Source organism: Arachis stenosperma, chromosome 9 (assembly GCF_014773155.1).
Source record: "Arachis stenosperma cultivar V10309 chromosome 9, arast.V10309.gnm1.PFL2, whole genome shotgun sequence".
In the NCBI taxonomy this organism is placed as follows: domain Eukaryota; kingdom Viridiplantae; phylum Streptophyta; class Magnoliopsida; order Fabales; family Fabaceae; genus Arachis; species Arachis stenosperma.
Window position 1 is genome coordinate 5590705 of NC_080385.1, and position 54797 is coordinate 5645501.

The 54797-nt window shown below is 36.1% G+C and overlaps 4 protein-coding genes across 7 annotated transcripts; all 4 read left to right on the plus strand.

Annotated features, from left to right (window-relative positions):
* The first annotated feature begins 9510 nt into the window (after positions 1-9510).
* Positions 9511-13110, plus strand: LOC130947673 (putative F-box/FBD/LRR-repeat protein At4g00315). Of its 2 annotated transcripts, none has more exons than XM_057876375.1 (5): positions 9511-9730; positions 9900-11173; positions 11274-11459; positions 11685-11905; positions 12754-13110. In XM_057876375.1, the coding sequence occupies exons 2-5, from the start codon at positions 9926-9928 to the stop codon at positions 12800-12802; spliced, it is 1704 nt and encodes a 567-aa protein (XP_057732358.1). In that variant the 5' UTR covers positions 9511-9730; positions 9900-9925; the 3' UTR covers positions 12803-13110. The 2 variants fall into 2 exon arrangements, with proteins under 2 accessions (XP_057732358.1, XP_057732359.1); XM_057876376.1 differs by having other exon boundaries at positions 9910-11173.
* An 8147-nt stretch (positions 13111-21257) lies between these two features.
* Positions 21258-24116, plus strand: LOC130951236 (putative F-box/FBD/LRR-repeat protein At4g00315). Of its 2 annotated transcripts, none has more exons than XM_057879880.1 (4): positions 21258-21491; positions 21661-22934; positions 23035-23220; positions 23772-24116. In XM_057879880.1, exons 2-4 carry the CDS (start codon positions 21687-21689, stop codon positions 23988-23990), a joined length of 1653 nt encoding a protein of 550 aa, XP_057735863.1. In that variant the 5' UTR covers positions 21258-21491; positions 21661-21686; the 3' UTR covers positions 23991-24116. The 2 variants fall into 2 exon arrangements, with proteins under 2 accessions (XP_057735863.1, XP_057735864.1); XM_057879881.1 differs by having other exon boundaries at positions 21671-22934.
* An 11320-nt stretch (positions 24117-35436) lies between these two features.
* On the plus strand, positions 35437-38672 carry LOC130951237 (F-box/LRR-repeat protein 13-like). 2 transcript variants are annotated; one of them, XM_057879883.1, is made up of 4 exons: positions 35437-35717; positions 35897-37157; positions 37258-37443; positions 38273-38672. In XM_057879883.1, exons 2-4 carry the CDS (start codon positions 35913-35915, stop codon positions 38489-38491), a joined length of 1650 nt encoding a protein of 549 aa, XP_057735866.1. In that variant the 5' UTR covers positions 35437-35717; positions 35897-35912; the 3' UTR covers positions 38492-38672. The 2 variants fall into 2 exon arrangements, with proteins under 2 accessions (XP_057735866.1, XP_057735865.1); XM_057879882.1 differs by having other exon boundaries at positions 35442-35717; positions 35887-37157; positions 38273-38669.
* Positions 38673-39462: 790 nt separating this feature from the next.
* Positions 39463-41902, plus strand: LOC130948919 (uncharacterized). The gene is made up of 3 exons (XM_057877780.1): positions 39463-40234; positions 40328-40943; positions 41800-41902. Exons 1-3 carry the CDS (start codon positions 39463-39465, stop codon positions 41900-41902), a joined length of 1491 nt encoding a protein of 496 aa, XP_057733763.1.
* Positions 41903-54797: the final 12895 nt, after the last annotated feature.

Consider the following 54797-nt stretch of genomic DNA (forward strand, 5'->3'; position numbering starts at 1 on the left):
TTGCAAAAAATGATCCCAGTATTTTCTGAAGCCCTTTTCGGCCCAAATCTAAGTCCATAAGGCACAGATCATAGGTTATGAAGTGGGGAAATGCATCCGAAAAAGGGGGGAGCCAATTAGTTACTTTTGATAGTCGAGATGTAGTTTTAGTGAGAGAGGTTCTCTCCTCTCTCTTAGGGATTAGAATTTAGAAATTAGGATTTTTAGAAATTAGGATTTATTTTAACTCTTCATATCAGGTTCAATATTCCTTTATTTTGATTTCTCTTCTACTTTGAGATATTTTAATGCTTTTATTTGTGTTTGATTTATGTTGTCCAATTGGCTTATGAAAACTTTCCATGTTAGGATTATACATTATTGAGATGTTTTCAGATTTATGATTTTAATTCAGCTTTTTACATTCTTGGCTTGGGTTAAGAAATCAGTAACTCTTGAGTTATCAACTCAACTTGATCGATAACCGCTATCTTTGCCAATTAGCTTGAACTTCTATAATCCCAATCTTTTTCTAGGAATTAACTAGGGTTTGAAGATCAATCTAATTAGCCACTTGACCTTCCTTTGCACCAGCAGAGGTTAATTAAGTGGAATTAAGATTTAATTTTCATCATCATTGATAAGGATAACTAGGATAGGACTTCTAATTTTTTATACCTTGCCAAGAGTTTATTTTACAGTCATTTATTTATTTTACTTGTCATTTATCATATTTGCTCATCGTTCTTAAAACCCCCAATTTACAAAACTCATAACAAATAATAAGAACATATCTCCCTGCAATTCCTTGAGAAGACGACCCGAGGTTTAAATACTTCAGTTATCAATTTATTTAGGGTTTGTTACCTGTGACAACCAAAACGTTTGTACGAAGGGATTTTCTGTTGGTTTAGAATCCCTTCTTTTTCTTTTTCTTTCTTTTTCTTTTAATTGGTGTTGGAAATTTATTTGGATCATTATTTTGCTCATGGATTGTTTAAGGACTTGTTTAACAATTATTTATTATTTTTCTATAGGGTTACTTGCATGTTCAAATTAATATTTTCCATACCTTATTTAACATGCATGCTATGTGTTTGTGAAAATGCCCATATGGCATTTTGCACTACTTCTTTTTTAGATTTCTTTTAAATCTACTACTCTAAATGCCTGCTTTTTACAAAACCCTTCTTATATTTTATTAATCAAATATAATTGTTATTACAAGCATATTTTTAGTTTGAAAGACTTGGTAATCTAAATGGGACATTGAATACTTGATCTATGCTACTCATGCCCTTGCCGGCATGCCAATAAACACCTTGCATTTATTTGTCATTACATGCACTTGTTATATTTCCATTGATGACTTTTCACATGTAGTCATGACCATGTGTCAACATCATTCTTCTTTACTATGCTTTGATTACCACCGTTCCCATTCTCCTCCTTGCTCTAACCCTTAGCTTTAAAAGTTACTTTCTTTTTCTCTTTTCAGGATGGCCACCAGGAAGGGTAAAAAGAAAGACTCCACAACGAGCACCGGCTGAGGAACCACAACCCACGCCCACCTGCACATCATTGCATGCACCGAGGACGGTGCAATCTTTAAGTGTGGGGAGGTTGATACTGATCTCCATGGGTTAGTTATTTTTTGACTCAACACCAATGTTTAAACTTCTCCATGGTTAGTTCTTGCATTTGCATGTTTGATTGCATTATAGTTTGATTTTGTGCATATTTTACCACTTGGTTGAAGTAATATTTTCTTTTTCAAGAAACCTTTTATAGTATTTCACTAAGTTGAATAAAACTATTTAAAAAACTTATTTGAAGAAATCTTATTTTGGAACATGGTTTAAAGCTCGAACACACAAAACCAGTGAGATTTTGAGCCTATTTGATTGGTTGTATTTTATCAACCAATATTTTATTTTTGGTGTGTGTTGTTCTCTCTGAAATTGTGATCTTTGTCTTGCTTGATTCTATATTTCCATTGTTTAATGTATGCATACACTTATATGATTGAGACCTTATTTCACTAAGCTTACATACCCATATGGCATTACCCTTTCATTATCCTTTGCAAACCAATTTGAGCCTAATTTACCCATTTGTTCTTTACTTTAGCTCATCACTAACTCTAAGTGGAAAACAATAATGTCCTTAATTTGAATCCTTGATTAGTTTAGACTAGTGAAAGTGCTCATGAATTAAGTGTGGGGAAAGTGGGTTTGGAAACGTTTGGTTTGGGAATTGAGTATGTTAGACTTTCTGTGAAAATGTGAAAAATGTTAAGAATATGTTTATGCATTCAATACCTTAATAATATGCATTGAAAAAAAAAAGAAAAGAAAAATAAAAAAAAAGTAAAAAAGAAAAGAAAAAGAGCAAATAAAAAAAAGGGACAAAATACCCCAAAGTAAGTGTTGGTATCAATGCATATGTACTAAACTCAATTTTAGGATGCATAAATATGTGGAAAACACAGTTAATGGGAAGTTAGATTTTGTATTTTAATTAAATGGATTGTCTTAAGTTAGGTGGAAATTTTATGTTAATTAAGGATTCAGATTTTTAGTCCACTTGGTCAAATACAATCCTACCTTGACCCTAACCCCATTACAACCCTTAAAAGACCTCTTGATTTGTGTATTGGTGCATTAAATTTTTGTTGATTGTTAGATGAAGAGCAAGCTATAGAAAGCAAGATTAGTAGAGAATTGAGAGAATTGACCCTAAACACTTGAGAGTTAGAATGATATACACTACCAGTAAGGGTTTAGTGCTTGATTCTATATTCCCTGCTTTCATTAGCTACCTTCTTACAAATTTACTTGCTTTTTATTGTATAATTGAATTAGTGGAATTTGATTCATATTTGTCTTGGAGAACTTATTTACTTTTAACCAAGTAGGTAGAAACATTTTGCATGTAGCTGCATTCACATAGATAGGTTGCATTGCATAAACCACTATTTTATGGTTCATCTTGTGCTCCATTGAGTGGTTTTTATCAACTCTTTACCCATTTATTCATACTAATCGCATGTTTTACGTTTTCCTTCCGAAATTTGTGCTATGATTGAAAACATGTTTCTTTGGACTTATATTTGCTAATATTAATCCTCTCTTATTATCATTAGATGCCTTGATATGTGTGTTAAGTGATTTCAGAGATTACAGGGCAGGAATGGCTTAGAGGATGGAAAGGAAATATGCAAAAATGGAAGGAAAGCTTGAAACGGAGTTCTTGAAGAAACTGGCAACGACGCGATCGCATGGGCGACACGGCCGCGTGTCAGTGCGAAGATCTGTGCGACGCGAACGCGTGACTGATGCGATCGCGCACCTTGAGAGAAACACATATGACGCGGACGCATGACTGACGCAGCCGCGTGACATGGAAAACTCCAGATGACGCGACCGCGTGACCCACGCGGACGCGTGACAGAGGCCACGCACCAGAAATTACAGAAAATGATCCCAGCATTTTCTGAAGCTCTTTTCGGCCCAAATCTAAGTCCAGAAGGCACAGATCAGAGGTTATGAAGTGGGGAAATGCATCCAAAAAGGGAGGAGCCAATTAGTTACTTTTGATAGTTGAGATGTAGTTTTAGTGAGAGAGGTTCTCTCCTCTCTCTTAGGGATTAGAATTTAGAAATTATGATTTATTTCAACTCTTCATATCAGGTTCAATATTCCTTTATTTTGATTTCTCTTCTACTTTGAGATATTTTAATGCTTTTATTTGTGTTTGATTTATGTTGCCCAATTGGCTTTTGAATACTTTCCATGTTAGGATTATACATTTTTGAGATGTTTTCAGATTTATGATTTTAATTCAGCTTTTTACATTCTTGTCTTGGGTTAAGAAATCAGTAACTCTTGAGTTAACTCAACTTGATCGATAACCGCTATCTTTGCCAATTAGCTTGAATTTCTATAATCCCAATCTTTTTCTAGGAATTAACTAGGATTTGAAGATCAATCTAATTAGCCACTTGACCTTCCTTTGCACCAGCAGAGGTTAATTAAGTGGAATTAAGATTCAATTTTCATCATCATTGATAAGGATAACTAGGATAGGACTTCTAATTTCTCATATATTGCCAAGAGTTTATTTTACAATCATTTATTTATTTTACTTGTCATTTATCATATTTGCTCATCGTTCTTAAAACCCCCAATTTACAAAACTCATAACCAATAATAAGAACATACCTCCCTGCAATTCCTTGAGAAGATGCCCCGAGGTTTAAATACTTTGGTTATCAATTTATTTAGGGTTTGTTACTTGTGACAACCAAAACGTTTGTACGAAGGAATTTTCTATTGGTTTAGAATCTATACTCACAACGCGACTATATTTTATAAAATTCTTTACTAGTAAAAACCCCGACGTCAATCCTCAATGCCCAACAACCATTGTAATGTCAAAAATTCACTTCACGTCTCTAAAAGCTAGTTCATATATTGAAATTGAGGTAATATTAGAATAAGATTAATAATTTTATTATGAGATCTGACTGCAATGTTGATTGATGTAATTAATTTAGGTTTTTTATTTTTTTATATTGTCACTACTATGTGTCTGATTTTGAATAGACAAAATATTAGAAGATTTGAAGAAGAAATTTACTATCTCTCCCTACTATTGTGGTAAGGTGTATTGAATTCAATTTTGGGTGTATTTGTGTAATATATATTTTGGGTGTATTAAATATTTCTTTTGGTGTTTTACAAATGCTACAGAATATAGCTATTGGGAATCATGAGGGCGGCGTTTTCTTACAGCCAAAAACAAAAAAGCCGTTTAAGATTGAAGACTACAAAATGTTCATACGTTTTTTGGACCTGAAAAAATTGACATCCCATCCATATGTAAGTTTTCGTTTCTAAAACTTCTTATCACAATTCTTTGGTTATGTGCCAATTAAATCAAAACACTGTTCAATATAGCCATAATTCAGATATTTGCACCAGTTTGCTACACGGAGCATTGGTGGATATGGGTGACTGATGTTAGAAAAAAAAAATTTTGTATCCTTGACCCGTATCACAAGCGTGTCCCTCCAAACCCAAAATGAAGCTTAATAAATTTGTTATAAGTTGATTTTGTTGTTTATATTTTAGGATTTGGGTGTAGTTTTGTTCAAAATAAGGTGTAGTATGGGATCCTTTGGGTGTAACCAGGTATTAAATTTATTCTTTCTTATATTTTGCTTTATCTTTTGTTTTTAGGGGTATGTAATTTTTTCAGAAGAATGAGGGTATATGCCGGGGGCACCTCTCAAGAAATATGATCGTGAAATTGAACTGCCATACATCAATATTTTAGGTAAAAAAATAAAGTATAATTTTTTTCTCTGAAAATTGTATTTTTTCTTGCTGTCCTATTTTAATTTGCTAATTTATTTTTTATTTTCAGCTATGATTGTGCTATTTATGCAATGAAATGGCATGAAATAATCGAGTCTCAAAACATTTAAAAGGGAAAATATAACTGGGACAATTGGATACAGATAATTATGTTTAAAACTATATAACTCTCTATTACTTTACTAAATTAACGGAGTTCATTAAAAAAATATTTTTTTAAACTGTAGGTGGAGGTGGACCACTTTAGAGTTGAATATGCTTTGCGGATTTTGTTTCATGAGATGAATCGAGACAGAGATACAGCCATTAGGGAAAGCGAAGCAATAAGATTGTCCTTCTGCAGTATTGTTAAGTCTATATTGTCAAATAAATTCAGATGATATTGACAGTAATTAGTTTGAATGTTGTGTAGTCTTGGAATAGTTTGAACAGTTTTTATAAAGTTTGTGAATATTTAATCTAATCTTATTATAAATTGTTTTTGCCTAAATAAACTATTTGTGCTGTATTCAAAAGTTGTCAATTACAGGTTGAAAAAAAATCAAGGAAAACAACACCAAACGTGCTAATACGCCGAATTACTTTAATAATAATATACCCAAATATAATCGGTATACTCCTAAATTGAGTCTTCACATATTTTCATGAAAAAACCAACCAAGAGTAATGAAAATTCAGAAATTTGAATTGTTAACCTCTTTAGGATTTGATTGTATATGTATTGTAAATTTAAAACAAATAAATATAAACAAGACACTAATTACCAACACAAACAGCAGCATCTGAAAAATATAAAAAAAGGAAAATGTCAAAAACAAGAGAATGCAAAAATACACCCAAAAAAATTTGATCGTTACACCAAAATATTGTCATTATACACCCAAAAACCTATCCCCTACTGTTGGATCTCTGAACTGATAATTCATAACATGTCCATGATATTGGCTGGAATTTGGTTGCACCACTGATCCGCCATAAAAACTGTTCAACTGGAAAAAATAAACTCATGCACATATTAGCAAAACTATTAACAAAAAAAAAACTCAATTACCTCCTATTTAAAGAATATCACTTTTATCTTGCTTAGAGCTTTCATTTTCTTTTTCTTTAAGCCATTTGCAATCTGTTTGTCCAACTTTGAACCTAGTCTATTTTTGGGACGTCCTTTTGTTCTCACCGTTGGAGGGTTTTGAAGCTCGTTAACGGATTCCAAGTTAGCATCTTCGTGAGATAACGAACATATCCCCTTCCTTTTGGCTTTCAGCTCTTACATTTCAACCACGACGTTATCATAGGTGCGGTGCAGAATGACGGTGAGCTCCTCGAATTCTGATGCAAATTTGCATATATTTTACAAACGAAACACCAATTCGTCAAACCTCTTGCTTTTTGGCTCCAACAGTGGCTTGTCGTGGCCGCTCTTCATATGTGTGTGTGTCTCCTCTTTACATTCTTGCTCCATCATTCCAATATGTGTGTGTGGGCATACAAGCCTCGATAGCCCTTTGCATTGATGCACATTGATCAGTGAGAATCCCTTTTGGAGCATTTCGTCCCATGCAACGAAGCCAACATTCAAATAACCATTTGAATGATTGAATATCTTCGTTTTTCATCAAAGCGCATCCCAAAAGTGTTGACTGACCATGGTGATTCATCTTGATAAAAGAACCAAAAACTAGATTATACCTGAAATAGATTACGACAAAGCAGAATTAAAATCGTTAAATACACCCAAATAATAACTGTCTATACCCAAAAACATCCAATATACACCTCTGCATCAGATTTATAAAACAACATTAATTCAACATCATAAACCAGAACAACATATTACCTGTTTGCATTGTAGGTGGTGTCAAATAAAATAACATCTTCAAAATACTCACAAGCAGCCCTGCTCCTTGCGTCCGCCCAAAAAGCAAGCTTAATCAACTGATCATCCTCGAGTTATAGCTCGAAAAAAAAATTCTAATTCTTCTCTTTCATTCTTAATAAGTATTTTCTGAATTCTTTTGCACTCTCTAGTTTCGAAACATTCCGCACTTCTCTCGTAGTGTAATTTCTCACGTCTTTTTTTTATAAAATTTAACTCGCGGTGACCCCCGCTACTGCCACAAATGATTGGTAAGTTTTGCTTGGTCTGATACCGACTTTCTCGTTATTCTCTATTGTACGACTCACGAACATACTTAGTTTCCTGTGCTGTTTAAGCATCTCTGCTTGATTTGCACAACAAAGATGTGAATGATGCAACACAACCTTGGAAATGATCCAAACACCGATGTCCTTCAATATGTGTATATAAATTCTTGCGGGACAATTTAATCCTGCTGAGGGGTTTGTCTTCTCCGTCAGAGATATTTATGATTTCCATTTTCTCTCTCTGCTACATGTAATCAATTAATTCTTAATTTCATTTCTTTTCTTATTTGTGCTCCGAACTCTTGTAGAAAAACCTACAGCTTTCGAATAATCCTTATAGAATTTTGCAACATCTTCAAGGGTGTTAAAAGTCATCCCAACTTTGAGAACAAATTGTTCATCAATATCATAGAGGGACTATATAATATACCAAAAAAAGTCCAAAATACACCATATTAAAACAGGCATAAACTATAGAATGCAAATACAACTATAAAACCATTATCAAAAATAACAAAAATCATATTAATGAATCATCGTCAAACAGAAACTAAAATAATTCAACTAAAAGAATGAGATAATTCACCCTCAATTAGATGAAAAGTCATAAATTGTAAATACACCTAAACTTTCTTAAGGTACACCCAAATATTCCTGATTTACACCCGAAAGTCTGATATAGAATGCAGAAAATTCATCAGAACTAGTACGTTACATTCAATTCAAACAACAAACAATGAATAGCAAATTTTACAAGCAAGGTTCACAACATCATTCGGCTCCACAATCATAAACTACTAACAAAAATATTAACTGGAATTAAACCACACCTCAGAAACTTCATTGGAATCAAATTCAAAATTTATTTCGCTCTGGTTCAGCTGACAATCTGAAGTTGAATCATCCATTATCTTCAAAACGATTTCAGAGCTTGATTTCAGAAACAATGAAAATCGAAAAAAAGTAAGAAAGAGAATACAGAGAAAAACGCACGAAAGAGATCGAAGAGAAAAGGCAAGAAAACTCAGAAGAAATTTGAAAAAGAAATAAAATTCTTTCGAAAATGGAAGTTATATATTCTTGCGCGTTGATTGAAAAATCTGTTAAGAAGCACGTGGACTAGACGTGCCAGTAGAGGTGCATTTTAGGTATAAATGAGTATATGGATTTGTAAGACGTGTATAATAAAAATATTTGTATGTGGAGATTAATTCTTTATACTATTAGTATTTAGAATTTAAGATTTAGAATTTAGAATTAGTCAAATATTAATAAAAAATAATATATTTTATTAGTAATATAACTTAGTTTATTTCTTATTGTTAAATATAAAAATACTATTTTAAGTTTGATTAATTCTATTAAGGGTGCATATGGGTCGGGTGAAATTGGGTTCACTATGACCCGAATCCGACCCTAAATAATGATCGAGTCTACTTTTAAGACTCTTATCCGATCCTAGACCCGGTAAAATCATACTACTCTCAGGCCACACTAAAACCAGGTATTTACTGGGTGAAATCCGAGTCTTGATAAATGTTATGTCAAAAAATTATGATGCACTCATTTATAAAAAAGAAAAAATACTTGTTGCAGAAAAGTTGATAATCATACTTGAACTTGAATTTGTTCATAAATTCTAATTTCATGCCTTTTTTTATTTATTTCCTAATTCAACAAATGTTATTAAAAACAAAACAATAATCTTATAATTAATATTACATAATAATAGAATTAATTTAAAACATATATACCTTTTTAGTAGCTCTAAGATGCACATAGAATGGGTGAAACTGGGTTTGCCTTAATTCGGATCCAACTCTAAATAAAAATCGAATCTATTTTTAAAATTTTTATCCAATTTTGTACCTAATAAAATCACACCAAATTAATCCTAAAATATTCGAGTTAGGGCCGAATCTTCCGACTATCCGGCTCATGTGTACCCCTAAATTCCACTATCTCCTCCCGCTCCTTCCTTTTACTGTTTTACATGCTACACAACTTTCAAACGGGAGAAAGTTCTTTAAACCTTAACCTGAAATATTTCATGACTCATATTTGACATGACAAGGCACTGGCAGGGAAGAAAGAAGATAGTTGCTTGAAGAATATATTCAATAATTCATAGCAGATGAAGATCTTGATGAGATAGGTTTTCCACACTTTACCAAAATCTCAATGCACATCAACGATCTCAGTCTCAGCAATTCTTGAACACACTGGTATGCAATTTACACTCAAACAGCTTTTTCATACACTTGCATCCCACTACAACTTTTCATTTCAATATATCAATGACCCTTCTCTTCTATTATGATGAAAGTTATTAGCATAGAATTATTGAATGTAATTGTAGAACATTATTTAATCCTTAGTAATTGTTTCTGTTAGGGGAGCTCAGAGATTTTATTAAGGAAATGGACAAAATTTCTGATCTGCCAAAGATAATCCTCCATGACATTCTTTCAAGGTTGCCTTACGAAGATGCTGCAAGGACCAGTGTTTTGTCCAAGGCTTGGCATGAAACATGGTCCTCATTTCCCATCTTGGTCTTCGACGGCTCTCGATGTGTGCACGTGCACTTGAAGGATAGAAAAAATCCCCTGAAGATACAAGACAACAGGAGGAAAGTGAACAGGTTCTTCAACTCTGTGGACAGGACACTTGTTAGGTTCCACCACCACGGCTTTGCCATCAAAGAATTTAACCTGAGTATGATGTTCTTCCATCCTCAGTTCATGCCACATCTCGTCGACCGGTGGATGAAGATAGTAGGTGAAAGTAGTAGTATTCAGGTGCTAAAGCTTGAACTTCAACTTGCTGACAGTTTCTTTGGATGTGAGTTTGACTCACACGCGGTTGATAATTATTACTACTTGCCACCAGATGTACTGAAAGCCAAGTCATTAACTGAATTAGTGTTGTCAGGGAAGATTAGAGCAGACAAATTGATTGTAAATCACAGAATTAGGTTCCCTATGTTGCGGATATTGTCCTTAGTTTATGTTTATTTGGGACATGAACAAGCGCTTGAAGATCTCATTTCTGGTTGTCCTATGATTGAGGACTTAGTATTGGAGCACTGTGTTGGATTGGAAATTGTAAAAGTACATGATTTGCCTAAGCTAAAGTCTGCTATGTTTTCTGGATTTCGTGAAATTCATGTTGATGTACCGAGTCTAGAGTATCTTGAACTTGGTAATGACAAATTAGAGTTCCCTTGTGATATCAGTATAGACAAGTGCAGAAATTTGAAGGTGTTTATTTTAGAGGCTGTGAGTTCTGTTTTCGTCTCTAACCAATGGTTGCGTGAACTTTTTGACAAGTTTCCTTTGCTTGAGAAGTTGGAATTAAGTGGTTGTGTTACATCTGAGAGCCTAATGATCTCCAGTTCTCGCCTCAAGGTTTTGTCCTTCGAGGCTTGCTTAGAGTTGAAGGAAGCTAAGATCGATGCGCCGAATTTAGAGTCATGTAGATATTCTGGAAAATCCAGCCACATGCCAGCAGCTATATCTTTTGTGAATTGTTCAAATCAGGTGGATTTTGATTTAGGCTTCCGACTAGTATCTCGTATGGATTTGAAAAGGCTTAGAGCATTTTTTCAGAACATGCCACCAAGAAATGTTATGGTATCCTTGTATCTTGGAATCATGAGAGGTTCATCTGTAAGTGTACATTACCAAATTATGTTTTAGTTGCTAAAATAAAAGTTTACATGGAGAACTTTGATGTCATTTGTGTTGGAATTGTATTTTGGATGAGCAGATTGTGTTCAATGAAGATGTACTACAAAATGTTCGAGTCCCTTTGCCAAGGATCAAAGAATTGAGGTTATCGGTAGCTGAAGAAACTGAAGAGTTGTGTGTGCTTCTTATGAATGATTTGTTTTGGAGCTTCCGTCCTGCTATTATTTCTTTGAACGTGAGACTTTGCAGCAGAATATTCCTTAAGGTTTGTCATTGATTCATTGCCCCTTAACTCCTGATTTGATTGTCCAATGCATGATCAATTTTTTCAGTGGTTTGAGAAAGTTTATGAACCAATTCTATATAGCCAACCTTTTAAAAAATTCTGATTTTTAAATTTTAAAAACTAGTTTTACGCTTAAAAAACACGTACTCTCCCACCCCCTTCACCTCTCTAATTCTAGTTGTGAATTGGCCAAATCAACAACAGCTACTATTGGAGAAGCTAAGGTGCCACAACGAGGAAGAGAGATGCTGCAGTTCAAGTCAAATGAAATGTTGGTGGCATGATTTGAAAGATGTCAAAGTCAGAAGCTATCCTGAGAAATATGAGAACCTCAGTGATTGTGAAGCACTCTTGGATTCATTGCCAATAAATTTTTCTTTCCGGGCTTTGCGGCTTAACTTTGAGTTAGAGTGGGACTCATTACAGTAAGACAACTTCAGTTTTAAATATATAAAATTACAACTGCAATTTATTATGTCGTTTTTGTTTTCTTGCCTTCTTTGTGTTGAACTGTTGATGAACCAGTTGAAAGTAATTGATATGTTCTGCTTTAACATTCATATCTAAATTTCATAAAATGAGAGAAAATTTTGATTCTGAATGGAACTTTACATTTGAACATTTTTTATATATTTTAGACTTTTTAATATTTTGAATAAGTATAAACTAATTTTCCCAAAATATTCTTACGTGCTTTCAAAACTTTTAATTTTTTAAAACTACAAACACATATACACAATCGGTTTTAATTTATCATGTAAAAAAATGATGTATTTACAAGTATAAATATCTTCTTAAAAAGCTTTATCAAATCATGCCTTATTTTAATTTATCATATGCTATAATTTTAAAAAAATTATATTTAAAAATTAATGTTAATAAAGTAAAAGTAAGAGTTTTACTTCACCTAACCACCAATCCTTACAATTAATATAATAAATAAGTAAATAAATATATTAATTAACTCAAATACTTGTCAACAGAAACTATAATAATCCTAGTATATGATAATAAAATCTAACAATATTTTCATCTATTTATATCAAGCATACATTAGAAAATTACCACATGGATAGTCAATTCGATCTCTCTTTGAGGTTTGTTATTCCCTAGACCTGTTAAAGCAAGAAACGTATACTTAAACTTAAACGTGATGATAGAATTATAAGCTATATAATTGTAATTCATGCAATGCTACAACATTGCCTGGTGGTTATTTATTTGCTTGGCTTGGATTTATATTTTAACCTAAACTCAACTCTTTTGGCGGCAGTACTTCTCTGTCCGGTGGCGGCATCAACGCCGGTCCCAGCATCAACTAATTCATGCTGCATTGAGGATTCATGATTTGGTTTCCCAACAATACATTATGAAGATACCCAGGTCCAACTGCAATCGAAGACCTATTATGAATCATTGCTTGTGGTTGTTGCATCCCTAATATTCTACTACTATGACTAAAAGCAGAAAAATTAGCATAATAATTTTGCATATTAGACTGAGATGGTGGAAAGTAGTGACAAATTTTTACTACTATGATGGCGAGAATGTTTCAGGCTTTCAGCTCTTGAAAACTATGTAGTGACAAACTGTGCTTATCTAGTATATGATATTGTTGTCTTTTTAGTTCTCCTTAATTTTAATTTGGATTATATATATACTTTCCAATTATTGAAGGTTTTTGATTTAATTAGCTAAATTATTATATATCAAACTTTTTTTTCAATTTAATTACTATATTAAATTAATAAGACGAGAGACTTACTAAGTTGATGCCTTCAAGTTAAATTAGATTATATGTCTTCTCATTTTATATTTTTTTAGTGAATTACTCTTAACAATAGAACCGCTAATAGGAATACATGTACGTGCTCAAATGTAAAATATCTAGGCTTTCAATACCCAAACAATTTGATTCTCACAAGCATGTGGTTTCTTGAACTTTTCCATACATTTTATGGCCTTGAGAAACTGAAATTAACGAAATTCGTTCTATCTAGAGATATGCATCTTTCCAGTGGTGCAACTTAAAGTTTTAAAGATTGCTTGGTGTTCTAATTTGGAGAATGCATGGATTAATGCTCCGAGTTTGATTACTTTTACTTATCAAGATTCTAAATCTTTTGTGGCATTAGCAAATATGTCCTTCGCTAGTATTAATCTTACTTGTTTCGAATTTAATGTTGTGGTTGACAATTCAAAAATAATACTCTATTTTATAATTAGCTTTTAGAAAAATATTAAGGAAGTAATCTTTTATTAATATAAATTATTTTATTTTTGTACTATTAATATTTAATATTTAGAATTTAAGCTTTAGAAATTAAAATTAGTCAAATATTAATAAAAAAATAATACATTTTATTGGTAATATAACTTTGTTTATTTTTTATTGTTAAATATAAAAATATTATTTTAAGTTTTGGTTAATATCATTGGGGTCTATTTACAATAATCTTTTACTCCCATGACACATCGCGGGAGTACGTACTCCTCGTCTAGCGCCCGTTCACGCTTTGTTAGGGTTTTATTGCGCCGCTTTCATGGTTATACCTTTCTTTGTCTTTTCTTCATCAAAGTTTTTTCCATCTTCTACTTTTCTCTTTTAATTTTTTTTCCATTTAACTCCCTAATTTTCGTTTTCTCTCCAATTCATTCTTCTTTTAATTCATTCCGTTTTCTAATTCACTTATTCCATATATTTTATTTCTCTCTGAATCATTAAATACCAATTCTGATTTTCTCTACACATGAGCAACAAAACAGAGACTCAGATCCCTCATATAATTGATAGTGATCAGGAGGATGATTTGATCGTTTTAGCTTATGAAGATGTTTTTAAGGAATTCAAGCATGCATACGGAGTCTGTCCGAAAGAATTTTTTCAGATCGGATCTTTTTCGTAGGTACCATGGAAGGAGCTCTCTATGCAATATGGAATAAACCAGAAGAATTTAGAGTAGTCGAAAAATCCAGGAACCAGTTTCAATTTTTCTTTCAGAATGACTCTGATTTGACTAGAATTGCGAGGGGTTCGGCTTGGTTATTCAAGAGTTTTGTTATTCATGTTCGCAGATGGAAGCAGTCAATAAACATGGAGGATAATCACATCTCTTCTTTTCTTGTATGGGCACAATTTTGGGGATTGCCTGAACAATATAAAATGCTTGAGATTGGTCAAAAATTGGGTGGGAGACTTAAGTCAAATTGAAGATGTTGCTCTATTAGAAGTTAGAGGCAAAGATACACACATAATGAAGACTAAAGTGGAACGGTGATAAAAGAGTGAGGGATACACTGAAATTGCTTGATCCTAATCAGAAAATACTGGAAATTGGAGTACGCTATGAACGTATAGGTGTGTTCTGTATTTATTGTGCAAAATTGGGGCATGAATCTAAGAACTGCCAATTTTTTATTGATGATTCTGCTCAAAACAATATCAAGAAAGATAGAGTTGATGAATGGATTAAGGCAGATCAAGTCAGTAGGCGTTTAACTAAAAAGAGAGCTTCTTTCAATCCTAACCAATCTCGAGATGGTTCTATTCCAGCTCAACCGAAGAAAAATCTCCACCTACTTGGCTTTTTGATAGTTTCTCAAAATAAGTGTGCAAGATGATCAGAAAAAATAGAATAATGAAAAAATTGCTGCCAATTCGGGTTCTAGAACAGAAAATGAGGGTGAATCAGAAAACATAGGTACAATACTAATTCTTCTTCTAATGCTTTATTGGAGATATCCTATCCCATGAATAATGTCCAACACAATAACAACGTCATATCCAAGTTTAAAAAGAAGAACAAAAAGCCAAACCTGAAACAACTTGCCAAAAAGTTGTGATAGGTTTCAAACGGAGGAGTGGAGGTAATGGTACTGAAGATATTTCAAAGAAAATTTGTCTCAATGATATTGTCTCTGATGCTATGACGATGGAGGGTGCCAGCCTTCAAGTGGCACCGAAAGAAATATGAAACTGCTCTCGTGGAATTGTCAGGGTTTGGTGAGACCACTGACAATCCACAATCTTAAAGGGATTTGCAAATCCTACTCCCCTGAGGTTGGTTTTATCTGTGAAACAAAAAATCAATCTCGACAAGTTGGAGAAAAACTAAGATCTTGTGATTTCAAGAAATGGTTTATTGTGGATCCGAATGGATTATCAGGGGGTTTGGCAATGGCATGGAGGGATGGTTGCACTGTTCAGATATTACAGCATGGTAGATTCTTTATTGCGGCATCAGTTCTGACAGCTGGTTCTAATGATCCCTATGGTATTCTAGGTGTTTATCTCAGTTCAAATGATCAACATAGAATGACTCAGTTTGCTTAATTAACTTCAGTCACCCAACAGTTTGATGGTAAGGTTGTGTTAATGGGTGATTTTAATGCCATTTCTAATCAATTGGAGAAAGCAGGTGGGTGTGCTAAATCTCCTTCTTCTATTAAAACCTTTAACAGTTTTATTGATGATAATTCCCTGATTGATATTGGTATGATTGGAAGACCATTCACTTGGTCGAATAGACGGAGGGGTGATAAGTTGAAATAGGAAAGACTGAACCAATTCCTGGTAGGAGTTGATTGGCAGCAACTCTATCCCAATGCAACGGTTCTTAGACTGTGAGAATCAGGCTCGAATCACTCCCCTCTTCTCTTAGACTCTAATCTGAGAACTGAGATATCTAAACGCCGATTCAAATTCCAAGAAAGATGGTGTTCTAATGATGAAATAAGGTAGATTGTTAGAGAGGTTTGGCACGAACAGATTGATGGTTCAGCCATGTATATGCTAGCTCAAAAAATAAAGCGTTGTCGGCATAGGGTTGTCAGATGGTAGCAAGAACACATATCTAATTCGAAGGTGGAGATTGATTTACTACCGTCTGAATTAGAGGAACTTCGTTTATCAGGAATTCATGGAGGCTACATCATTTTAAAAATAGAGGACAAACTTGAAAAAGTATTGCAAAATGAGAAATCTTATTAGAAAGATAAGTCTAGAGTCAAATGGCTCAAATCCGGTGATCAGAATACAGCTTTCTTCCATCAAAAATTTAGAAATCGAACCCGAAGGAATAGAATTTGGCAACTAACTGGCAGTGATGGTGAAGTGGCTACTTCAAATGCTGGTATTGCTTCTGTGGCTAAATCTTATTTCAAGGATATCTTTTCCTCCACTTGTCATGAGAACCCTAAACCTCTGTTTACTGATTTTGAACCTAAGGTTACAGCTCACATGAACTATAGGCTTCAAAGACCAGTGACTATGGAGGAAGTAAAACGTGCAATATTTAGCATTCATCCTCAAAGTGCTCCAGGAGATGATGGTATAACAGCAAAATTTTTTCAAAGCTTCTAGAACATACTTAGTGGTGATATGTTTCGAACAGTTAAGAGCTTCTTTTCAGGGGGCAGAATTTTGAAGGGTTTTAACCACACTCAGATCTGTCTTATTCCCAAGATTTCTAATGCTAAAGATATGACTCAGGTAAGACCAATAAGCCTATCTTCAGTCTTTTACAAGATTATCTCCAAAGTATTTGTACATAGACTTTAGGGTATGATAAATAGACTAATTAGCCCTACCCACAGTGCTTTTATTAAAGGCAGATTAATCTCTGATAATATCCTAATTGCTCACGAGTGTATGCATTACTTGAAGAATAAAAAAAGAGGATTCGAAAATGAAATGGCACTAAAATTAGATATGAGTAAGGCATATGATAGGGTGGAATGACACTTTCTTTGGTTTATATTGGAGAAGTTTGGTTTTGACTCCCGGTGGATAATATGGATTCGAGAATTAGTGACAACTGTTTCTTATTCTGTTATTGTGGAAGGACAACCTTATGGTTTCTTCAAACCAAATAGAGGTATTCGACAAGGAGATCCTCTATCTCCCTATCTTTTTCTTTTCTGTGCAGAAGGTCTCTCCTTCTTGCCACACAAGGCAGAACAAAACAGACTAATTCAGGATCTTCAGATACATAGGCGATGTCCCAAGATCAACCACCTCCTCTTTGCTGATAATTCCATCTTATTCTGTAAGACTAATCCTGAAGTATGTTCAAATATCCTGCATTTATTGAATTCTTATGAAAGCATCAGTGGCCAGAGGGTAAATCTTAATAAATCTGTTGCATTATTTAGCCACAACACTCCCTCCACTACTCGTACACTACTGGCTTACTCTATGAATATTAATCATATTGGGGCTCAGGATAAATACCTTGGTTTGCCTTCTACAGTCTCTAAATCAAAAAAGGCTTCTTTTAGTATGATCAAAGAAAAGGTTCGAAAAAGAATCCAAGGGTGGAAATGCAATCTTCTATCGTCAGGTGGTAGACACGTATTTCTTAAGGCAGTGGGAGAAGCTATTCCTATTTATACATTGTCTTGCTTCAAGTTGCCTGATGGTTTAATTTCGAAAATTCACTCTCTACTTTCTCAGTTCTGGTGGGGACAAAAAGGTTCTGAAAGGCGGATGGCTTGGATTAGTTGGGACACTATGACTCGTCCACGAAAAGAAGGAGGCCTTGGATTTAAAGATTTCAGAATCCAAAATCTGGAGCTTTTAGGCAAATAGTTTTGGCGACTCGTAACACAGCCTACTTCCTTATTATCCAAAATCCTAAGAGGTAAATACTTTAGCAATGGTAATGCTACAACGGTAGAAATTAGAATCTTACCTTCTTGGGGATGGAGGAGTATACTAGAAGGCCGAAAGATTGTTGAAAAAGGTATTAATTGAGCTGTGGGTACCGGAGCGAATATCCGAACCTTTGAGGATCCTTGGCTGTCTCCTCCGTATCCTTTAATGATTTCTGACATGCCAAATAGACAGGCTATTTCTGAGTTGGTTCCAAAAGTTAAAGATCTAATTTTTGAAGATAGAAATTAGAATCAGAATCTCATTCAAGAATTATTTTCCCAAGACGTTGCAAACATGATTTTGTCAATTAAAATTCAGCAGAGTAGGGACAAATTGCAATGGGATTTGAACAAATTCAAGCAATATGATACAGCTTCAGGTTACAGAATTAGCTATTTATTTTATCATCTGCCTCTAGAGCTTTGCCCTAATTATATGCAGCAGAAAAAATCGTGGATTGATCTATGAAAGTTGAACTTGCCTCACAAAATTAAGCTATTTATCTGGAAAGCTCTCCATAGCCAGCTTCCGGTGCTTGCTCAGATTCATCACTGCATTCCATCTATATCACCAATATGTCCCTGCTGTCATGAAGCAACAGAAACAGTTACTCATTGTTTGATCGATTGCTCTATAATTAAAGACGTATGGTCTCAGAGTTATCTTTGTGACCGTCTTCCCCCTCAGAGTCCTAACGACTTTTGGACATGGTGAACTACATCAATAGAGACACTTAACCCATTGAAGAATGCTGACCATAATCCTCAATTGCTTGCCATCATTTGCTAGAACTGCTGGAAAGCTCGCAACCAGTTGATTTTTGAAGGTTCTACTTCTATGCCGTCTGCCATTCTAGCAAACTCTGTCAAGTTGCTTCGTGAAATCCAAAGAACTCCCAGTTTAGGTCGTCATCTCCATGAGGCAAGCTCTTAATTGCATTCAATTTGATTTATCATTCTTTCTTCTTTAAGATTTTTCTTCATTTTTCAACCACGCACCGTTGGATGAATACCTTCAGTGTAGTGTTTTTTGGGAAATCTCCACCTTTTATTATGCTGTCCTACTTTTGGAAATCTTTGTATTTTATTTTTCAATAATTAATGAAATATAACCTACTATCTTTGGGGAAAAAAAATATCATTGGGGTGTACATGGTCGGATGAAACTAAATTCACTTTGATCCAGACCCGACCCTAAATTGAGACCCATATCCGATCATAAACCCAATAAAATCACACTACTTTTGGGCCACACTAAAACCAGATATCTACTAGATGAAGTCCGGATCTTGATAAATGTTATGTCAAAAAAGAGATAAGCCTCAAAGTAGTCCCTGAAGTTGCACTCGAGCCTCGAAGTAATCCCTGAAGTTAATAATTCCTCAAATTCGTCCCTGAAATTGCACTCCGAGACTCATAGTAGTCCTTGAAATAATTTCCGTCTATCCTTGCTACCAGAAAACTGAGCTGGACCAAAACGACATCGTTTTGTATTTAATTAAAAAAAAAATCAAATCCCCAATACGACGTCGTTTTATATTTGTTAAAAAAAACTAATCCTTATCTTCACCAATTCTCTTCTTCACTGTTCTTCTACTTCCTCTTCAATTTCATAATAGCAACAAGAACAACATCATCAGAACCAACAAAAATCACAGAGTTAAGAAAATTAACAATTACAAAAAATCACAAAAACCAACAACAATTAGAAAAGATCAATTAATCTAAATAACAAGCATCAATCAACCTAAGTAGCAACAATCACAAAAAAATAGCAACAATTACAGAATCAAAAATAACAAAAAATCAACATTGGCAACTACATTAAAACATAATCACCAGCAGCAATAATCATCTAAAATATTAAACAATAATAATTAAATAACTAAAAAAATAATAAAAACTCACCTTTGCCACAAAGAAGAGAAGAAGAATGCAGAGGAAGACAAAGAGGAGAACAGAGAGCAGACGGCGACAAGTAGGGAGGGGTTGTCAGTCGGGACAATGGAGAGCGCCTGGAGCTGACCGTGAGAGACATTCTGTTTGTGGCTTGGAGCGCCTGCCTCGTTGTGGAGTTGTTGGTGGGCTTTGGAGTCGCCGGCGAGTACGACGAGCTCGAGAGCGATGACGGTGGCGACGGAGGGTTGGGGGTGGTTAACAGAGCGCTTGAAAATAGTGAAAAAATGTGAAATCTGGACGGTGAGGTCAGAGAGCACTTGGATCTCGTGGTGGTGCGGAGAAGCAGATTGGGAGCGTGAAAGAGGGGTAGGGGAAAGGGTAGGTTAAGGAGGGGCGATCGGCGCGGCACCATGGAGGCCGATGACAAAGAGGGTTGAGGAAAGCTTGCTTGTGAGCGAGAGAAGGGGAAGGGAAAAGGGTAGGTTGGAGAAGGGGAAGAGTTGGGGAAGGGAATGGAAAGGGAGGAGGGGGGTTAACGTGTTTTTATTTTTTTCTTTTTTTTTTTAATAAACATAAAACTACGTCGTTTTTTATTTTTATTTTTTTTTTAACTTCTCAAAACGACGTCGTTTTAAGATTCCGACGAACGGAAAATCCCTCAAGGACTATTATGAGTCCCGGAGTGTAATTTCAGGGACGAATTTGAGGAATTATTAATTTCAGGGATTACTTTGAGGCTCGAGTGTAACTTCAGGGACTACTTTGAGGCTTATCTCGTCAAAAAATTATGATGCACACATTTTAAAGAAGAAAAAATACTTATTGTAGAGGAGTTGATAACCATACTTGAACTTGAATTTGTTCATAAATTCTAATTTCATGCTTTTTTTTATCTATTTCCTAATTCAACAAATGTGATTAAAAACAAAACAATAAGTTTATAATTAATATAACATATTATTAGAATTAATTTAAAACATATATACCTTTTTAGTCCTCCTAAAGTGCACATAGAGTAGGTGAAATTGGGTTCGCCTTCATTCGAATCTGACTCTAAATAATAATCGAGTCTATTTTTAAAACTCTTACTCAATTCTAAACTCAGTAAAATTATACTAAATTAATTCCAAAATATTCGAGTTAGGGCCGGATCTTCAGAACGGGCGAGTCATCTATACCCCGAAATTCCACTATCTCCTCCCACTCCTTCCTTTTACTGTTTTACATGCTACACAACTTTCAAACGGGAGAAAGTTCTTTAAACCTTAACCTGAAATATTTCATGACTCATATTTGACATGACAAGGCAATGGCAGGGAAGAAAGAAAGATAGTTGCTTGAAAATTAAATTCAATAATTCATAGCAGATGAAGATCTTGATGAGATAGGTTTTTCACACTTTACCAAAATCTCAATGCACATCAACGATCTCAGTCTCAGCAATTCTTGAACACACTGGTATGCAATTTACACTCAAACAGCTTTTTCATACACTTGCATCCCACTACAACTTTTCATTTCAATATATCAATGACCCTTCTCTTCTATTATGATGAAAGTTATTAGCATAGAATTATTGAATGTAATTGAAGAACATTATTTAATCCTTAGTAATTGTTTCTGTTAGGGGAGCTCAGAGATCTTATTAAGGAAATGGACAAAATTTCTGATCTGCCAAAGATAATCCTCCATGACATTCTTTCAAGATTGCCTTACAAAGATGCTGCAAGGACCAGTGTTTTGTCCAAGGCTTGGCATGAAACATGGTCCTCATTCCCCATCTTGGTCTTCGACGGCTCTCGATGCGTGCGCGTGCACTTGAAGGATAGAAAAGATCCCCTGAAGATACAAGACAACAGGAGGAAAGCGAACAGCTTCCTCAAGTCTGTGGATAGGACACTTGTTAGGTTCCACCACCAAGGCTTTGCCATCAAAGAATTTAACCTGAGTATGATGTTCTTTCATCCTCGGTTCATGCCACATCTCGTCGACCGGTGGATGAAGATAGCAGGTGAAAGTAGTAGTATTCAGGTGCTAAAGCTTGAACTTGAACTTGCTGGCTGTTTCTTTGGATGTGAATTTGACTCTCACGCCGTTGATAATTATTACTACTTGCCACCAGATGTACTGAAAGCCAAGTCATTAACTGAATTAGTGTTGTTAGGGAGGATTAGAGCAGACAAATTGATTGTAAATCACAGAATTAGGTTCCCTATGTTGCGGATATTGTCCTTGGTTAATGTTTATTTGGGACATGAACAAGCGCTTGAAGATCTCATTTCTGGTTGTCCTATGATTGAGGACTTAATATTGGAGCACTGTGTTGGATTGGAAAATGTAAAAGTACATGATTTGCCTACGCTAAAGTCTGCTAAGTTTTCTGGATTTCGTGAAATTCTTGTTGATGTGCCGAGTTTAGAGTATCTTCAGCTTGGTAATTACCAATTAGAGTTCCCTTGTGATATCAGTATAGACAAGTGCAGAAATTTGAAGGGGTTTTTTTTAGGGGCTGTGAGTTCTGTTTTTGTCTCTAACCAATGGTTGCTTGAACTTTTTGACAAGTTTCCATTCCTTGAGAGGTTGGAATTAAGTGGTTGTGTTACATCTGAGAGCCTAATGATCTCCAGTTCTCGCCTCAAGGTTTTGTCCTTCGAGGCTTGCGTAGAGTTGAAGGAAGCTAAGATCGATGCGCCGAATTTAGAGTCATGTAGATATTCTGGACAATTCAGCCACATGCCAGCAGCTATATCTTTTGAGAATTGTTCAAATCAGGTGGATTTTGATGTTGTCTTCGCACTAGAATTTCGTATGGATTTGAAAAGGCTTAGGGCATTTATCCAGAACATAGCACCAAGAAATGTTATGGTATCCTTGTATCTTGGAATCATGAAAGGTTCATCTGTAAGTGTACATTACCAAATTATGTTTTAGTTGATAAAATAAAACTTTACATGGAGAAATTTGATGCCATTTGTGTTGGAATTGTATTTTCGATGAGCAGATTGTGTTCCATGAAGATGTACTACAAAATGTTCAAGTCCCTTTGCGAAGGATCAAACAATTGAGGTTATCGGTAGATGAAGAAACTGAAGAGTTTTGTGTGCTTCTTATCAATGATTTGTTTTGGAGCTTCCGTCCGGCTATTATTTCTTTGAACCTGAAATTATGCAGCAGAATATTCCTTAAGGTTTGTCATTGATTCATTGCCTCTTAACTCCTGATTTGATTCTCCAATGCATGATCAATTTTTTCAGTGGTTTGATTCGTGAAAAAACAAAAATAATTTGAAAGATAATAAAAAGGTTAAAGTAGCCTTCTAAAGATTTACTATGTTGACAAAATTGACAAATTGTTAAATAGTTTTGTTTTTTTTTTATATGAAAGACTGACATGATACTATGTAAGATTATCATCAAATTTATTTGCCAATTTTTTAAATCTAAAAGATTTTTTTGTGATTTTAGTTGTTAGTTCTGAATCTTTCAGTTTCGGTAGTTTAAAAATGTTTGATAACTCTATTTTCTGAGTGCTATTGTGTTAATTTATTATATATCAATCAATACATATTAAAATAATGAAAAAGTTTATCAACCAATTCTATATGCAGTAAAATAGCCAACTTTTTAAAAAAATCTGATTTTTAAATTTTAAAAACTAGTTTTACGCTTAAAAAACATGTACCCTCTCACTCCCTTTACCTCTCTAATTCTAGTTGTCAATTGGTCAAATCAATAACAGCTACTATTGGAGAAGCTAAGGTGCAACAACGAGGAAGAGAGACGCTGCAGTTCAAGTCATCAAATGAAATGTTGGTGGCATGATTTGAAAGATGTCAAAGTCAGAAGCTCTCCTAAGAAATATGAGAACCTCAGTGATTGTGAAGAACTCTTGGATTCATTGCCAATAAATTTTTTTTCCCCGAATCTGCAGCTTAACTTTGAGTTAGAGTGGGACTGATTACAGTAAGACAACTTAAAATATAAAATTACAACTGCAATTTGTTATGTCGTTTTTGTTTTCTAGCCTTCTTTGTGTTAGACTGTGGATGAACCAGTTGAAAGTAATTGATATGTTCTGGTTTAATATTCAGCATAAAAAATAAGTTTCAATTTTAACATTTTATATCAGAATAGCTTGCTTGTCAAAGATTTTTCATCAAAATAATTAAACTTATAAAAGATTTTATATTAAAATAATCAAATATCTTGTTACAGAATAATCAAATACTTTTTATAGCAGTACGTTCAAACTATTTTTTGTAAATAACAAATAAATATTCTTATTTGTTAACTAATTAATGACTGATTTCTGATTTCTAATATCTATGTAGTATTTTTTAACAATTATATTATGCATATATAAAAAATTAGTCGCTCATTAACTATTAGATATCTATTATATATCTCTAATTTTAAGGCCAAAATGTGCCACATGTCAGTATGTTACTCTCTCATTATAATTGAAATCAAATATTTCCCTCTAAAATTAAAGAACTCTCCCCTCTTCTCTCTTCCTTTCTCTATCTCTCTCATTTTTTCATTTACTCTATCTCTCTTATATATCATTATTAATAACTAATTACGAATTTAACAATAAAAATATACAACATAACATTCTCTAATTGTATTTAAATTAAAATAAAATTAAAATTGAAATACTAAATTTGAAATATAGCTATATTATATATTATATTTATATATTACTAACTAATTTAATAATTAAAATGTGTCGCATGACACTCTCTTATTAAAATTTAGGGAAAATATTTTCTTCTAAAATTAGTAAACATCCTTCTTATATTTTCTTATCTGCCTCTCTCTTTTTTTCTATTTCTCTTTATCCTTCCCACTCTATATATAATTTATAATTTATATTTTATATTAATAATTTGACAAATCAAAATGTGTCACCAGATATTTTCATTATAATATTAAAATAAAAAATTTTCTTAACTTCCAAAATTAACAAACTCCCTCTCTCATTCTTTTTCTTTATCTTTCTCTCTCTTTTCTCTCATTCTTTATTTTTCTTTACCTTTATGTTTTACAAAAAATAAAATTAATAACATAATATAATTTAAATAAAAAATATTATTATATACATATTTTTATTTCATTTTAAATTTTTACTGCTTATCTTTTTAATATATATTTTCAGATTTTTTAAAATATTTATTACATATAATTTTTTTAAAAAATACTAATATTGTGATTAAAAATTAAAATTAAGATTCAATTGTTTTTAAAAAAATGAGTTAATTTTATAACTATCAATATAATTTTTTTTTATATTAATATCTAATTATATTTTTATATATATAGAAAAAATATTATTTTTAAATAGTAAGTATAAAAATTAATTATTTCTATTTGTGCAATAAACTCAATATCTAATCAAATATAAAAATATACACGTTAAATTCTTTCAAATTTTAGATAACAAATATTAAAATTAAGTAAAAAAAAAATTAAACTCTTTCATTTGAAAATAATAACTAAAAAACTTATTATTTAATTTTATTTAAGACTCTGGTCTTTTTAGCCGACAGAGACTTTTGTCCCTTACAACTATTTTATAAAATTAGTTTAATGCTATAAATTTTTTGTGTCATAATCTATAATATCAGGATCGACGTAATTTTAAAAAATTTATATTTTCGTAATAGTATTACAGGTAAAAATACTAATAGAAATATATATTTAACAACTCATAATTTTTTTATGATACAATTGTAAACAAATTTTATTATTTATTTATTGCATATTTGCTTACTCTGTTATGAGTTTATGACATTTGATTATTTTAGGAGTTAATTATTTAATTATATATCTATATATATATATATATATATATATATATATTTGATGGTTATTTTTAATATATGTAAAATATTTTTATTTTTAATTTATTTCATAAGGAAAGTAACACACTCTATAGATAGTAATTTGAAGTGAATAAATTCTAATCTGGATTTACTTTGATAAAATATAGAATTAATTTACATATTTTATAGTTATAATCAAGGTTCTGAAAATCGAATCGGTCATCGAACCGTTCTAGTTATTGGTTTACTGGTTCATAGGTTCAATCGAGAGTGGAGGGCTGCAGGGGAGTGAACTGAAGAGTGAGGAGACCGAAGACTGAAGGCTAGGGTTGGTTTCTAGATCAAAACGCAGCGTTTTTGACAAAATTTAAAAAACCGGCCGGGTCACGGTTCGATTCGATCGACCGGTTCCCGGCCGGTTCGACGGTTCAATTTTGGTTCTTAAATTTAGCGGTTTTGCCTTCTGTTCGAACCGTATTTGTTAAACGGTTCCCGGTTCGAACCGGTTTTTAGAACATTGGTTATAATTGTTCATAGTTATATAACGTTCATAAATTAATTTTTTCTCACTGTAGGTTCAAAAGTTGATGTATAACAATTAAATAAAATTATGGATAACAGAGAAAAATTTTATACCATTTAATGTATATAAAATTAGAAAATCAGAAAAGGATTTCCCCTCCCTTCTATTGAATCCAATGGAACAACCTGCCTTGAATATAAAAGATCTCCAAGATAAAAGATCAACCATTTAATTTTAATTTTAGTGGCTGATTTTAATGTATAAATAATATTTTTATATTTTTTTATTTACTAAATATAAAACAAGGTATTTATATTAAAAACAATGCTTACTAATAAACTGATCTTAAAAATAGCTTTTTAATAAACACAAATAATAATAATTATACTTAGTAAAATAATTTTTAAACTATAATGACCATAATAATCATAAAATGAGAGAAAATTTTGATTCTGAATGAAGCTTTACATTTGAATATTTATTATATATTTTAGATTTTTTAATATTTTGAATAATTATAAACTAATTTTAAAAAAATTTTCGTACGTACTTTCAAAAACTTTTAACCTTTTAAAACTACAAACACATATGCACAATCGTTTTTAATTTATCAAGTATAAAAATGATGTATTTACAAGTATAAATATCTTCTAAAAAATCTTTATCAAATCATGTCTTATTTTAATTTACCATATGCTATAATTTCTAAAAAATTATATTTAAAAATCTACTTAATATACTAAAACTGGATTTTCCCCCAATTACTAAAAGTGACGTGTCGATCTCTCATGCTTCTATTTTCCCTCCAAAACGAATAAATTTTTTTTCTATTTTAAATTATTTTATTATAATTATATTATAATTAATACTAAATGAATAATATATAATTATACTAATTTAGCAACATATCTTTATTATAATTATATCAAATCAATATTTAATGCACTATTAAACTACTTATCAATTATCAATTCAAAATACTTTTAATAATTTTAATGATAATAATAATATCAATAATAGTAATAATAATAATAAAAAATCTTTGTTACCCGATTTACGTATATCAAATAATTTTTCTAAATTATTTTATAAAAAATATCTTTAATATAATTATATTGTAATTAATATTTAATGAATAATATATAATTATACTAATTTAGAAACATATCTTCATTATAATGGTATCGAATCAAAATTTAATGCATTATTAAAAATTTACCTTAATAATAAGTAATTTACATATTTATTTTTATTTTACTAAAGTCTATATATAGTGTTTTCCTGTGGTACATGAATATAAATTTGAAAGTCAATTCATAATTTTATATTTAGTGTTTTTTTTTACTACTTCATAGAATAAGAATGTATTCTTCATTTTTTATTAAAATTGTTCCTTTTAAGGTACAATTTATAATTTTTTATAATATTTTTCATATACTCATTCTATTATATTATTCTTTTGATAATTTTTTATTTGTTGTTACTCTAAGTTATTCTTATCATCTAATGTTCCAATTCGATTGTCTTTTGCCACAATCATTTACAATGTATCACATCGATGAAATACCTCATCGAGTTGTCTTCACTGATTCGGCTTCCAACTACATGGATGTAAGCATTCAAAGAAGATGCACTAGTCTCTACTTTAGCGAAGGATGGTTTGATCTACTCACCTATTATGACCAACCCAATGGAATATGGTTAAAGTTAGATTTCTTAGGAGGAGCTCGATTTTTTATTGAGGAATTGCATCCACGGAATTTTATAGGGCAAGTTCAAGTTCCATCCCCTCCATGCTTTTTACGTTTGCCCAAAAATTTTCGAAGTGGAGCACATAATGAAATTGAATTCTCTCGGTTTCAGTTCAGTTTTTGCTAAATTCGTGACAAATTCAGATATGCAATTTCAACAATTGGTAATATATTTAAATTTTTTTAGTTTAAGTAGTTATTCATTATTAGAATAATTTTTTAACATATTTTGATTTTTTTCAGAAATTACCAGCTTTCTTTTGCATGCATACAATGCCATTGAGGGGAATAAGAGTTAGTTTGGTTTCTCAGTGTGACAATTCTATATCTTGCCGCATTGCATGGATAGCGGATGATGAAACTTATCTAACAAAAGGATTGTCTGATTTTGCACGAATTCTAAATATTGAAACTTACGATGTTATTTCAGTTGGTTGTCGTTACAATAATGATTCTATACTATACGTGACTAAGGACTAGAATAGGTTCAATATTGTTTAGGTAATTTGGTTTTACTATTAGTATTTGAGTAAATTATAATTATAGAATTTTAAATTATTGCCTCAATTTATATATTACGATTATTTTTTGTGGATTTGCTATTTTTAAATAATTTAATAAAATGAAGTAGTGTTAGATATTATTAAGTTTATTTTTATCCTTTATTTTTTTATTTGTATTTTCATTATATTTGACAAAAAATAAACTTACATATATATTAAATCGTTGACCTAAAGACAATTTATTTGCCAATAAAAACAGATTTTATTTATAATTGGAATAAAATTTATTTGCCAATAATCGGTGGATAAAATTAAAATTACACCCGTGTCATATAATTATAATTGATTAATTGGTATAAAATGAAATTATACCCGTACCATGAATAATAATCTAAATAATTATATCTTAACAAAATATAATTTAAAATAATTTATAAACAATTATCTTAACAAAAATAATTATTTAATAATTGATTTAAAAATCAATGCAAAAAATAATTATTAATAATAGTATTATTAACTGGGTAAATAATATAATTTTAAATTATTACTTGAAATATAAATAATATATGAAAATCTAATGAGTAAATCAATGATTTTGCACCTTAATAATTTGACAATTATTACTCAATTAATCAGTTAATTGAATTAGTAATAACAGTTTTTAATTTCAAATTTTGTATATTAAGTAGTTATTAAAAATTGGATAATAATGATTTACACGGGAAAATCATTGATAAATTCAATTAACCATATAAAAGATAATATACTAACAGTTTTAGTATATTATTTATGGCAAGCAAAATTATTTCCTCAGATTTTTTATTAAAATTAAAATTAGTAATAGTTTAAAAAAAGGTTTATTAATAAAATTACTAATAGTCACATTTTTATACACAGGATATATATTTTCTATATATTATTTAAAAAATATAATGAAACATGAATAATGAATGAGTATGTTATTTTTTTGACTAGCTAATTAATGCAAAATCGAGTACCTTTTTTATTCGATTGAGGTCATATTTTGTTTGGTGAAAGTTTCAATCACCTTAATTAAATCCTGTGTTTGTGCCTTAACTTATACAGGTAATAATATGTATGTTACATATTATTTGGTATATCTAAGTAGTTATTTCTCAATGTAAAAAATCATATTAAGGTTTATTGCCAAATAATTAGTGGATGAATAATAGTATATTATATTATTTTGAAAAAGTATTTTCATTATAATTATATCAAATCAATATTTAATTATGATAAAATATGTTAATTATAATTATATCATAGAATTATAATAATTACGATATTTATGTTATATATTTTAATCATTTATGTACGTAAATAATTAGAAATCAAAATATAACTTATAATTACTCGTGCCATGCAAGATTAAATAAGATATATAATAACATAGATGATTTGTTACTTATACTGATTAAATACAATAAATACATATTAATTTAGTTAAAAAAATCACTATCTCCTATGTTTTCCTATTTATTTTTTTTAATTCATTAAATCCAATCAATTATAATAAATTAATTATATCAACTAATTAATTCAATCAATTATTTTTTAATTTATTTTTTGAATTCAATAAATCAAATAAAATTAATTATACTAATTATTTGTATTGACTAATTGATTTGATTAATTCTTAAAAATATTTTTATTTAATTTATTTTATTTATTTAAATATAACTAATTAATTATTTAATTTTATTAGGATAAATATAAAATTCTATTTCTAATATAAAAATACAAAATTTTATTCATTTCATTTTTATTTTACCACTATAAAAGACCATATATGCTAGAAAAAAATATCATTCATTTACCAATTACTCTTTCATTGGGTAGCTTTTACAACAATTCTTTTTCTTCCTATGAGGCGCCGTCACAAGAAGGCAACTACTATGAACACAAATTAGCACACACTCTTCAACTCCCGTGCTCATCATTTAGAGCAATATATGATATGTTATCCATTAAGTATTTATAGACCATGGTGTTATCATGTTTGCATAAATAAATAAAAAATCCATAATTAAGCTTAAGTCATTTATCTATTTGTTTGGTATATTGTAGTGTAAAATTACTTTTAATTTATGTTGTGCAATGATATTATGGTTTAATTTAAGCTTTTATTTTAGAATTATGTTATGATTTTATCTCATCCTTTTTCTTAGATATTAAGTTGATGTATTTTTATTTATTATTATTGAAGCAGATGTGATATAAAATTTGTAAAAAGAAAAAAATTACATTCAATTTATTTTATTGTAGTCTTCTATTCTTCTATTTTTTTATTCTTTTATTCATTTTATTTTCTTTTTAAATATCATATAATTTATTATAATTTATACCAATTAATCAATTATAATTCATTATATCAGTTAGTTTAATTCATTAATTTATAATATATATGATAAAATAGATCATTTGTTACTTATACGTTTATTTTTCTAGAATTTAAATCTGAATAATTATATTTTCAGTTTTTTTATGAATAAAATATTATTAATAATGAATAATAATTAACCATTCATACTTTTAATTAGAGTGTTTGGATGATTTTTATATTTATTAATATTAATTATTAATTATTTTTTCATAAATAAATTATATTATAATTTTATGTTAGTTCATAATTGATTAATGATTAATGTTTATAAAGCTATGTTACTCTAAATTTTATATTTTATAAATATTTTATTTAAATATAATTTTTTTAACATAAAAATGTATTATTTTTAATAATATCATAATTTTATATTTTTTAATTATTCTAAATAAATATTTTACCAAATACTAATTAAAGCTATTCTTCCATTTGCTTTTACTAATATATTTTCTAACTATTATATAAAATTAAAATCGTATTAATGAATTTAATATTAAAGTTAATTTGGCTTTTTATTATTTAGAGTGTTTTTCAATTAATAATTTTATACTCTTTACTTTTTTTTTTAGTTTCATTTTGAATTTTAATTTAGTACTCAAGGGTAGTGAAATTCTATTGATACTGAAATAAAGTTACAAAAGGGTCCATAGGGTAGAATAAGTAAAATAATGTGATACCCACGTTGCAACATTCAAATGAAACAACTTAGGATCTAAAATGTTTATCTTTCTCTTTCTCGCCGTCTATTATATTATCTATCCTATCATATAAAAATCGAATTTTTACCTTTAATGATAGAATCAACGTAGCATGCTTCTATATTATTTTGTTTAACTCATTAAAGTCAATTCATTATGATGAATTAATTATATCAACTAATTGATTTGAATAGATATTTAAGTATCACACAATTTAAAATTATGTATATTAATTATTTAATTTAATTTTTATGATATATAAATTTAAGGAATAAATTAAAATAAGATAATTTATTACTTATTTAAATTGAATACAACAAATATAAATTAATTTAGTTAAAAATTTACTATTTTCTAATCTTCTATACATAAAAATGACAAAACAAAATTATAAAAATAATCTTTTTATCACTTTTGCTATTTTAATTTTATTTTCTTTGTTTTTTTATGTATAATTTTATTTTATATTAACTTTGTTTATTTAATAATAAAATATACTCATATTAATTCTATCATATAATAATATATTTTTCCCCTATATTAATCAAAGAATTTTAATAGTTATCAACTACATCTAATAGAATGACTAAGAAGTGAGAACTACGAGAAGTTAAACCCAAGTTCAAAATACTGAAACAAAGAAAAGAAAACAGTGGATATATGATTAGAGAAAAATGTATAATCATGACAAAATATACTAAAACTGGATTTTTTCTCCAACTAATAAAAGTGAGGTGTTAATTCCTCATGAATTTATTTTTTCTCTAAAATAAAATCACTATTTTCTTTTCTAAATTTATTTTAAAAAAATATATTTATTATAATTATATTACAATTAACATTTAACGAATAATGCATGATTATACTAATTTAGAGAAATATTTTTATTATAATTATATAAAATCAATATTTAATATTGTAAAACTGTATACTAACATTGATATAATATTATTTTAGGTATATATTTTGCAGGCATCAAAGAAAAGTGTTGAGTTGTTTTTTTGTAGATTTAAATTATTCATTGTTTATTAGAGAATTTTGTGCATTAGAATTCTCTAATAATTTATTATTTATTTTGAGCTAATTTTGATATGTTCTTATTTGACAGTAAAACAACATATAAAAATTTGTTGGTGGGTCTAAGTATTATTAAGTTATTTATGGTCACATTGAGTATATATGTTTGATTTATTGAAAAAAGTAGATTACTAAAACCAATTAATAACTATTTAGAGTTAATATATTTAACACTAGCTTAAGAAAAAACAAATAATACATAACATATTATATTTTTATTAATCAAATTATTATAATTTAAATTAATCTTAACAAAATAATTTAAAATTATAATTTTAATCTTATCACGTGCATGACACGGGTTAGTACACTTGGAAATTACTGCACGATGAATGTGGTATATAGAGAAATTTTTGAGAGCCTATAATAATAAGATAATAACAAAATGTCTTACTAAATCTATTTATTTATTAAAATTTATTACTATCACTTAAAAAAATTTAGAAATTCTAGGAACTAATAGATGAATTCTTATTGTACATTAATAGTTTGAGAATATTAAAATTATCATAAAAATTCGTATAATTTTATTCTCTTGACAAACAATTTTATAATTACGTTAATCATATAATTTTATATACAAACATTGATACAGTGTTGTTTCATGTATATATTTTGCAGGTATCAAAGGATAGCATTGAATTGTTATTCAGTAGGTTTAAATTATTTATTGTTTATTACAAAACTTTTCTGCATTAGGATTCTCTATTAATTTGTTCTTCATTTTGAGCTGATTTTGATATTTTCTTACTTCACAGTATATCAATATATAAAACTTTGTTGGTAGATTTAAGTATTACTAGATTATTTATGGTCATATTGAGTATATATGCCTGATTTATTGAAAAAAGTAGATTAAATAACTATTTTATAGTTAATACAATTAATACTATATTAAGAAAAGAAAAACAACACATACAAGTTATTTTTTTATTAATTAAATTATTATAATTAAAATGAAATCTAACATAACAACTTGAAATTATAATTTCAATCTTATCACGTGCATAGCACGGGTGATTAAACTTGTTAATTTTAATAAACTAAAAGTAAGAGTCTTACTGATCTCCACCTGACCACCAATCCTTACCATTAATATAATAAATAAGTAAACAAATATATTAATTAATTCAAATACTTGTCAATAGAAATTATAATAATGCTAGTATATGACTATATGTTAATAAAATCTAATAATATTTTCATCTATTTACATCAACCATACATTAGAAAATTACCACATGCATAGTCAAATCGATCTCTCCTTGAGGTTTGTTATTCCCTAAACCTGTTAAAGCTATATAATTGTAACTCATGCAATGTTACAACATTACTTGATTGTTGTTGTGAACTGTTGTTGTAACAAATTCACTGGCAATGTTTCTTTTTGCGGCAGTACTTCTCTGTCCGGCGGCGGTATCAACGCCAGTCCCCGCGACAACTGATGCCTACTGCGTTGAGGATTCATGATTTGATTTCCCAATAATACATTATGAAGGTACCCAGGTCCAAGTGCAATTAAGACCTATTATGAATAATTCTTGTGGTTGTTGCATCCCTAATGTTCTACTACTATGACTAAAAGCAGAAAAATTTGAATAATAATTTTGCATATTAGGCTGAGATGGTGGTAAGTAGTTCGTATAAGCAGACGCCATGGCGAGAATCTCTCTCCTCTTTGTGTGCATTCTGATGCCCTCCCAAAGCTTGGCTATTGGAGAATTTCTTGTTCCAAAACTTACACTGTAACTGTCTTATTTTGCGGATATTTTTTTAGTAGCTTACATGACTTTGGTGATGGGGCAAGAAGCTTTCCACAATCTCTACCGGGTCTACTAGTATTATCTGATGATGGCACCATGTTTCAGCTCTTGATGGAAAAGTCTAGGGGGCATCAGTTTTGTTGAATTTTGGTCAGCATGTAACCAGTAGAGAAAGGTGAGCATTGGATGAAATTTCACTCCAATCTCACACCATCAAATCATCATTGATGGCTAGTTGATGGCTAACAATTATAAAAATTGCTGCCCCCTAGCATTGCTCGCTCTTGATAATCAAAACAATGTATTCACAAATTGTGCTTATCTAGTATATGATATTGTTGCCTTTTTAGTTCTCCTTAATTTTAATTTGGATTATATATATACTTTCCAATTATAGTACGGTTTTGATTTAATTAGCTAAGTTATCATGCTATGTTATTATATATCAAATCTTTTTTTTTTCAATTTAATTACTATATTAAATTAATAAAACGAGAGACTTACTAAGTTGGTGAATTACTCTACTCATTTACCATTTTTCAGTATTTGTATTGTTGTATATAGTGACAGGCACGCGCTGTGGACATGATATCGAATCTGCTAGAGCACATCCTTCATGAAATTCTTTCAAGAACGAGAAGAAAAGATGCCACGAGGGCCAATATTTTGTCCAAGTTGATGCCATGAGCACATCCTTATTAGCATTCTTGAATCCAAATCATTGGTTTACCTCACCTTGGTTGGCAGTTTTAGACTTGTTAAATCATTATTCATAACAATAGAACCGCTAATAGGACACATGTACGTGGTCGAATGTAAAATATCTAGGCTTTCAATATCCAAACAATTTTACACATGTGCGGGCCAGGTCATGTGCACTATTCCACTATCTCATCGCACTCCTTCCTTTTACTGATTTACATGCCACACAAGTTTCAAACGGGAGAAAGTTGATTAAACCTTAACCTGAAATATTTGATGACTCGTATTTGACATGACAAGGCACTGGCAGGGAAGAAAGAGAGATAGTTGCTTGAAAAATAAAGTTAATAATTCATAGCAGATGAAGATCTTGATGAGATAGGTTTTTCACACTTTACCAAAATCTCTTCAGTCTCAGCAATTTTTCGGCACACTGGTATGCAATTTACACTCAAAACAACTTTTTCATACATTGCATCCCATTACAACTTTTCATTTCAATATATCAATGACCCTTCTCTTCTATTATGATGAAAGTTATCAGCATAGAATTATTGAATGTAATTGAAGAACATTATTTAATCCCTAGTAATTGTTTCTGTTAGGGGAGCTCAGAGATCTTACTAAGGAAATGGACAAAATTTCTGATCTGCCAAAGATGATCCTCCATGACATTCTTTCAAGATTGCCTTACAAAGATGCTGCAAGGACCAGTGTTTTGTCCAAGGCTTGGCATGAAACATGGTCCTCATTCCCCATCTTGGTCTTCCACGGCTTTGACCGAGGCGTGTTCTTGGACTCTGGGGATAGTAAAGATCCCTTGAAGATACAAGATCACAGAAGGAAAGTGAACATCTTCCTCAACTCTGTGGACAGGACACTTGTTAGGTTCCACCACCACGGCTTCGCCATCAAAGAATTCAGCCTTAGTATGATGTTCTTCCATCCTCAGTTCATGCCACATCGCGTCGACCGGTGGATGAAGATAGTAGGTGAAAGTAGTAGTATTCAGGTCCTAAAGCTTGAACTTAAAGTTGTTGAACTTCGCTTTGGATTTAAGTTTGACTCTGACACGGTTGATAATTATTACTGCTTGCCATCAGATGTAGTGAAAGCAAAGTCATTAACTGAATTAAAGTTGTCGGGGAAGATTAGAGTGGATAAATTGTTTGCATATCACAGAATTAGGTTCCCTTTGTTGCGGATATTGTCCTTAATTGATGTTTATTTGGGACATGAACAAGCCATGGAAGATCTCATTTCTGGTTGTCCTATGATTGAAGACTTAAAATTGGAGAACTGTGTTGGATTGGAAAATGTAAAGGTACATGATTTGCCTAAGCTAAAGTCTGCTAAGCTTTCTGGATTTCATGAAATTGATGTTGATGTGCTGAGTCTAGAGTTTCTTCAAATTACTAACGATGACATAGAGTTCCCTTGTGATATCAATATAGACAAGTGCAGAAATTTGAAGGTGCTTCTTTTAGAGGCTGTGAGTTCTGTTTTTGTCTCTAACCAATGGTTGCTTGAACTTTTTGACAAGTTTCCTTTCCTTGAGAGGTTGGAATTATGTTGTTGTATTACATCTGAGAGCCTAATGATCTCCAGTTCTAGGCTCAAGGTTTTGTCCTTCCAGGCTTGCTTTGAGTTGAAGGAAGCTAAGATCGATGCACCGAATTTAGAGTCATGTAGATATTTTGGAACTCACAGACACATGCCAGCAGCCATATCTTTTGTGAACTGTTCAAATCAGGTGGAATTTGATGCTGTCTTCGCAATCGAATTTCGTCTGGATTTGGAAAGGATTAGGGCATTTTTCCAGCACATAGAACCAAGAAATGTTACCTTGTCTCTTAAAATCATGAAAGATTCATCTGTAAGTGTACATTACCAAATTCTGTTTTAGTTGCTAAAGTAAAACTTTACATGGAGAACTTTGATGTCATTTGTGTTGGTATTTTATTTTGGATGAGCAGATTGTGTTGAATGAAGATGTGCTACAAAATGTTCAAGTCCCTTTGCTAAGGATCAAACAGTTGAACTTATGGGCAGATGAAGAAACTCAAGATTTGTGTGTGCTTCTTATCAATGGTTTGTTTTGGAGCTTCCGTCCTGCTATTGTTTCTTTGAACCTGAAATTCTGCAGCAGAATATTTGTTAAGGTTTGTCATTTATTCATTGCTCCTTAACTCCTAATTTAATTGTCCAATGCATGATCAATTGTTTCAGTGGTTTGATTCATGAAAAATAAAAAAAACAAAAATAACTTGCAAAGATGATAAAAAGATTAAAGTAGCCTTCTAAAGATTTACTATGTTGACAGAATTGATAAATTGTTAAATGGACTATGTTATCTGTATATTAAAATCAGCCACAAAGTCAGTTATCATTATAAAATACATGCTAAAATATAAATACACGTTGAAAATAAATTAAATCAAATATATATTTATACACAAATACATTAGTGGTGGCTGATTTTAGTGTACAAATAACATTTTTGTTTGTTAAATAGTTTTGTTTTTGTTACATATAAAAGACTGACATGATACTATGTAAGATTATCATCAATTGTATTTGCCAATTTTTTAAATCTTCAAAGGATTTTTTTGTCATTTTAGTTGTTAATTCTGAATCTATAAAGGATTGTGTTAATTTATATATCAGTGCATGTTAAAAAAAATATTTACATATCCTTAAACCATATATTTGATACATGTTTCAAAAATATTTATAACATTTGTAGACACTAACATATTTATAATCTATTTTTTATAAATTAAATAATAATAAATACTTAATACTCTAAATAGACATTTGTCTTGAATTAATCTATTTTTTTTTTATAAATGTTTACTAACTATTTCCGGAGAAAATTATCACTATGAATATTTAAAAAAAAAATTAAAAATAAAAAATATACTTTAGCTTAATATATAGTGAAAAGTTGAAGATCTAATTCTAGTTGTCAATTGGTCAAATCAACAACAGCTACTATTGGAGAAGCTAAGGTGCAACAACGAGGAAGAGAGACGCTGCAGTTCAAGTCATCAAATGAAATGTTGGTGGCATGATTTGAAAGATGTCAAAGTCAGAAGCTCTCCTAAGAAATATGAGAACCTCAGTGATTGTGAAGAACTCTTGGATTCATTGCCAATAAATTTTTTTTCCCCGAATCTGCAGCTTAACTTTGAGTTAGAGTGGGACTGATTACAGTAAGACAACTTAAAATATAAAATTACAACTGCAATTTGTTATGTCGTTTTTGTTTTCTTGCCTACTTTGTGTTAGACTGTGGATGAACCAGTTGAAAGTAATTGATATGTTCTACTTTGACATTCACATCTAAATTTCATAATGCATAATGTTTTAACTTTCAACTATAATATAATAGAAAATTTCCTACGGCATAAAAAATAAGTTATTGTGTATAATACATGTTATTTCGCACAATTTTAACATTTTATATCAGAATAATCAAGTTTATCAAAGATTTTACATTAGAATAATTAAACATATCGTTAAAGAATATATAATCAAATGCTTTTTACAGTAGTACATTCAAACTATTTTTTGTAAATACCAAATAAATATTATTCTTTGTTAGTTAATGACTTATTTCTAAAATCTATGGAGTATTTTTTAACAATTATGTCATATGTATATAAAAAATTAGGTATTAATTAAGTATTAAATATAGAAATATATATTTAACAACTCATAATTTTTTTATGATACTACTATAAAAAAATTATTATTTATTTCATATTTACTTATTTTAGTTTATGACATATTTGATGGTTATTTTTAGTATATGTAGAATATTTTTATTTTTTAATTTATTTCATAAGGGAAATAACTAATCCTGTAGATAATGATCTGAAGAAGTTAATCAATTCTAGTCTGAATTTACTTTTATAAAATATCAAAGTAATTTACCTATTTTATATAATTGTTCATAGTTATACATAACATACATAAAAAAAAAATTTCCCACTAAGTTCAAAAATTGATGTATAACAATTAAATAAAATTATGGATGACAGACAAATTATACTATTTAATGTGTATAAAACTAGACAATCAAAAGAGAGATTTTTTATTTCTATTGAATATAAAGCCGTACTATGTGCTTTTGATTTTATTTCTAGGCGTGCTCACGGCATATATCTGCATCCCGGATGGAAGCAGAGGGCACGCAAGAGGAATCACCCATTCCGAGAAGACGGAATGACACAGTCATCTATTCTCGTGGCAGACAATCTCGCCGAACGGCGAGAGGTCGTGAGGACGGAGAAGGGAAATCCGAGAGAACACGACAACCTGTGATAATGGGTGTCACGCCGTTCCACCGATGTATCCTCGAGGTCCGGTTGCCGAAACACTTCGACAAACCAACGGACATGAGATATGACGGAACTCAAGACCCTCTAGAACATCTCACGGCCTTCGAGGCTAGGATGAACCTAGAGGGAGTAGGCGACGAAGTAAGGTGCCGCGCCTTCCCGGTAACCTTAGCAGGACCAGCGATCAGATGGTTTAATGGCCTCCCCCAAGGTTCCATCTACAGTTTCTCAGATATCAGCCGCGCATTTCTGGCTCAATTCACAACGCGAATAGCGAAGGCCAAGCATCCTATCAACCTCCTCGGGGTAACCCAGAGACAGGGAGAGCCGACCAGGAGATACTTAGATCGGTTCAACGACGAATGCTTGGAAATAGACGGCTTGACCGACTCGGTGGCCAGTCTCTGCCTGACGAACGGCCTCCTCAACGAGAACTTCCGGAAACACCTTACCACGAAGCCGGTTTGGACGATGCATGAAATCCAAACGGTGGCCAAAGAGTACATAAACGACGAGGAGGTCAGCCGAGTCGTGGCTGCCAATAAGCGGCAGTCCGGTTACGGCCAGGCTCGGCAGTCCGGTGGCGACGGGGAGAGCAAAAGAAAAGGTTAGGAGGAGGCATCAAACAAAGCTCCTAGGCCGTTCCCTCGAGTCGGGAAGTTTACTAACTACACTCCACTCACCCTCCCCATTGTGGAAGTCTATCAACAAATAGCTGAGAAGGGAATTCTTCCGAAGCCCCGACCACTAAAGGATCGCACAGGCGGAAACAAGAACCTTTATTGTGACTACCATAAGGGATATGGCCATCAAACACAGGACTATTTCGACCTGAAGGATGCATTGGAACAGGCGATAAGGGAAGGAAAGCTAGCAGCGTTCTCCCACCTCATCAGGGAGCCGAGAAGGCGTTATCGTGATCAGGACGAGGAAGACAAGACACGCTCGGCCAAACGGCGGCCGGAGCCCGAAGACAGAGACCACGGCCTCACGGTAATAAATGTGGTAACGGCAAAAAACGCTGCACCAAAATCCCGGTCGGCACACAAGAAAGACGCCAAGGTTCTGGCGATCTCATCTCCACCTGTGCAGAGTACCAAAAAACCTCCGTCCATTTCTTTCGGCCCAGAAGATCAATGGTTCAGCGACGCCCCGGAAAACCCTCCCATGGTCATAACGGCCAGAGTGGGAACCGGCCTCGTCAAACGGATCCTTGTCGACACTGGGGCTGATTCAAACATCATGTTCCGCAATGTGTTCGACGCACTGGGGCTGAAGGATGCCGACCTGACGACCCACCAGCACGGGGTTATCGGGTTAGGCGACCACTTTATCAAACCAGACGGAGTCATTTCCCTACCAATCTCGGTAGGACAGATGCACGGCCGAAGATCGGCGATGGCCGAATTCGTGATCCTCCGAGACTCCACAGCCTACAACATCATCTTGGGAAGAAAAATAATTCGCTTGTGACAACGCCAGCCTTTCCCTCAGAAAGAAGTCCAAGGAAGCATCTGGCGTATTCCTAGCCGACCTCGATGCCAGAGTAGAGGACAACCCGAGGCCGGAACCAGAAGGGGACCTGGAGAAATTTAGCATCGGTGACGAAGGGGAAAAGTTCACATTCGTTAACAAGAACCTCCCACATGAGTTGAAGGAGCCTTTGATTGAAATGATAAGGGCCAACAAAGACCTGTTCGCATGGACGCCAGCCGACATGCCGGGTATTGATCCACAAATCATCTCACATCACCTAGCCGTCAAGCCGGAAGCACGCCCAGTGGCTCAACGAAGGAGAAAGATGTCGGCGGAAAGAGCAGAGGAGGTAGCCAAGCAAACGGCCGGCCTCCTAGAAGCAGGCTTCATACGAGAAGTGGACTACTCGACGTGGCTCTCAAATGTGGTATTGGTGAAAAAAACACAATGGCAGATGGAGAATGTGCGTGGACTACTCTGACCTTAACAAAGCATGCCCCAAAGATTGCTTCCCCCTCCCCAACATAGATGCACTCGTCGACGCCGCGGCAGGGTACCGATATCTGAGTTTCATGGACGCCTACTCCGGTTACAATCAGATACCGATGCACCGACCAGACGAAGACAAAACGGCGTTCATAACGCCAGGAGGAACTTTCTGCTACAAGGTAATGCCGTTTGGCTTGAAAAATGCAGGGGCGACATATCAGAGGCTGATGAACAGGATATTCCGCGACCTCATAGGGAAAACGGTCGAAGTTTACGTGGACGACATCCTGGCAAAAACAACACGACCTGACGACCTCCTAAACGACCTGGCAAGTGTGTTTGCGTCCCTCCGTCAACATGGTATGAGGCTGAACCCCCTCAAGTGCGCCTTCGCCATGGAAGCCGGCAAGTTCCTGGGATTTATGATAACTCAGAGGGGGGTAGAAGCCAACCCGGAGAAATGCCAGGCAATACTTCAGATGAAGAGCCCGGGCTGTGTCAAGGACGTCCAGAGGTTGGCAGGGCGATTGACATCACTTTCCCGGTTTCTCGGGGCCTCGGCGACAAAGGCCCTGCCATTCTTCAACCTCATGAAGAAAGGGATGGCGTTCGAGTGGACACCCGCGTGCGAAGAAGCCTTTCAACACTTCAAGGAAATCCTAGCGGCACCTCCCGTTCTCGGGAAGCCAGGGGACGGGGAACCACTGTACCTGTACCTCGCTATAACAAGCGAAGCCCTGGCCGCAGTACTAGTGCGGGAGGACGGGAGGACCCAACAACCAGTCTACTTCATAAGCAGGGCCCTACAAGGAGCAGAGTTAAGATATAGCAAGTTGGAAAAGCTAGCCTTAGCACTCCTAACTTCCTCGAGAAGGTTAAAACAGTATTTCCAAAGTCACCAAGTGGTCGTCAGAACGGACCAAGGGATCCGGCAAGTTCTCCAAAAACCCGACCTGGCGGGAAGAATGATGACTTGGTCCATCGAACTCTCTCAATATGACATACGGTACGAGCCCCGGCAAGCCATCAAGGCGCAGGCCATGGCGGATTTTTTGGTTGAAGTAACAGGAGACCCAGGCGAGGACATGGGTACACGGTGGAAGCTCCATGTGGACGGAGCCTCCAACCAGACCTTCGGAGGAGCCGGGATCATCCTAGAAAGTCCAAACGGGGTCGTATACGAACAGTCGGTCAGATTCGAGTTTCCCATCTCGAACAACCAAGCAGAATACGAAGCCCTCATAGGAGGCTTGACCCTAGCAACAGAGGTCGGCGCAAAAAGGCTGGAAGTATGCAGCGATTCCCAAGTCGTCACTTCCCAAGTAAACGGCAGCTATCAAGCCAAGGACCCCTTGTTGCAGAAGTACTTGGAAAAGGTCAAAAGCTTGAGCCAAAAGTTCGACGAGGTCACGGTCCAGCATGTACCCAGAGAAAGGAACACACGAGCAGACCTCCTATCAAAATTAGCCAGCACGAAGCCAGGGGAGGGAAACCGGTCTCTCATCCAAGGCATGACAAGGGAACCTGCAATTGCACTACACATAACAACCCTAAGTTCTTCATGGCTAGACCCCATCACCAACTACCTAGAACACGGCCAAGTCCCTGGTGACGAAAAGGATGCGGTGAAATTAAGGAGGGAAGCGGCCAAATACGCCGTCATCCAAGGACAGCTGTTCAGAAAAGGGCTCAGCCAACCCCTACTGAAGTGCCTACACCCCGACCAAACGGACTACGTCCTCAGGGAAGTCCACGAGGGCTGCTGTGGGCACCACATCGGAGGAAAAGCCCTAGCAAGGAAGTTGATCCGAGCTGGGTACTACTGGCCGTCGATGATGGCAGATTCCAAAGAGTTTGTCAAAAAGTGCATAAAGTGCCAACAGAACGCCAACTTTGCCAAGGCACCGGCAAACGAGTTGAGCTTGCTGACGACTTCCCGGCCATTCGCTCAGTGGGGAATCGACCTCTTGGGGCCCTTCCCTGTCGGCCCTGGGCAGGTCAAATATCTCATAGTGGCAATTGATTACTATACCAAATGGATAGAAGCCGAACCATTGGCTAGCATATCCTCAGCCAATTGCAGAAAATTCATGTGGAGGCAGGTGATAACACGGTTCGGGATACCAGAAGTCGTCATCTCGGACAACGGCACACAATTTGCTGACAAAAAGTTCACAGAATTTCTCAACGGCCTAGGTATAAGGCAAAGGTTCTCTTCGGTAGAACACCCTCGGACGAACGGACAAGTGGAGTCCGCCAACAAGGTTATCCTTTCAGGGCTAAAGAAGAGGTTGGACAACAAAAGGGTGCTTGGGCCGACGAGCTGGCATCGGTCCTCTGGTCTTATCGAACAACCGAGCAATCCTCCACCAAGGAAACCCCTTTCCGACTAACGTACGGGTGGATGCAGTAATACCGTGGAGATCGGTGAACCGAGCCCGCGATTGCTTTTGAAAGGAGTAGAGGAAACTGTAGAAAAGGACCTGATAGATGAAGCCCGGGGAATGGCCCATTTGACGGAAACAGCGCTAAAACAAAGAATAGCTCTGCGCTACAACACCAAAGTGCTCAAGAGGGACTTTGAGCCTGACGACCTCGTCCTGAGACGGAATGATATCGGCCTGCCGACCCCCGGAGAAGGCAAGCTAGCGGCAAACTGGGAAGGCCCTTACAGAGTAAAAAAGGTGATGGGAAAAGGAGCCTTTAAGTTAGAAAGGCTCGATGGCAAGGAGGTCCCGAGGACATGGAACGCGGACAACCTTAGAAGATTCTACTCCTAGAAGACGGAACGACGTGCCGGCTAAACTAGCTAAGTAGTCAACTTGTCGTTTATAGTAACTTTCAAGTCCTTTATGTGGTTACCGAATAAGATATACTTGTGCAAATTCTCCACTCTATTTTATGTCCGTTTTTCAGATAAATCATCTTGTCACGACTAGCGACGACACCTAACCTGGGACTGATCACCCCGGGAGGTCATCAACTACCGTTGTAACGAACAACTACCCGAGAGCCCACGGTCCAACGGTATAAACAACTATAAACCAAAAACGGTTACTAGAAACGATAACGCAATCACACAAGTAAGACAAACTTTATCGCGACAACACGAGCAAGCGACTAAAAAGTCATTGTTCACAAAGCCAAAATTAAACGGCTAAGATTAAATTGTTCATAGGCCAAAACGGCTAAAACCAAGACTGTTTACAAGCCAAAACAAAACGGCTAAAAGAACGACGAAACAAAGAGTTCATTTCTTGGGAACATCGACAACTTGGCCATCCTTAATAATTTTGAAAACACCGATTGCCGACGTATCGAACTCAGGGGCAACAATTTTAATTTGAGCCTTCAGGGCTTCTTCGGTACCCAAAATCGCGCCTTTGCCCTGTTTGACGACGTCTTTGTACTTAGCCTTCCATGATGCCAGTTCGGCCTCCACGGCCCGCTTCTCCTTCTCGACCTCGGCCGTACGCTTCTGCGCCTCACCGACTTGTTTCTCCAATGCCATCTCACGCTCGACCAACCGTTCAATCGTCGCGTCCGATTCTTTTTGCTTTTTCTCAGCGGCGGTGGCCTTCTGTTCGGCGGCAGTGGCTTTCTGCTCGGCAGCGGTGGCTTTCTTCTCGGCGGCATCCGATTTCTCTGAAGATTGAGTCAGCTGCTCCCGAAGGGTCTCAACTTCGCTTTTTAGCTCATTGTTGGCCTTCCCAGCGGAATCCAACCTCCTTCGGAGAGACTCCATCCCGGACAGCTCGAACTCGGCCTTCCGAGCTATGACCGCACCGCGCAGGAGAGTACGGTACATCCACCTCGCCTGCCCGACAAGGGATGATTCATGAAAATGCTCCTCGGTGCCGGGGATCAGCTGGGTGTCTATGAAATTTGCGGCGTCAAAATTCCTTTCCATCACGGTAAGGACGCCCTCAGGGCTAGACGACGCCGTGGAGGCCTTCTTCCTTTTTCTCTTCAGGCTGGGGACCTCCACCACCTCCTCCTCATCGTCCAGATTGGCCACCGAACCCCCGGTCCCGATCACCTCACGGATAGGAGAAGTATCGACCGCCTTGTCGCCATCGGTTGCGGCGCCTTGAGCCGATGTGCCGATCCCTTCGGTAGCGGCCCCCTGCTCGGGAGCATCCTGGCCCTCCGGGGGAGCATTAGACCCTTCAGGGGCGGTTTGCTCGTCACCTTCCTCGTCGTCGCCGCCGGCAAGAAAGGTTTGAAACAAGTCGGCAAGGCCCGTCACCGACGCAGACATATCCACTGCAAGAAAACAAAGAAGGTCGGTTAGTCGCCACACAATATCAAAAAGACAAAGGGCAAAGTAAAAGTTTCTCACAAATATAATTGCGACCGGACTCCCGGTCACCCATGAGGAGATGGGGATTTACTGGGTTTTTCCCAAAACTGCCATCAACACTTCGGCAATCTGTTTATCCACCTTCGACATACTCCTATAGGCCACCTTAATAAAAGAATTGGACCCTGCCCCGAAACTCCAATAAGTCGGGATAAGCCGTACCCCCTCCAAAGACAAACAAAAGGGGTGACGACCTTTGGCAGGGCGAACCTTAAAGTATTTATCCTTAAACCCGTGGTAGGAATCTTCGAACAAACCGAAAATCTTCCGACCCTGGGCAGCTCGGAAGGACATGAATCCTTTTTTGTGTTTTCCTTCCTTAGAAGGGTTTGTGAGGGTGAAGAAGAAGAGGAAGACATCCACAGACACCGGCAGTTCGAGGTATTCACAGACCATCTCGAAACAGCGGATAGAAGCCCAGCTGTTCGGATGCAACTGCGACGGTGACACGGAGATTCGGTTCAAGAGCGCCATCTGAAAGGCGGAGAACGGAATGCGGACCCCGACTTGAGTGAACATGGCTTTATAGAACCAAATCCAATCGGCGACCTGGCGGGGTTGGAAGTTGATTTCGTACAAACGCTCGTGAGGAGCCGGGACGAAGACGTCGTAGTTGGCCTCCTCGTCGGTCCCGCCGCACAGATACCCGGCTTGTCGGAACTCGGTGAGCTCCTCCTCACCCATTTGATTGGGGGAATCCCTTATGTCAGAGACGACCCAAGCGTATTGGTCGTACGCCGCAGGATTAACGGATGCCCGGAGACCGTGCGAGCCATACCTACATGGGGGTACCATCCAGTTAGTCTAAGAGATCGGTTGCTCAAGCCGAACATACACACCACCCTCACGACTTCCCGACTAAGGCCAAACAAGACTAAACGGCTAAAAGAGCGAGAAAAAACCTACCCTGGAATGGTACTTTTTCCCCTAACACGTCTACTCGCAACTAAGAGGCTACACGATAACTTCAAAGAACCAAACAACAAGCATACAGAAATAATGCATAAAAAGGGGATGATCCAAAAGTTACCTGAATTGATGGAAGGAAGATGAAGTTGAATCTGGAAAAACGCAAGAAACACGAACGGAGGCACCACAGCAAAGCCTTGTAGCAAGGAGGAAGAAGGGAGAATAGGGAGTGCGAAAAAAGTGCATAAAGTGCAGAAATATCAAAACCACTCGCTTAAAAACTGCCTCCAGAGCGCGAAACGCCTGGGGACAAAATGGTCTTTTCAAACGGGATTTTTTACCCCATTATGAGCATTCAATGCTCGGCGCAGGAAACGAAGCGATGAAACGGTTGTTTGATCAACCAAGAGACGCGCTTTGGGGGCACGTCCTCCCCACGAGCGACCGACAAGACGAGATGTGAGACGACACGCCATTGGTAGCTCCCACGACTACCATTGGCGCGTGGGGGCACTGTTACGGCCCGGCCCAGAATCAGCTTTGGGCCGACCCGATCCAAGCCGTACCCGATCCGGACACGCGCCCTCCAACCGACCCGGACACGCGTCCTGTACGGTTCACACACGGCTGCAGGACAGCGTCCTCGGAAATATGGGCCTGTCCCATAAGGGGCCCACTACTGACATGTATATAAGGGGAAGATTGGCTCTTCCCCCGAGGTACGTCACATCTTTTCAACCCTATACTTTGCCCGCCTGCACATTGCTGACTTGAGCGTCGGAGTGTCTTTGCAGGTGGCACCCCCCCTCATCATCTCTCCAAGACAAGTGCTCGACTACTCGTCTACCCGCAAAACAGCGCGACCCCAGTTAAGGCGTCCTCACCCTTACATCCTTTGTCCACCCGACCTGTTCGGAACCCGAGGAACGAACAAGTATGCTTTAGAAAAGGTGAACAATGAATACTTTTAGAAAACAAATACAAAACTTAAGGAAAGTCATAAGTATAATATCTTTCAAATGGATCCTTAACTTTTAAAATTTGTAAAAACAAGTATATATATTTACTTTAGTTGAAAAATATAAAAAAGATACTTATGTTAAAAAAAAACTTATATTAAAAAAAAGACTACAAACATATATACATAATCGTTTTTAATTTATCGGGTATAAATGATATATTTGCAACACAATTATCTCTCTAAAAATCTCTTATCAAATTATGTTTTATTTTAATTAACCGAATACTATAATTTTTAGAAAATTATAAGTCATAAATTAATTTTAATAAACTAAAAATAAGAGTTTTATCACACTAAATCACCAATAATTACGATTAATATAATAAATAAAATAAACAAATATACTCATAGTAATTAACTCAAATACTTGTCCATAGAAACTATATTAATCCTAGTATATGTTAATAAAATCTTAATAATATTTTCATCTATTTATATTAACCATACATTAGAAAATGAGCATACATTCTGTTACGGTGGGTAACCGGAGATGGATGGGACGGATGGTGTTAACTGGCCCAGATGTGTGGAGGAGGAAGTTTCCGTCTGAGTATGCAGCTCGGGAGGTTCCGTCCGACTTGTGCTCGCAAGTGAATGGGGGGTGGTACCTGCAAAGACACTCCGATGCCTAAGTTAGCAAGGGTGTGAGCAGGTCTAGAGAGTATTGGGCTTAGAGATACCTGAGGAGTGTCAGTGTACTTATAGTGGTGAGCCAATAACCACCGTTGGAGTAGTGCCGTATCTTTAGGATGTTAACCGTCCCATTATCTTAGGGAGGTTAAGATATGGCTTTGTGAAGTGGTTAGAGAGATTTTAGGGGCGGTTACTCATTTAAATGAGTGTTTATCTGCCAGCTAATCTCATGTCCGACTTTTTTAAAGCAAGTCGTGGTGAACACCGACTTCTTATGTGAAGGTTGGTGCTTAGAAAGGCTTAATCTATTGGATCAGGCCTTTTGGTTGGACCTGGGCCCTTAACATTGGGCCAGGTATGAACAGTGCCCCTACTTGAGCCCAAGATCTTTTTAAGGCTTGGGTTCAAGTATTTAACTCGGGTTCGTAGCCGACTTTCACGGGTGTTGAAACCGACGTGATTTTCGCGACCTTTTGTTTCTGACAGTTACGTCAATTCAAGCGTCGTGTCTGTTGGGGAAGCATTGAGGGCTTTGGTAACGGTGCAATCTCATTAATGACTGCTCCGCTTTTACCATTATGCCCCTTAGCATGTTTATAAATACTTTCCCTCTCTTTCCATTTTCCGTTTCTGCAATCTTTCAAACTTCTTCTTTCTTTGTACGTGTCGTGTTTACTCGTACTGCATTCTTGTGCTCCGGAGACCTTTGCTTCTTCCTATCTTCATTCAAAAAGAGGTTATTTTCTTTCTCCTTTTTCGCACTTTTCATATGACTTCGCTTTGTAGAGAAATAGGCTTGTAGACTTGCAACTGGTTCTTTTTTCTCCTCTTTTAGAGACCTTCATTTTTTGATTTTTTCTTTCCCTTTTCTTTTTTCCCTTTGTAGGTTTCTTCGTTTTTCTTAGAGAAAGAAAATGGCCTCCGTAGATTGGGTTGACGTTACTGTTCTGGGGGAGGAGCCGTTGGTATATGCGGAGTTTATTACTCACCTTCGCACCCATCATCGGCTCTGTACTTCGGATGAGGATGAGCCAAAATATGAGTTACTGTTCGTTCCTCGGGTTCCGAACAGGTCGGGTGGACAAAGGATGTAAGGGTGAGGACGCCTTAACTGGGGTCGCGCTGTTTTGCGGGTAGACGAGTAGTCGAGCACTTGTCTTGGAGAGATGATGAGGGGGGGTGCCACCTGCAAAGACACTCCGACGCTCAAGTCAGCAATGTGCAGGCGGGCAAAGTATAGGGTTGAAAAGATGTGACGTACCTCGGGGGAAGAGCCAATCTTCCCCTTATATACATGTCAGTAGTGGGCCCCTTATGGGACAGGCCCATATTTCCGAGGACGCTGTCCTGCAGCCGTGTGTGAACCGTACAGGACGCGTGTCCGGGTCGGTTGGAGGGCGCGTGTCCGGGTCGGGTACGGCTTGGATCGGGTCGGCCCAAAGCTGATTCTGGGCCGGGCCGTAACAGTGCCCCCACGCGCCAATGGTAGTCGTGGGAGCTACCAATGGCGTGTCGTCTCACATCTCGTCTTGTCGGTCGCTCGTGGGGAGGACGTGCCCCCAAAGCGCGTCTCTTGGTTGATCAAACAACCGTTTCATCGCTTCGTTTCCTGCGCCGAGCATTGAATGCTCATAATGGGGTAAAAAACCCCGTTTGAAAAGACCATTTTGTCCCCAGGCGTTTCGCGCTCTGGAGGCAGTTTTTAAGCGAGTGGTTTTGATATTTCTGCACTTTATGCACTTTTTTCGCACTCCCTATTCTCCCTTCTTCCTCCTTGCTACAAGGCTTTGCTGTGGTGCCTCCGTTCGTGTTTCTTGCGTTTTTCCAGATTCAACTTCATCTTCCTTCCATCAATTCAGGTAACTTTTGGATCATCCCCTTTTTATGCATTATTTCTGTATGCTTGTTGTTTGGTTCTTTGAAGTTATCGTGTAGCCTCTTAGTTGCGAGTAGACGTGTTAGGGGAAAAAGTACCATTCCAGGGTAGGTTTTTTCTCGCTCTTTTAGCCGTTTAGTCTTGTTTGGCCTTAGTCGGGAAGTCGTGAGGGTGGTGTGTATGTTCGGCTTGAGCAACCGATCTCTTAGACTAACTGGATGGTACCCCCATGTAGGTATGGCTCGCACGGTCTCCCGGGCATCCGTTAATCCTGCGGCGTACGACCAATACGCTTGGGTCGTCTCTGACATAAGGGATTCCCCCAATCAAATGGGTGAGGAGGAGCTCACCGAGTTCCGACAAGCCGGGTATCTGTGCGGCGGGACCGACGAGGAGGCCAACTACGACGTCTTCGTCCCGGCTCCTCACGAGCGTTTGTACGAAATCAACTTCCAACCCCGCCAGGTCGCCGATTGGATTTGGTTCTATAAAGCCATGTTCACTCAAGTCGGGGTCCGCATTCCGTTCTCCGCCTTTCAGATGGCGCTCTTGAACCGAATCTCCGTGTCACCGTCGCAGTTGCATCCGAACAGCTGGGCTTCTATCCGCTGTTTCGAGATGGTCTGTGAATACCTCGAACTGCCGGTGTCTGTGGATGTCTTCCTCTTCTTCTTCACCCTCACAAACCCTTCTAAGGAAGGAAAACACAAAAAAGGATTCATGTCCTTCCGAGCTGCCCAGGGTCGGAAGATTTTCGGTTTGTTCGAAGATTCCTACCACGGGTTTAAGGATAAATACTTTAAGGTTCGCCCTGCCAAAGGTCGTCACCCCTTTTGTTTGTCTTTGGAGGGGGTACGGCTTATCCCGACTTATTGGAGTTTCGGGGCAGGGTCCAATTCTTTTATTAAGGTGGCCTATAGGAGTATGTCGAAGGTGGATAAACAGATTGCCGAAGTGTTGATGGCAGTTTTTGGGAAAAACCCAGTAAATCCCCATCTCCTCATGGGTGACCGGGAGTCCGGTCGCAATTATATTTGTGAGAAACTTTTTACTTTGCCCTTTGTCTTTTTGATATTGTGTGGCGACTAACCGACCTTCTTTGTTTTCTTGCAGTGGATATGTCTGCGTCGGTGACGGGCCTTGCCGACTTGTTTCAAACCTTTCTTGCCGGCGGCGACGACGAGGAAGGTGACGAGCAAACCGCCCCTGAAGGGTCTAATGCTCCCCCGGAGGGCCAGGATGCTCCCGAGCAGGGGGCCGCTACCGAAGGGATCGGCACATCGGCTCAAGGCGCCGCAACCGATGGCGACAAGGCGGTCGATACTTCTCCTATCCGTGAGGTGATCGGGACCGGGGGTTCGGTGGCCAATCTGGACGATGAGGAGGAGGTGGTGGAGGTCCCCAGCCTGAAGAGAAAAAGGAAGAAGGCCTCCACGGCGTCGTCTAGCCCTGAGGGCGTCCTTACCGTGATGGAAAGGAATTTTGACGCCGCAAATTTCATAGACACCCAGTTGATCCCCGGCACCGAGGAGCATTTTCATGAATCATCCCTTGCCGGGCAGGCGAGGTGGATGTACCGTACTCTCCTGCGCGGTGCGGTCATAGCTCGGAAGGCCGAGTTCGAGCTGTCCGGGATGGAGTCTCTCTGAAGGAGGTTGGATTCCGCTGGGAAGGCCAACAATGAGCTAAAAAGCGAAGTTGAGACCCTTCGGGAGCAGCTGACTCAATCTTCAGAGAAATCGGATGCCGCCGAGAAGAAAGCCACCGCTGCCGAGCAGAAAGCCACTGCCGCCGAACAGAAGGCCACCGCCGCTGAGAAAAAGCAAAAAGAATCGGACGCGACGATTGAACGGTTGGTCGAGCGTGAGATGGCATTGGAGAAACAAGTCGGTGAGGCGCAGAAGCGTACGGCCGAGGTCGAGAAGGAGAAGCGGGCCGTGGAGGCCGAACTGGCATCATGGAAGGCTAAGTACAAAGACGTCGTCAAACAGGGCAAAGGCGCGATTTTGGGTACCGAAGAAGCCCTGAAGGCTCAAATTAAAATTGTTGCCCCTGAGTTCGATACGTCGGCAATCGGTGTTTTCAAAATTATTAAGGATGGCCAAGTTGTCGATGTTCCCAAGAAATGAACTCTTTGTTTCGTCGTTCTTTTAGCCGTTTTGTTTTGGCTTGTAAACAGTCTTGGTTTTAGCCGTTTTGGCCTATGAACAATTTAATCTTAGCCGTTTAATTTTGGCTTTGTGAACAATGACTTTTTAGTCGCTTGCTCGTGTTGTCGCGATAAAGTTTGTCTTACTTGTGTGATTGCGTTATCGTTTCTAGTAACCGTTTTTGGTTTATAGTTGTTTATACCGTTGGCCCGTGGGCTCTCGGGTAGTTGTTCGTTACAACGGTAGTTGATGACCTCCCGGGGTGATCAGTCCCGGGTTAGGTGTCGTCGCTAGTCGTGACAAGATGATTTATCTGAAAAACGGACATAAAATAGAGTGGAGAATTTGCACAAGTATATCTTATTCGGTAACCACATAAAGGACTTGAAAGTTACTATAAACGACAAGTTGACTACTTAGCTAGTTTAGCCGGCACGTCGTTCCGTCTTCTAGGAGTAGAATCTTCTAAGGTTGTCCGCGTTCCATGTCCTCGGGACCTCCTTGCCATCGAGCCTTTCTAACTTAAAGGCTCCTTTTCCCATCACCTTTTTTACTCTGTAAGGGCCTTCCCAGTTTGCCGCTAGCTTGCCTTCTCCGGGGGTCGGCAGGCCGATATCATTCCGTCTCAGGACGAGGTCGTCAGGCTTAAAGTCCCTCTTGAGCACTTTGGTGTTGTAGCGCAGAGCTATTCTTTGTTTTAGCGCTGTTTCCGTCAAATGGGCCATTCCCCGGGCTTCATCTATCAGGTCCTTTTCTACAGTTTCCTCTACTCCTTTCAAAAGCAATCGCGGGCTCGGTTCACCGATCTCCACGGGTATTACTGCATCCACCCCGTACGTTAGTCGGAAAGGGGTTTCCTTGGTGGAGGATTGCTCGGTTGTTCGATAAGACCAGAGGACCGATGCCAGCTCGTCGGCCCAAGCACCCTTTTTGTTGTCCAACCTCTTCTTTAGCCCTGAAAGGATAACCTTGTTGGCGGACTCCACTTGTCCGTTCGTCCGAGGGTGTTCTACCGAAGAGAACCTTTGCCTTATACCTAGGCCGTTGAGAAATTCTGTGAACTTTTTGTCAGCAAATTGTGTGCCGTTGTCCGAGATGACGACTTCTGGTATCCCGAACCGTGTTATCACCTGCCTCCACATGAATTTTCTGCAATTGGCTGAGGATATGCTAGCCAATGGTTCGGCTTCTATCCATTTGGTATAGTAATCAATTGCCACTATGAGATATTTGACCTGCCCAGGGCCGACAGGGAAGGGCCCCAAGAGGTCGATTCCCCACTGAGCGAACGGCCGGGAAGTCGTCAGCAAGCTCAACTCGTTTGCCGGTGCCTTGGCAAAGTTGGCGTTCTGTTGGCACTTTATGCACTTTTTGACAAACTCTTTGGAATCTGCCATCATCGACGGCCAGTAGTACCCAGCTCGGATCAACTTCCTTGCTAGGGCTTTTCCTCCGATGTGGTGCCCACAGCAGCCCTCGTGGACTTCCCTGAGGACGTAGTCCGTTTGGTCGGGTGTAGGCACTTCAGTAGGGGTTGGCTGAGCCCTTTTCTGAACAGCTGTCCTTGGATGACGGCGTATTTGGCCGCTTCCCTCCTTAATTTCACCGCATCCTTTTCGTCACCAGGGACTTGGCCGTGTTCTAGGTAGTTGGTGATGGGGTCTAGCCATGAAGAACTTAGGGTTGTTATGTGTAGTGCAATTGCAGGTTCCCTTGTCATGCCTTGGATGAGAGACCGGTTTCCCTCCCCTGGCTTCGTGCTGGCTAATTTTGATAGGAGGTCTGCTCGTGTGTTCCTTTCTCTGGGTACATGCTGGACCGTGACCTCGTCGAACTTTTGGCTCAAGCTTTTGACCTTTTCCAAGTACTTCTGCAACAAGGGGTCCTTGGCTTGATAGCTGCCGTTTACTTGGGAAGTGACGACTTGGGAATCGCTGCATACTTCCAGCCTTTTTGCGCCGACCTCTGTTGCTAGGGTCAAGCCTCCTATGAGGGCTTCGTATTCTGCTTGGTTGTTCGAGATGGGAAACTCGAATCTGACCGACTGTTCGTATACGACCCCGTTTGGACTTTCTAGGATGATCCCGGCTCCTCCGAAGGTCTGGTTGGAGGCTCCGTCCACATGGAGCTTCCACCGTGTACCCATGTCCTCGCCTGGGTCTCCTGTTACTTCAACCAAAAAATCCGCCATGGCCTGCGCCTTGATGGCTTGCCGGGGCTCGTACCGTATGTCATATTGAGAGAGTTCGATGG

Bases quoted from the DNA above. Each gene is read 5' to 3' on its own strand.
- LOC130947673 (XM_057876375.1), top strand. From the start codon at position 9,926: ATGGACAAAATTTCTGATCTGCCAAAGATAATCCTCCATGACATTCTT. The intron at 11,174-11,273 runs GTAAGTGTACAT...TTGGATGAGCAG, and splicing joins GAATCATGAGAGGTTCATCT to ATTGTGTTCAATGAAGATGT. The intron at 11,460-11,684 runs GTTTGTCATTGA...AATCAACAACAG, and splicing joins GCAGCAGAATATTCCTTAAG to CTACTATTGGAGAAGCTAAG.
- LOC130951236 (XM_057879880.1), top strand. From the start codon at position 21,687: ATGGACAAAATTTCTGATCTGCCAAAGATAATCCTCCATGACATTCTT. The intron at 22,935-23,034 runs GTAAGTGTACAT...TTCGATGAGCAG, and splicing joins GAATCATGAAAGGTTCATCT to ATTGTGTTCCATGAAGATGT. The intron at 23,221-23,771 runs GTTTGTCATTGA...AATCAATAACAG, and splicing joins GCAGCAGAATATTCCTTAAG to CTACTATTGGAGAAGCTAAG.
- LOC130951237 (XM_057879883.1), top strand. From the start codon at position 35,913: ATGGACAAAATTTCTGATCTGCCAAAGATGATCCTCCATGACATTCTT. The intron at 37,158-37,257 runs GTAAGTGTACAT...TTGGATGAGCAG, and splicing joins AAATCATGAAAGATTCATCT to ATTGTGTTGAATGAAGATGT. The intron at 37,444-38,272 runs GTTTGTCATTTA...AATCAACAACAG, and splicing joins GCAGCAGAATATTTGTTAAG to CTACTATTGGAGAAGCTAAG.
- LOC130948919 (XM_057877780.1), top strand. From the start codon at position 39,463: ATGGAAGCAGAGGGCACGCAAGAGGAATCACCCATTCCGAGAAGACGG. The intron at 40,235-40,327 runs GTTAGGAGGAGG...CCATTGTGGAAG, and splicing joins CGGGGAGAGCAAAAGAAAAG to TCTATCAACAAATAGCTGAG. The intron at 40,944-41,799 runs GTTAGGCGACCA...TGAAAAATGCAG, and splicing joins CACCAGCACGGGGTTATCGG to GGGCGACATATCAGAGGCTG.